General features: G+C 41.4%; 1 protein-coding gene and 1 long non-coding RNA gene across 2 annotated transcripts; both read left to right on the top strand.

The window, feature by feature from the left end:
- Nucleotides 1–1,038: 1,038 nt before the first annotated feature.
- On the top strand, nt 1,039–9,817 carry SPCS3 (signal peptidase complex subunit 3). The gene is made up of 5 exons (XM_082715850.1): nt 1,039–1,348; nt 3,036–3,109; nt 5,034–5,110; nt 8,474–8,589; nt 9,662–9,817. Exons 1-5 carry the CDS (start codon nt 1,206–1,208, stop codon nt 9,792–9,794), a joined length of 543 nt encoding a protein of 180 aa, XP_082571976.1. The 5' UTR covers nt 1,039–1,205; the 3' UTR covers nt 9,795–9,817.
- Nucleotides 9,818–14,704: 4,887 nt separating this feature from the next.
- On the top strand, nt 14,705–16,863 carry LOC309855488. Its single transcript, XR_014306830.1, has 3 exons — nt 14,705–15,182; nt 15,742–15,799; nt 16,693–16,863. It is a non-coding gene; the product is annotated as an uncharacterized lncRNA (long non-coding RNA).
- Nucleotides 16,864–60,948: the final 44,085 nt, after the last annotated feature.

Genomic DNA, 60,948 nt, shown 5'->3' with positions numbered 1-60,948 from the left:
CTAGAAGCATAAGGTCTAGGTGATGTGAGCAGAGAAGTTGGACATTAACTGCCTAAACCATTAGAAGAATCCCAGCAAATTTGGATGTCTTTGATTGTCTAGGGAACACGGAAGGGCCCCCTTGATCTTCATTTTCCTTGGGAGAGTGTGGTAGAGATCCTCAGGAACCAACGGTCCCTGGTATAATTTCTGATAACCCTCAAGGATGGTCAGTGGACTAGTCTGGCATGTCATGAGGAGCAGGCAGCAGTCACCAAATGAGCTACCTTTTCATGCAGGCAAATAGTCAAGTACACAGGAGGACCAAAGGCATTGGACTGAATGGCCAGATTCAAAAAGTAAGTCTGAAGACAGGAGGGCCCAGGGAATAAAGAACCAGAGTGCAAAGCCAAGACCTGAGGCCATCATGTGTTGACGGCTTGCTAATTTAAAACTTCTCTACATTGTGCTGTATAGCAATTCCATAGCAATTAACTCCTTTGATCCTAAAAACCCAGTGAAACCATTCTTTTAGTTATTGGAAATGCCCCATTAAATGCAAATATTCAAAATTGGTAGCATCAATTTTAAAATAGGTTTAGTCTGTAGTTGGAAGGCGAAGCATTAGTAGGAACTGGACTGAGGCTGGACGTGGAAAGTAAAGGAAAGGCAAACTGGTTTTGGGGACCTGGAAGGCCTTTCTCCCTGCCCCATACATACCCTCCAAAAAACTGTTCCAACTTTGACCAGATTTGACAAAGGGAAAGAGTTTTGTGAAGTGCTGCTTCCATATGCGACGCCTCAGAATACATTCCAAACTACCTGGCCTTGCTGCCGGATTTAAGTGCAAATTAATAAGACAGTAGCGCTGAAGAAGCCTCGGGGCTGACCACCATGCTGAAGGACCAAGATCCCGGGGTAGGCGAACCAGGGGGCCCGGAGGAGAGGAAGCGAGGGCAGGGGGCGGGCCTTCCGCGGAGAAACCCCACCCCTCCTTGCTCGTCGCTGATTGGTGGCGGCGATAGGCCGGGAGGGTGGGTGTGTCCGGGGAGGCGGGTGCGCGCGCGCTCGCCGGCGTTGGAGGACCGGAAAGGAGGCGGGGCCGCGGCGGCGCGCGCTCCCGGGACGCGCGCGGCGCAGGCGGCGCGGATCGCAGGGAGCCGGTCCGGGGCCGGAGCGGGGTCCCTGGTGTGCGTGCGGAACGGGACTCCGGGGAGACGGTCGCGATGAACACGGTGCTGTCGCGGGCGAACTCGCTGTTCGCCTTCTCGCTGAGCGTGATGGCGGCGCTCACCTTCGGCTGCTTCATCACCACTGCCTTCAAAGACAGGAGCGTCCCGGTGCGGCTGCACGTCTCGCGGATCATGCTGTGAGTGCGGCGGAGGCCCGGCCGGCGGGGCGGGGCGGGGCGGGGCGCCTGGACCGGGCCGGGGTGGGCGCCGAGGCCGGGCCGCCGCGGGCAGGGCGTCCGCGCCGCCCCGGGGGACCCCCTCCCCCCGCCGCGCCGCTCCTCCGCGGCCGGCGCCCCCGAGGACGGACGCCCCGGTGGCCGTCGCGGCTTCTCGGCGTCCCCTCGAACTCCCACCCCTCCGCCGCGAATTCCCGGGCTTGCTCTTAAATTTTAATTTTGAGTGTTCCTCAGGCCGGTGCCTCCGCTTCCTTCCTGTTCCTCACTTCCCCCGCCCGCGCCGGCCAATGAGGGAGCAACACAACAGCGGAGCCGCGCCGCCGCCCGCCCGCCGGCTCCCGGGCTCCGCGCCCCCGGCTCCGCGCCCCCGGCTCCGCTCCCCGCTCCTGGCTCCCCGGCTCCGCGGCTCCCGGGCTCCGCGCCCCCGGCTCCGCTCCCCGCTCCTGGCTCCCCGGCTCCGCGCCCCCGGCTCCCCGCCGGCCGCTCCCCGCCGGCCGCCGCGCCTCGGCGCTGCCCTCTCAGACCGGACTCGGCCCCGCGTGCGGGCCTTCCGCGGTTCTCGCCCGGCCGCCTTCGCGGGGGCGTGGGGGCTGCCTCCCTCGGGGGCGCTGCCTTGTGGGGGCGCTGCCTCCTTCCGGGCGGCGCGGACTCGCAGCCGCTTTGAAGTTGGCGGGAGCCGGTGCGGCGCGCGGAGAGCCTGCGACAGCCCCGCGCTCGGGTCCGCGCCGCGGCCGGTTGAAGAGTCTGAGGACATCTGCGAAAATGCCCCAAATGGCATTTATTTCAGAATGACGTTGTCATTTCCATGTGCCGGTTTAATGTTGCCTCGATAATGTGTGTTCGCCGGCACAGTTTTTGATACGTAGGTGGTTTTTTTTTTTTTTTTTTTTTTTTCCTTTTTCTTCTCCCCCCCCCCCCTCCCGGTTCCCACATCTTCTCTGTTCCATCTCGCGTCAGGGTCACTCGTTCTTCAGCCGTAGTTTTCTAGATGTCTTCGTCGGAGTCTCCGGCGAGCCAGTCACCGAAGAGCTCTGCTGTGCCGTGCGCTGCCAGATGCCCCCCCGCCCTGCACACCTTTCCCGCTCCTGGGGCCTGCGGGGTACCGGGTTTTAGATTCCAGTGGACGCCGGCACTTTTTGCTGTTGTTAATCTTGAGCAAGTTTCTTAGCGTCCTGGGCCTTAATTTCCTTTTAAGAATAGAAATAATACCCAAGTCGTAGGCTTGTTGTGAGGATTATTTGAGATAATTACGACAAATTCACTGTTGGGCCTCCCAGACACACAGGAAGCACTCGGTCAATACAGCGGCACTTCCCATTCATCTTAATTTTCCCGCACCCCCGTGACCTTCTGCCCCGCCACCAGACTCACTGACAGCAGGGGTTCACACTCCCTTGGAGCAGTTTTCACACTCTGCCCCCCATTTTGCTGGGGATTCTCTTTTAAGGTTTATGCTGTAGCTACAGACCTAATTTTTATACAGGATTAAAAGTTTTATCCTCTTTTCCCACTTGTAAGTTTCTCTGATTTTTTACTTCTTGCTGTTCCACCTGTGCCTCCAAGCTCCTGTGTTTCACTTTGAGGAACTGAGTGAGTTGTATGTGCTGTTATGTGTGAAGAATGGTAAAACTTTTGTCTTTATTTTTAGAAAAAATGTAGAAGACTTCACTGGACCTAGAGAAAGAAGTGATCTGGGATTCATTACATTTGATATAACTGCTGATATCCTTTAAGAAAATATTTTATTGCCTTCTCTGTACTGGTATAATGATATACGTGTTGTTTAGTGATTTGGGGGGAGGTACAGTAGTCTCACTATCCCCTGAATCAGTCAGACTTTAGAAGTTTCTATAGGTGTATTTCCATTAGTAAAATAGTTTTAATATCTCCTCATTCACACTTGAGAAAATTTATTTATGGATTCTTCAGTTATTATTTTGTGAACAGATTTTAAAACTTTTCACAGAAACGTTAAACAGATTGAAAGCTTGAAGAGAGTTTGAATATTTCAGAAAGAAAAAAAATAGAATCAGGTCGATTGGATTATAGAAAGAGAACTGTTAGCAGTGCTCAACCTTCCTGGATTGATTATTTTATGTACAATCCCAAGTAATATATCCATATTTCATGATAGCAGAGAGAAACATATGTTAAAAAAGTTAATTATCATCTGTTAAGGTTTAGAAGTTCATTATCAGTATGGTTATTTGCAAACCATATTAGAATTTTGCCGTTATGGTTTTTTTAGTAAGTACTTTTATAATGAGAGTCAAGAGAAATCTTAACGTTTATAAGAGTTACTTTAAAATGGGAATGATTTAATCTTTTTCTTTTGAATTTCCACCATTTGATAACTGTCCATTTTGGCCAATGTAATCTTTTATGGTCTTAGATTAATATGTTGGCAGCATTGTTCTCTGCCATGCCGTCTGATCACACCTACCTTTTTTTAAGACCTCAGGATTAAAATTGGCTATGGTGATTGCACTGTCCGGACTTCTGTAAAGCCACTGTCTCAACAGTCGGAGCAGATGACGAACCCGGGGAGTTTACCTGATAGGGCTTTTGACTGCCATGGAATTACTTTAACTTGATTTTTTAGAAATAAAGTGTTGGGTTTAGAAGTAGACTAGAAATTAGTTCTCTAGGCACTTTGTGAGGAAATAGTGTAACTGTCAGAAGAGGCCTATTGGAAACTTGGTATATCAGCTTTTGAGTTTTTGTGTCATTTTAAAACACTCTGGTAAGAGGGAGTTTGGATCTCTTCCGTAAAGTAACTTTATCTGGAGAATTACAGTGAAATTTCCTGACATCTCAATTATTGTACTTATATATTCTCAATCTCATCATTTGTAGTTTTTCTTAATGCTGCTGCTAAAACTTGAAATTGGGTCTTTTTTTTGTAAAGAGCTATTCTTAGACTTCAGTTCTAAAAGCAGAGTATAATGACCATGTTGCTGTCAGTATGTATAAAGGCGTGTAATAAAATGACTTAGCCATTTACATATGATACTTAATAAAATCCAGACACTTAATTTATTTCATTTTGCAGTAACACCAGTCTTGTAATTACCATTGTGAATATTTTTTTGCACTCTGGTAAGCTGAGGAAATCGGATTGACGTTCAGCTGCATATTTTTACCAAAGCACTTTGTGGACTGAGACATTTTGATCTCCGTTGGCATGGGCTCAAAGGCAACATGAACATTTATTATATTTCGTTTAATTACATGAGCTGATTCATGTTTGTCTGTCAGTAAATTTAAACTATGATGATTGGTTATACTTTAGAAATTCCGTGGAATTGAATATGCATCAAAGATTAAATCTTCTTTCTTTTAGACTTGGCTAATGTTACAGAAAGCTAAATTTTGTATTGTTCTGTTACTTTCTTATTAAATCATGGTTAGAGGCACAGGGGAATGATGCTAATAATCTCACTGACACATATTTTTTTATTTTGAAATGAGATTTTATAATCTATTTGTCTTTTTTGTGTTTTTATTAAACTAGTGCCTCAGTATGTTTCTGAGCCACCTCTCTTTTTTCTATTTTAGTATTAGTATTGCTGTGGATAATTAAGAATAAGATTGATTTAGAAGTTGTTTGCTGCTTTATGATTTTTATGTTCCTTAATTTGTTTACATCTAGAGAATATATTTGATTGGAATGTTAAGCAATTGTTTCTTTATTTATCAGCAGAATATTCAACTAAAAATAATGTAAGTATATATATATATATAGAGAGAGAGAGAGAGAGAGAGAGAGATGTATTTTAATAATCCTTAAAATCTCATTCTTTATGAAAGGATATAAATCTTACATATTCAAAATATCTGACATGAGTCGTTCAGTAAAAATCCTAAGCCTCTGGAGAGGTGACTACTAAGAAAACATCTCTTTTGGTTGGTAGCCTTTTATTTTTTCTGTTACTATAGCAGTCTACTTTCTTGTCCCCAGAATGCGGTGCATGCAGGGTAATCTGTAGGTATATAAGGAACATCATTAAGAGCTACTATTTCTTCCCTTACAGAGTTAGGAGGACTTGCCAGTTTTTCAGTTCATTAACTTTTCACTTGATGTTAAGATGGAGTGGCAACTGCCAAGCTCCTGATCTGTACTGGAAACGAGAACTCTAGCTATGTGTTTTTTGTTTAAAAATAAAAGGGAAAGAAGCCAAACTGTATGAGTACTTGCAATATGGACTGACGTTCATATGCTCAGCTCCGTGGTCAGACGGTCGCATGTCTCCGACAGCATGCAGGTTCTCCAGGGGAAGAGGAGGAATTCTGCAGGGCAGAATGGTTGACTGTTCTGCATGCAATTTATTTGTTCAAGTTCAGCGGTTTATAAAGTTGTACAGTATAATCCAGTTCAGTGGGTGATGTTACATAGTTTTAAATAAACAAATCTCACAAAATGGAAAAACGGCTTAAAAACATTCCTGCAGAGAAGTTACACACTGAAAATAACACAAATGGTTCAACCACATGTAAGCAGCAGGAACACAGCAGAGCTGATGTGTGTGTTCCTCTTTGGAGGTGCTCGGCCACATTAATGGATTAGAAAAAGAGAGAACCTAGAGAGATCTAATACAAAGTTGTCTGAGAAACATTGGTCAAGAATATTATTAGAAATGCAAATTTATGTTCATTATCAGTGGTGATATATCGTCTAATGGCAATAGTGATGTGTACTATGTGCAGAATTTGTAAATAAATGCTTATTTTGGGTTTGTGCTCAAAATAATTTGTGCTCAAATCTTTCAGTACCATTTCCAGTGATAAGCTCAGAAAGGCTGTTGTTGAATTAGGAGTGTACTAAGAAATGGGGAAGTGGAGTTGCGGTGCGAGTATCGAATTTTTTAAGATGAAGTATTCTTTTCATAGCTTTGGAGAAAAGATGGCAAGATGCTTGAATCAACAAAATCTGTGACCTGTGTTTACAACTCTCATTATCCATATATGTAATAAAAAACTAGAAAGATAACACTTTTTTTAATCCTATCAGGTTATTTTAAAATCTGCCTAAATATTTGTATTTTTGTTTTGATGTGAGCTGTTCTAATCATCTTACTAAGCCGTATAGCTATAATTAACATATCCATATGTTGAGAAATATTTTCCTTTGCTTTGGAATTATATGGGATTCACCAGTTTCAGGATTTAAAAGTAGTCTTTTTTAATCATAAACTAGAGCTTATCAGAAGTTTTGTCATTAAAAGCTACTAAACTATTAGAATAAAACACTTAAAATTATTAATTTGTGATTGAAATTTATTGGTTCAGTCTGATTTAGAGCTTTTGTTGCAGATAAGAGGAAGGACTGAATTTTTTTTTTTTTAGATTTTATTTATTTATTTGATAGAGAGAGCAAGAGACACAAGCAGGGAGAGCAGTAGAGAGAGAGGGAGAGGGAGAAGCAGGCTCCCCACTGAGCAGGGAGCCTGATGCGGGGCTCGATCCCAGGACTCTGGGATCATGACCTGAGCTTAACCAACTGAGCCACCCAGGCACCCCAGAAGGACCGAGATTTTTATATAGGATGTTGCTAAAACAGAAATTCCTGAAAGTGTTAAGTGAGTGATTGTGATAAATGAATTAAAATATGATGGTGAAATCCATGGAATTACAATATGCTTCTGTGTTGTTTTCACTCTCATGTTTGTTATCAGCGTAGTCTAGAGGTGATTTGTAGTTAGAGATGAGTCTACTTCTGTATTTTATTGGAACTATATTCACTTTCAAGGGATGAAAAATTAACTTTATCTGCTGATTGGCTTGATCAGTTAACTGGAATTTTTAGTACTTCAATTCATTTTACATTCATTTTGATTGAGCATGTCTTTTATGCCAAATATTTTGTTAGGCCCTAGGATTACTGGATTGTGTAGGTTTTGAACCCTGCCCTTGAGAGTCAACAAAATGTTAGAACATATAGAAAAAGCTATTCTGAAGGTAAGAGTAATGACTGTATATACACATATCATTCTATAGCTCTCAACAGATTATTTGAATTAATATGTTACCTTCTTGGTGACAGGTATATCTAAATTATATTCATAATTCTGGTTTACCTCAGTGTGACTAGTAAGTTAATACAACTGGGAACTTAACAGATCGTTCCTTTGGTGAAGGAATAAATGTGCATTAAAAAGTCATTTCACTTTGGCATATCTTAGATTATATATTCTTCAGGCTTGATGTTTCTGTTTTATGCTAGAAAAAGGCTTTGTGGTGAAGATTTGAACCTTCTTAGAAATAATGTCCACATTTCTTTTCAGCGAATGTAGTCCCCACACGCTGAGCAACTGACCTTCCAGGCTAAATAGTAATGGATGATAGCTTACTAAGAACAGATTTCTTGGGTTTAATAGCGGTCACAGATGTGTTTTTTCTGCACTTTATGCCCCTCATTTTCCAAACAGAACTTGGTTTTGATGTGTCAGAATAGCGGATTAAAAGAATTGATTTCTAGAACATTTGATAATAAAACAATGATGTGTCTATGATTAATGTAAAGGAAAAATACTTAGAAGACTTTATTTCTTTAGTGATTCCTTGGTAATGTTAAGATCTTGGAGATACATAGATATTCCTGACCTAATCTGGCAGCAGAGACCTGTGTGAGGAGCATGGTGGAGCAGGAGTAGCTGTCTCAGTTTCCCGAAACTTTTCAGAGTCCATACTGGGCTGGAAGGTCTCAGAAATTTTACAGGGAAAAGTGATTTAGGAGTATGCTTGCTTGCTTTCCGATGATTCTAATCCCTCTGTTTCTCCAAGGGCCCCACTCTGGAGTGCACATGAGTCTAAATAAAACCTTAGAGTAAGCTTCGAGTGCCCTAAGAAATACAGTTGTTTTAGCAAAAGCAGTGATTTGCTTTAGGGAAATTTTTTGTCCCAGAAAAGTTCAACTTCTTGTATCTATCCACTTGTTATTTTGTTATGCTCTAGGATTTTAGCAATTCCCTGAAAACGTGTATTCATTAATGTAAATTAAAGTATTTGCATAGCACTGCTTTTAATTTGAAGTGACAGAGTTGTAAGTTCTGATGAGTTATCTAATTAATTTTCATTTTAATGTAGGCTCTGAACCAAGTTGTCCTTTGGGACAAGATTGTTCTGCGAGGTGATAATCCAAAGCTGCTGTTGAAAGATATGAAAACAAAATATTTTTTCTTTGACGATGGAAATGGCCTCAAGTGAGCAGTTCTTTGTCATTCTTTTTTTTTTTTTTTAAGGTTTTATTTATTTATTTGACAGAGATTACAAGTAGACAGAGAGGCAGGCAGAGAGAGAGGGAAGCAGGCTATGCGGGGCTTGATCCCAGGATCCTGGGATCATGACCTGAGCCAAAGGCAGAGGCTTTAACCCACTGAGCCACCCAGGTGCCCTGGTTCTTTGTCATTCTTTACATGTAATTAAATAATGTGGGGGAGAGAATTATATAATGTACTTTTGTTTTTAAGAAAGTGATTAGAGGGTAAAAAGGGGAAAGTTGAGAGAAAATAAATACAGATCTGATCTGGAAAATTGGGTAGAAACACTGCCACAGACACGGGTCTAAGATGAGCACAGAGTTCTTGTGCGGTAAGTGAAATGGCTCAGTCGTACTGAGAAAGGCCCTTAGCTGTTTCTGCTGTGACCTTTGCAGGGGGCCCTTCAAGAGGAGGTAGTGTGTGTGTCCAGGATTGACACTGAGGGTTCCAGCTGTGCTTAACTTCTCTGAACCCCCTTTCCTTTGATGCACAGGGAAAGAATTAGAATAACTGAGATTTTGGGTCATTTTAGCTCGTAAGCTCTGTGAGTAAACACTGGAAAGGAATTTAGGGGAGAGCTCTTGCAACCAGACCTCAGGTTTTGCAGATGAAAAGTTGGAGCCATGAGTGATGATTTGTTCACAGTCTAGACAAGGAGAGAATTCGATTTCAAATCATCGCCTTCGGATATCTAGCTCCAATCTCTTTCTATATTCTCGCTCTGTTTTACTCAATTAAGCTTTATGACCCATAGCTCTAATAACTGGCACTCACAGTACGTGAGTGAGTTTAGTTAGGTCATTATGGGATGCCTGCAGAAATCCAAGGCTGGTTTTCCAGCGTCGCTCCTGGATTTCAAAGATTTGAGAGGACTTCTGTTGGTAGATTAGGATTCCGGCTACAAATAGCTGGTTATGAAGTATTTGAACCCCAGTGCTTGAGTTGAATGTTTTTTGTTGAACTAAAAATGTTTCTGCTGACATCTAATAAAAATGTTTATTCTGTCTTTTTATAGGGGAAACAGGAATGTCACTTTAACCCTCTCTTGGAACGTTGTACCAAATGCTGGAATTCTACCTCTTGTGACAGGATCAGGTCACGTATCTGTCCCATTTCCAGATACATATGAAATAACGAAGAGTTATTAAATTATTCTGAATTTGAAACAACATATTTTTATACTTAATGAGTCATATCTTCTTTTTCTCTTCCCTTGCATCTTCATTTGGTTGTTCCTTTTTTTTACGGGGGGTGGTTTAAGAACTAACATCAAAGGCGTAGTTGAAGGGGAAAGGTTAATGTGCTACTTAATTTTACAAGCAAAACACACACAAAAAAGGCCACCAGAATATTATAAAAATACAAAAACAAGACAACTACACAATAAAGATTTGTAAAAAATTTATGTTTGAGGTATTCCCTGTATGTCCATGGTTCCTTACGGAATATACAGTGAGCATGAAGGGTAGTTAAGACTTTCAGGTGCCTGTGGAGTTAGAAGAACTGTATTTTATGCCTCGCATTCATGCAGGTTCACATTGGATGTGATGCAGAAGTGGACATTCTCTTTTTAGGGTATGTTGCATTACCAGAAAAATTAAAATGGTTATTTGTAAGACACCTGGTTTACAAAATAGCCAGAAGTGATGGAATTGTATTCCGTTTGTCTCTGGAATGCCCCATATGCTTGTTTTCCTTACAGGTGACTAGCAACTTCCTCCACTTAAAGACTAAATACCTCTTTATATGCTGTAAATCATTCTAACTCATTTTAAAGTCTCTTAAGTCAACCAAATATGTGTGTCTCAGTGCTTTCTCTAAAAATGTTCCTTTGTATTATATCTTTGTGTGAATTTTTAGCATTGCCATTGAAAGTTGAAAATGTTTGCATGGTTTACCTTCTGAGTTATGTTTGTTCTTGTGAGCATGCCTAGTGCCATGAGTGGTAGTTATTTAAAAGTTTCTAGGTCCACATTTTAATAATTATTGGGGTAATAATATTTGTTGGTGCGCTTTTCCACTTAGAAGCACTCTCCTGTATTTTTACTGTGTGTTATCCTCGATGATCTAACGAGGTAAGTAGTACAGATGTTAGCTCTTTGCAGATGAAGAAACTGAAACCCGGAAGTTTATTGAATCGCTTTGAGGATTCATACCTAGCAAGGAAGATAGTTAAAACTTCAGTCATTCTCTAAGCGTATCCTTTCTCCTGTAGCTCAGAGTATAGACCAATCAAAATTCACTTACAATTTTCATTATGTTTTATGTTACCCTGGACACCCTCAAGCTGCCAACAACTTATGTAGAGATAATACCTCATTTCATTCTCTGCATAAATTAATATTACATATGTTAAAAGTAGAAGAATCCAGATGTATGTAGAAATGATTTAGAAATTAAATGCAGAATAATACATGGTTGAATATATGATCATATTGAATGTGATTTTTTCCTACCCTGAGCAAATAAACATGCTCAAGGAAGCAACTACAAATCAATTACCCTTAAAAGCAAGACCAAACACTGTAGTTACACTATCAGCAGTAACCAAAAAGGGCTAATGTTTCCTAAGAATGGGTTTCAATTAACAGTTGTTGTATTTACCTCATTGGAAATACATCATTTAATTAATGGTGGTTTTTACAGCTGTTGTATGTAAGAGCATGTGTTCCTGTCAAAAGTCAAAGCTGTTGTATCATGAATACCAGACTGGGTTTGGCTCCCAGCTTTTTCATTAAAATGTTCAGGGTCTTGGTTTCTTTATCTAAAATGACAAGAGTCGGACTCACTAACTTAAATAGTGGCTCTTTCATATACCACACAAGTCTAAAAAATTTGTGCTATCCGTTCAGCAGAGAGATTGAACAGAAAGCATCTTAGTAACGTGAAGGCAAGAAGATGACCGGGAAGACTAACCCATAATTGTCCTGTGCTGATTGGACTATATTTCTGTTAGATTTTTATGCCCAGAACATTTAACCTCCTAGGTACAAATAAAACATGGAAATGTAGTCTCTGTAGATGTCAAAGTTGAAAAATTGGGTACGCGCATTCAGGAAGGCGTGCGCAAGAACGCAGGAGCCCCGGCTGGGAGCAGGCGCTGGCTTAGTCCCTCTTCCCTCGGTGGTGAGCAGATCATGGGTTTGCTAGAGGTCAATGTTGACCTTTACTTGAGTTAAAGTGTACCTGACAAGCCACCCACTTTTCTTGGAGTTGGGTGAGGAAGACGAGTAGAAAGGTGCAACTAGCCCAATGATTAAACCATTTCTTGTTTTTGCTCAACTTGGAGAAAGTGCTAGGACAGGAATGCTCCAGCATGGGAATAAGAAGCCTCTGTCTCAGGAACTCATTGTTGGGTGCGCGGCCTTGTCTGTTGACTATGATCCTGCGTGAAAGCAGATGGCTTCGTGCTCGGTTTGAGAAGCGCACCACCTACCTTCAGTGCTCGTGTTTCCAGAAGTCTTGTGGTCTCCACACAGGCCCAAGGCTTCAAACTTTCAGAACCCTAAGTCTTATTTGAAATGTCTGAGCCCGGACATTTCCAGGATACTGGGGAAGGAAAAGAGTTGCAAGATACTTAATCTAAAATACTTGGGGTTAGAAGTGAGCTCATCTATTTATGCTCACAGACTCCTTTTCTCTAGCAGGTTAACCTAGACATGCAGCTCTGACCGTGTTTTATATTTTCCTGGTTGATGAGGTTTGGTTTCTTTATGCTTCAAGGAAAATAGTAGAAAACTTCAGAAGTTCCTAAGGGTGTAATAGATTTCCTTTTTTGGAATTGTTTTCCAGTTCTTTGGTGGGTCTGGCCGGCCTCGTATTAGCACTTAAGAGATGGGCTTTGAGGTTATAGTGAACATTTTTTTTCACTATTCTATCTAAAGCTTAGCGATCTAAAGCTTTGGATCTTTGAGGTATATGTTAGTGGAGGTGCTATTTTATAATATCTTGAATTTGACCTGAAATGGGTGAAGGGGAATACCGTAAGCTGTGAACTTTGGTAGTAAATAGCACCTGTTCCTTTCAGAAGCTTTCCTTTCAGCAGAGAGCCCGTGTGCACTATCTGTGACTGCCAGTGGTTTAACAAGATGGGTTCCCAAAGTTATGGTGTGTTGTGATGCAATTTGGGAAATTGTTTACTTCACAAATAACAGATTCATAAAAAAATTCATGAAAATACTGAAGGGATGTTTGAGGATTTTCTTAATTGCAATAAACAGACTTTTTTCTAATGAAAATGAATTTTGTTTAGTAGTGAAAGTACGCATTTTAAAAGACTTGCAGATTTCTGCTTTTTATGTGAAGCTGCTGAACGAAAAGAAAATGGATGAAACCAAGTCTAAGAAACTTAACTTTTTGTCTTTTTCTTTTCTTTCCTTTTTTTTTTTTCCTTTTGGTGGGCTGGGGGTGGGGGGGAGGTAATTTACAACTAAAATATCTTCTCCAGACACTGTATGCTCCTCTGCTAGACTGTAAGCTCTTTGAGGGCAGTCTTGTTGGGTTTATCTTTGTATCTTCCCAGCGCCTAGCATAGTGCCCTGCACGTCATAGGCGCCCAATAAATATTGATGATGAATGAAGTCCTTGTCTTTATAATGTGGCCAAATCACGGGGGTTGCTTTCCAGTTGACACTCTTCTTCCTTTGTGGGTGCCGGCATTTACTCTCTTGAGCTCTTGGTGATGTTAGATCTGACTCTTCTTTCCTTTGGGGCCCACTTAGACTGCTCAGTCGTGGCAAATGCTGCCTTTGTTTCTTTGACCCAGCTTTTGGTTAGAAGAGAGCCAAGTGGTAGTGCCTGGAGGAGGGGATTAACATGGAAGGTGCTTTACTTTTCTACAAGAAAACCACCACATAGACCTGACTTTTAACAACATCAAGGTGCACGTGCAGCTCATGAGGCAATGGGTCAGAAGCTCCCTCTTTGCTGAGCTACCAGCTTGGGTATGTGGGCTGGCTTGGCTGGCTCCTCACATCTGGCCCAAGGGGCTTGCACGGAACGTAGGAGGTTGTAGAAATTGCAGTTTTCCTTTTTATATCAAAAGAGTTTTTAACAAGATCTAGAACGTTTACCAGAAAACTCAAGACAACCAAAACAGTAGAAATACTCTTTCAAGAGTAGGGAATCAGCTGAGTTTAGAGGGTACTTTTATGTTGTTTTTTAACATAAGGATAGGTTATCTGGGATGATAAAAGTTAAGCTAGATTTTGCTTTTGCTCGTTTTCTCCAAACCTGGGCAACCCTGTGTCAGAACTTTAATCTTAGGCATTTTCCCTTCTACTCTTTCATCATCTACTCTCCAAGTGGTAGGTTGAAGCAAGAATTCAGGGCTCATTAAACTGTTGCCTGATTAACAGGTTATCCTTGCAGAAGGAAAATGTATCACTGGAATAGGTGTGCCCTCCGCTGGCTGAAGAGACCTCAAGCTTCAAGTAGTTTCTCAGCTGGGCGCTTCCTTCCCACTTGTCAGCAAAGAGGCATTTCCCCTTTGGAATATGTGTCGTCGATACACATCCCACTGGTGCATCTCTTGAGTATAGTTGGAAACAGGCATCTGGGAGTAGAAAAGTAAAGGTTCCGATCAGCACTGGATACCTGCGACAAAAAGGCTCTGCTCCTAAATGCCACCATGTCTGTGTCCTTGGCCCCACTCCCACGGAGGCTCAGAAGGGCTGTAACCTACCTGGGAAAGGAGGTGAGTACGAAGGGCTGGAAGGAATCTGATGGGATCTGGAGGAGGAGGATTCTGAGCTGCTCTAAGGGGACCAGAGCAAGGTGATTTGGGCTTCGAGGGAACTAGATTCCATTAGAAGAGGCCCCAAGTTGGGTGGGTTTGAGCAGCTTAGGGCTTGTCCCATTGCTGCAGTCTTCCCTGCTGCTTTCCAGACTCCCTTAATTGTTGGGGCACCCGGATGGCTCAGTCTGTTAAGCAGCTGCCTTTGGCTCAGGTCATGATCCCAGGGTCTTGGGATGGAGCCCTGCGTTGGGTTTCTTGCTTAGCGAGGAGCCTGCTTCTCCCTCTCCCTCTGCCCCCTTCCTCCTCTGTGCCTGCTCTTGCTCCAAATATTAAAAAAAAAAAAAAAAAAAAAAACAACCCTTACTATTGTACTATGTATGCAGAGACAAGCAGAGACTATACTACTGTGGGAATCCTGTTCACCTGCATTTAAAGGTTTACACGTGCAGTTACGTTGGAAGAGGCTGATGGCAACCTAATTGTCACTCTCAGCACAGCACTGGAGAGCTCGAGTACTCTGTGTTAATTAAAATGATGCAAGCTGTTGTAATAGCTAAACTCCAAAATTTGAGTAGCTCAAGCAAATAAGTCCCTTTCTTGCTTTTGCAAGGAGCCAAGATGGTGTACAGGCAGCTTTCCTCATGGTGTGACTGAAGGACCCAGGGACGTCCCATCCTAGGATGACCATCCCAGGGCTCACAGCCCTTCAACCTGGCTGATCAGGACCAAGTGAAAAGTGGAGGAATCTTACCTGCTTAATTAGCTTGGCCCAGAAGTGTCACCGAGTCAGATTCCAGGGGTGAGAACTAATTGCAGAACCGTGAAGAGATGCAAGGAGTGTTGGGGAAGGATAGTGTTCTCTTAGGTGCTCACTTTCCAGAAACAACCATGAGATGAGCAAGGAGCATAAGGCTTTCTTGCAGAGCTAGTCTGTCACATTTTACTTATGCTCCCATTGATTCTTTTGGACACCATCTATATATCTCTATCTATAAATTTTTATTTTTTAATATTTTTAATATATATTTTTACTTATTTTTTATATTTATTTTTTGTGGGGGTGGGGCTTAACTATAGTGTCTAGGCATTCAGGATTTTCTGAAGGTGAGCATATTAGGATTTAAGAGTCAGGTTTTTAAAGCAACTTATCAGGTGTTAGAGTTACCTGACAAACCTAGTATTCCCTCCTTAAAGTAGTTTTTATTTTTTAAGTTTCAGTAAAGGGGTACTCAGTTGCTATTGATTTTCTTCTTTTTTTTTCTTGGCCTGGTTGCTGCTCTGTGTGTGCTCAATGCAGCTCAGATATGCAAAAGACCTCGGTGAATGCTGCTGAAAGCTCTTGCCCTACTTTGATCTAGTGTTGTCCCTGTGTTTGGACCTGGAAGAGGTACCTGGGAGTCAGACTGTTGAGTACAGGTAATTATAAACAGTTGAGAGCCTCAGACTGCTGGGATGCCATCGCTTCCATATGAGGAGCGTACGCAGAATGTGTGTCCGGGAAAGCACACCAGCAGATAACGCACGCGCCGCGCAGCCACCACTGACTCCCTTGCTGACCCTCCTGCTTGCCACGCAGGTTCCTGTTGCCCAATCAATGCACTTCTTTATCCGTCTCCCTGGATTATTTCCCCAGATCCTCCCCAGTCCCTTTATCTTTCCCCTACATAATCTCATCGGCTCCCTGATACATACAAGTGTACATACACATCAGTTTCACGATGCGGAGAGCTATGTTTATTTTGTTTTATCCCTAGCTCTACACAGGGAACATTTAAAACATATTGAATGAATTAATGAAAACCAAGAAAATGAGTGTGATGAGTAACTTTTAGTTCCATTTGCTTAGACTGGTAGCTCAGTAATATCGCTTGATGATAATGCTTAATATTAAGTAATGTTAAATAGGGATTGGGAGAATTTTTTTTAATTTAAATTTAAATTAATTTAACATTAGATTTAATTTAATGTTAATTAGGGATTGGGAGAATATCTTGCTGTTCTGATGTTTGTAGTTGGGGAAAAGGAACACAGAAAAGTGCACGAAATATTTGTAGTAGTTCATTGAGAAATCACACAGCACACGCCTCTGTAACCAATACCCCAAGCCTCCCTCCCCTCCCTCTTCTGGATCACAACTTCCTCCCTCTCCACTGCCTTCACTTTTGCCTCCTTTTCTCGCTTTACTTGGAAGTCTTGAGCACCCGCATTGCATCATATTAGTTTTGCAGTCATGACCAGTAGCAACATCTCAGCGGCTACAAAACAAACCTGTGTATCTTGAATTGATAAGGTTTTATGGTTTGGCTTAGGATCTACTCCTCACGTCTCTTCATTCCAGAATCCAAATTGGAAAGGACCGTTCCCTTTGAAATAGCACAGAGCTGGAGAACAGGAAGAAATTCTTGACACCCCTTATAGCCTCTGGTTGAATGTGACAAGCTCCATGTCTGCTCTTTTAATTGGCTCAAGCATGTCATATGACAAAGCCTTTGACCCAAACTCAAAAGGGCAGAAATGTGAATTCAATAATAAAATAGTGCAAGTCTCATGCGTTTCACAATCCTCTTGTGGGGAAGGGGGAGGGAATTCTTGGGAGTAATGACATAACTTCTCAAACATCTCTAAGCAATATAATTTAGCTTTGGTTATGAACATAAGTGAATCTGACCATAGGAGTTTTTTGAGTCTTGCTGCTTTCGTTCAACAGTAAATTGAGAGATTCATTAGTGTTTTTGTGGGAAGCTGTAGTCTTTGTGTTTTCGTTGTGGAGTAATAATTGTAATATAGTAATGCATAACAATCCATAGTCTGCAAAATTTCTTCACCTGTTTTCCAATGATGGACCGTTACACAGGGAGCCTGGTAGCTACATCTGTGTTTCTCTAGAAACGAGATCTTCAAACATTTTTGCTTGCATAGGAAATGGAAAATGTGAATATTATTAGAATCTAAAATTTTTCATCTTGTTAAAAGAGTAGAAAGAATAATTTTTGGCATAATGTAAATATTAACATCTTAAAGTATAAGCTGTTGTATTACTTCAAGAAATGTATCTAAATGTATCAAATGGAATAGAAATACCGTAATGACTGATAGTCACAACCATTTATTTAATGAACACATCCTTCCTTAAGGTTAAAAACTTTATTATTATTTTTTAAGATTTTATTTATTTATTTGACAGACAGAGATCACAAGTAGGCAGAGAGGCAGACAGAGAGAGAGGGGGAAGCAGGCTCTCCACCTAGCAGAGAGCCTGATGCAGGGCTCGATCCCAGGACCCTGGGATCATGACCTGAGCTGAAGGCAGAGGCTTTAACCCACTGAGCCACCCAGGAGCCCCTATTCTTTTTTCTTCTTAAAATCATATTTACATTCTTTTTCCCCAATAGGATTTATCCTAATCGGTACTAGTATAGATAGTTCTATTTTCAAAAGTCTTTTTTTTTTTTTTTAAGATTTTATTTATTTGATAGAGACATAGCACAATTAGGTGGATCAGCAGGCAGAGGGAGAAGGAGAAGCAGACTCCCTGCTGAGCAGGGAGCCCTATGCGGGGCTTGATCCCAGGACCCTGGGATCATGACCTGAGCCAGAGGGAGCCGCTCAACTGACTGAGCCACCCAGGTGCCTCATTTTCAAAAGTCTTTTATTGGTAACGCTACTATATCTCTTTGCCGTCAAAATGTGTATATAAAATCTTACAGAAAACCTCGGCTACTGCAGGGCAACATAATAGAAAGAGTTGCCAACTTTGAAGTCAGAAGTATCTGGGTTAGGATTCCAGTTCGGTCACTTTCCAGCTGTGTGAACCTGGGTTAGTGAGACTCACTTTCCTAGCGGAGTCACCTGCCCACACCTCCTGTCTGAGATGGACCGAGTTGTATGTGCTTGGCATTGACTGAACTCCCCATTAGTATGCTCCTAGCAGCTCCGTGAGGGAGATGCTATTATCATTCCCATTTTAAGGACAAGAAAACCGAAATCGACTTGCCCGAGGTCATGAGGGTATTTAGTGGTAAAGCCAATATCTAAGCCCTGGTCTCTTCTCCTCCCTCAGGCGGAGTGGTCTCCTCAGAAACATGAGGATGATCATCACTTTCTCTCAGAACTGCTGTGAGAGATAAGCACGTGTGGGAAAAGGACCCTCTAGCATTCTTGCAACATGGCAGGTTTTTATTATTTCTATGAAGTGTTGGGCATGTGCGGGGTGGGGGCTGGGTGGGGAGTTGAGGCAACAGAGCTGAACAGTTCAGAGTTTAAAGTGTCTCAGCAAAGACACGCCCCCCCCTTACATATAATTATAGAACAAGTTAGGTAGTTACTTACTTCCCGTGATGCAAAGTGGTAAGTCTACTCCAGTTTTCTCCAGTAAAAATGGAAAAAGGCCAATTTCTTAGCTCAGTCAGATAGATTAACTTATTAATGACCGTGACAAGTATAGGAAAATCTGTCCTCATTTTACCCATGTGAAATAAAAAGGACGAGGAAAAGAAATCAAGTAATAAAAGCTTGGCCGAAAGTTGGTGTGCAAGACAAAATGCACCAGCCGATGAGAGAGAGGGTTGTCTTCTGGCCATTGTAATTGGGAGAACATTCATTTCCGCAGAAGAAAGTCTCAAAAGGAAGAAGGCTTACAGTTTTAGAGAGGGGAACATGGAAATCATGAAGAAGGGCGGAAACCTTTAGTTCCTGGAATGTGTGTGTGTGTGTGTGGGGGGTGATCCCACAGTGTAGCTGCTTCCCAGAACTTAAAACGTCATGAGATTTCTTAACCACTGCTTCCTTCTGGGAGGAAGGAATTATTATTATTTCATAATAATTATTCATATTATTATTATCATTATGATTTCCCTCTTCTGGTCATTCGTCTGCTTCAAATCCTCAATAACCTTTCTGATAATGAAATAGTCCTACAACACTGTAACAGGTCATAAAAGCTTCCCCACTGCTCTTCCTTACTAATTAGAAAGTCAGTAACCCGGCCACCCTATCCCTCGCCTCCGGCCCCCCAGCAGCCCTCAGTTTGCGTCCTGAGATTGAGAGTCTTATGGTTTGTCTCCTTCCAGAGCCCATCTTGTTTCATTTTTTTCCTTCCCTACTACCCTCCATGAACCCCGACCCTGCCTCTTACAGACACTGGGGAGGGTGTGTGCTATGACGAGTGCTGTGGATTGGGTGAGACTGAAGATTCACAGACCTGTACCCCTGGGGCATATAATACATTATATGTTAATAAAATTAACAACAACAACAACAACAAGTCATAGGTTTATGGGAAAGAAATCTTTAGGAATTTTGTGTGTAGTCAGGACTGGCTAAGATTAAAATAAATTTAAGTAAATGAGTTTTTTTGTTTTTTTAAAGATCTTATTTGACAGAGAAAGAGAGATCACAAGTAGGCAGAGAGGCAGGGGGAAGTAGGCTCTCCACTGAGCAAAGAGCCTGTTGCAGGGCTCGATCCCAGGACCCTGAGATCATGACCTGAGCCGAAGGCAGAGGATTAACCCACTGAGCCACCCAGGCACCCCAGTAAATGAGTTTTAATATGAAAAGTAAGCTGGGGCAAAATAAGAATTCGGTTTCTTTCTGTTAAAAGAACAAAGTTTTCTTGGGCTATTGGTCTGCTCGTAGTAAGAGATTGTAAGATCTTTCTTTACTTTAAAGTTGTCTGCCTATGAAAAAAAAAGTCGGTAGTGGAGCACTTGGCCATCTTAAGCGACTGACTCTTGATTTCTGCTCGGGTCATGATCTCAGGGTCGTGTGATGGAGCCAGGGATGGGCTGAGTGCTGGGCATGGAGCCTACTTAAGATTCTCTCTTTCTTTCTCCCTCTCTGCGCCTCCCCTGCTCTCTAAAGAAAAAGAAGAAAATCAGTAGTCTCCCCTTATCCAGGGTTACTGTGATCTGCTGGGTAACCTCGTTCCTGAAGCAGAGGCTCCTCCTCACGCAGCAGCATCAGAATGTCAGCAGCCGGCGGGTGCTTTGTCACAGCGCTGATGTCATAATGCTGACGTCATAACGCTAAGGTCACAACGCTGACATCACTCCCCCTCAGCGCCTCAGGTAGGTGTTTTATCTCACAAGAGGGGTGAGGACGGTAAAATAAGACCCTGTAAGCGAGGGAGAGAGAGCACATTCACGTTTATTATGGTAGAGTGTAATTGTTCTGTTATGATTAGATACTGTTAGTCTCTCACTGGGCCCAAGTGACAAATTACACTTCATCGTTCACATATATCAGGAAAAACAGTATATACAGGGCTGAGGGCTAGCACAAAGGTCCCACGTAGGGCGCCTTTGTCCAGTTTCGCCTCATGGTGACATGGTACACAGCTGTCAGTAGAAGAACTACAGGCCCAGCGAGCTTTACAGAGTTTAATAGAGAAAGAGACGGATCCAGTGCATTGTTCTTTCAATACCCATTTAGAGACACGGCAGGGGAGAATAATTTTCTATATAAGTGACGTATTTTTTTATTCAATGTAAGCTGTAAAGTCACTGGACCGCAAAGTAATTTTCACCAATAGTTTCCCATTTCTTGATTGTAAGTATTTCTTTACAATAAAATGTTTTAGGGCCAAATTATTAATTCAGGGCACTGTGCTCTGTGCAGACAGTACACCTCGATGGCCTGGCATTTCATTTCGCCTTCAAGAAGTGGACATTCCCCACCAGGCGCAGCTATGTTCTGGTGAAAAGCCGTGGAAAACTCCAATAGTTGGGATTGTCTTTTTCGCAAATGCGCGGCTACTGCAGATTACTGGAGCTCTGGCGCCCTCTGGTGGTGATGGTGGGGAAAGCAAGTTAGAGCTCAGCATTTCTGGGTACCCTATGGCTGGCGAAGGCTCCCAATTGACAACACCGAGGAGCGTCAAGAAAAATTACCCGTGAGAATGTGCACTTGTCAGTTCCTTTAGTATTCCCTCACATAAAAATTGCTAACATCTTTGAGGGTGTTGAGGCCAGGGAAAGCAACATCTAATCTCATAAACTGAGAGTAGGTTCAAAAGCCAGTGTCCTAGAAAAAAAAATTACAGCTCTTTGAGAGATGCTAACAGAAATAAATGTTTCATCGCAGGTGTGTGCATCGTGCCAACAAATCCCCTCTCACTGAAACAAGGCAAGTAAATTTTAAAACATCACGAAGGGGCGCCGTGTGACTCAGTCGGTAAAGCCTCTGGCTGTCGTTTTCAGCTCAGGTCATGATCTCAGGGTGGTGAGATCAAGTCCCGCAGCAGGGTCTGCCCTGAGTGCTTCAGATTCTCTCTCTTCCTCTCTCTGTCCCTTCCCCTGCTCTAAAAAATAATAAAGAGAAAAAATAAAATGTCACTGAGAATTAGATTCCAAACAAACCCACTCACAGTATGTAGAAAGAGGTATTTTCTGGACAATTTGAACGATAAGCTACAAGAGTAGACATTGTGCAAGCATTTTATTTCCATCCTATTTATGTTCTTAGGCTTAGAGAGAGTTCCTTTAAACAGCATAAGGATGGGTTTTAAAAATGCAGTCTGAAGTTCCCTATCTTTTCATTGATGGTTATATGAGTATCAACCTAATTCGACTTACTCTCTCTTCTTTGTCCTTTACATATGACCTGTGCTTGTTCTCTATGCTTATTTTTTCTCTTGTTTCATTTTGAATTGATTGAATCTTTCTGTTTTAATTTTTTTTATGTTCATTTAGCCAGCATATAGTACATCATTAGTTTTTGATGTAGTGTTCAACAATTCATTAGTCGCGTATAACACCCAGTGCTCATCACATCACGTGCCCTCCTTAATAAACATCACCCAGTTACCCCATCTCCCAACTCCTCCCTTCTGTGACCCTCAGTTTGGTTCCCAGAGTCCAGAGTCTCTCATGGTTTGTCTCCCTCTCTTATTTCTTCCCCTTCAATTTTCCCTCCCTTTCCGTAAGGTCCTGTGTGCCATTTCTTATGTTCTGCATATGAGTGAAATCATACGATAATTGTCTTTCTCTGCCTGACTTACTTAGCATAATCCCCTCCAGTTCCACCCATGTGGATGCAAATAGTGGGTATTCCTTTCTGAGGGCTGAGTGATGTTCCATTGTGTATATGAACCACATCTTCTTTATCCATTCGTCTATTGAAGGGTGTCTCCGCTCCTTCCACAGTTTGGCCGTTGTGAACATTGGGGTGCATGTACCCTTTCTCTTCACTACATCTGTATCTTTGGGGTAAACACCCAGAAGTGTAATTGCTGGGTCATAGGCTAGCTCTATTTTTAATGTCTTGAAGGAACCATCATACTGTTTTCCAGAGTGGCTATACTAGCTTGCACTCCCACCAACAGTGTAAGAGGCTTCCCCTTTCTCCATATCCTCACCAATATTTGTGATTTATTGCCTTGTTAAATTTGCCATTCTAACTGGTGTACGGTGGTTTCTCATCATGGTTTTGATTTGAATTTCCCTGATGGCCAGTGATGTTGAACATTTTTTCATGTGTCTGTTGGCCATTTGTATGTCTTCTTTAGAGAAGTGTCTGTTCATGTCTTCTGCCCACTTATTAACTGGATTATTTGCTTTCTGGGTGTTGAGTTTGAGAAGTTCTTTATAGATCTTGGATATCAGCCCTTTATCTGTAATGTCATTTGCAAATATCTTCTCCCATTTCGTAGGTTGCCGCTTAATTTTGCTGACTGTTTCCTTTGCTGAGCAGAAGCTTTTGATCTTGATGATGTCCCAATAGTTCATTTTTGCTTTTGTTTCCCTTGCCTTTGGAGACGTTTCTTTCTTTCTTTCTTTCTCTTTTAAAGATTTTATTTATTTATTTGACAGTGCAAGTAGGCAGAGAGGCAGGCAGAGAGAGAGGAGGAAGCAGGCTCCCTGCTGAGCAGAGAGCCCGATGTGGGGCTCCATCCCAGGACCCTGGGATCATGACCTGAGCCAAAGGCAGAGGCTTTAACCCACTGAACCACCCAGGTGCCCCTGGAGATGTTTCTTTTTTTCTTTTCTTTCTTTCTTTTTTTTTTTTTTTAAGATTTTATTTATTTATTTGACAGAGAGAGCGGTCACAAGCTGGCAGAGAAGCAGGCAGAGAGAGAGGAGGAAGCAGGCTTCCTGCTGAGCAGAGAGCCCGATGCAGGACTTGATCTCAGGACCCTGAGATTATGACCCGAGCCGAAGGCAGCGGCTTAACCCACTGAGCCACCCAGGTGCCCTGCTGGAGATGTTTCTTGAAAGAAGTTGCAAGCCAGAAAGAGCAAGACATAATCAGGGCACTAAATGAGAAGAACATGCGACCAAGAGTACTTTATCTGGCAAGGCCATCATTGAGAACAGACAGAGAGACAAAAAGCTTCTAGGAGAGGCAAGACTGGAAAAATATGTGACCACCAAGCCAGCCCTGCAAGAAATATTCAGGGGGATTCTCTAAAAGAAGAAAGACCCCAAGAGTAATATAGACCAGATATTTACAGAGACAATCTATAGGGCCAGGGAGTTTACAGACAACATGATGGCACTAAATTCATATCTTCCAATAGTTACTCTCAATGTGAAGGGCCTAAATGTTCCCATGAAATGGCCCAGGGTTTCATATTGGGGAAAAAAGCAGGACCCATCCGTATGCTGTCTATAAGAGGCTCATTTTCAACCTAAAGTCACCCTTGTATTGAAAGTGAGGGATGGAAAATCATCTTTCATGCCAACGGACCTCAAAATTGCAATTCTCATATCAGATAAATTAGACTATTTTTCATTTTTTAACTCATGGATTTTTTTAAAAGCCAGGTAAACCATGAACTATTACCATGCATATGTAACAAATGCCTAATGATTCTTAAATGAATACTTAAGAATGTCAAGTCTGAAGAAATGTGCGCTCCGTGAGAGCTGGGGAACTTCTGCCCCTGCCCGCTGCTGGGTTCCCAGCAGCTGCATGGCCTGCGCGGGCTGAGGAATACCAGCCACGTTCACCTGCCCCTGGCCTCCATGCTGTGGCTGTCCATCATATCTATTTATTTTTTTTAAATTTAATAACATAAATGTGATACCACCCTCATCATCATGACAAACAGCTTTGTTTATAGATTTATTGATACTGGTTTCTTGATTGACTATTACTTGGTGCTTTTTTTTTTTTTTTTTAAACCTTTCTGAAGTCAGTCTGTTCCATGTTCCTTTGATGGGCTTATGTGAGTAATGCTTGCTCTTAGTGTTTATTTATCAAAAAAGACGTTGCTTTGTCTGTGTTGTTAAAAGCTGTTGCTGGATGATTGATTCTAGATTGGCTGCTATTTTCTCCCAACATTATGAAGATATTTGCTTTAGGCCGAAGGCTCCTGTTGAAGTCCGGGTGCTTACGTGATGGTGTTAGGTGGGGCCTTTGGGTGATTAGGTCACGAGGACAGAGTCCTGTGAATGAGATTCCCACTTCCATGCCCTCTGCGGTCTTGTGAGGATACCAGAAAAATCAGCTTCCGGGAAGGGGGCCCTGATCTCGGACTTCAGCCTGCAGAACTCTGAGAAATTACATCTCGGTTATTTGTCAGATATCCAGTCTGTAGTGGTTTTGGCCCTGCCAGGCTAAGCTGTATTATTTCTCTCTCTTCTGCCTTGTCTTTTAGCTTCTGAGAATATATCTGGTGGTCTAATCATTTTATTCTCCGTTTTCTTTGTGGCTTCTTGGAAATTCTTTTCTTTCCTTTGATAGAAGTTGTATTTTCTGTGTCTGTGGATTCATTTCTTTTATGGATTCTGGAAGACTCCCACTAACTGTCTTTTCAAATGTCTCCTTTCTCCTCTCCCCGTGGGGTTGTGATGGATGTTACGTTACACCACACCCTGTCTTCCAGGGCTCTTTAGCTTTTCATTCATGTTTTGTTCTCTTTGTTATCTCATGGTTTATTCTGGATACTTTCTTCTGGTCTGTATCTAGGTCACCAATTCTCTTTTAATCTGTAGCCAATCAGCTATTTAACCCACCTATGGAATTCTTATTATTTTCTTTATTAACAAGTTCTAGTTTGTTCTTTTATAATTTCCATGACCCTTTCATTTTATTTTTTTTTAAGATTTTATTTATTTATTTTGAGAAAGAGAGAGAGAGAATGTGAGTGAAGGGAGAGGCAGAAGGAGAGAGAGAGAATCTCAGGCAGACTCCCCACTGGGCAGGGAGCTGGATGTGGGGCTCCATCCCAAGACCCTGAGATCATGACCCGGGCTGAAGGCAGATGCCCAACTGACTGAGCCACCCAGGAGTCCCAGAGGCTAGCTTATATTTTCTTAAGGGCTAGGAATTTGTTTTACTTTACCTAGGATCTCATTGTATGGCCTTGTCTTGTAGAAGGCCTAGTTCAACACGATGGCAAATAAAGATGTGTAGGAGAAAAAATTTGCTGGCACAAAAATAGAGTTCTTAGCAACTTGTATGGAGCCATTGATCTGGTAAATGTGTTTGTTTCTCTTTTTCTTTTTCCCAATAAGCAGAGATCTCCAGAAGTTTGCTTTTACACTAAAGTACATTTCACTGTCTTGTCTCAGGACATTCCCCGGCTATAATTTAGTCAGTGGGGAATCTACTTACATCACCGTTTTATAAGATGGACGATTTAGTACTGCAGTGACATTATGTTGATAGACTTTTGTGTGTTTATACACATGCATAGGCTGCAGTGAGAGCTCTTTCCCACAGATTTCTCAGGCCTGCCCCTACGGTGAAGGGTGCAGGGATTCAGAAATCTGGGTCATGGTAATATAGCCGCCCTCAAAGTGATAGGCAAATGACAGGCCCTGGTACCGGCCACCACCAAGCAAAGCAACCTTTCTTCTTGGACATCCTTGGTTTAGGAGGCAGCATAGGCCGTATTTCTGTGCTGCTCCCATCCAAATACTCAGCAGACCAGTGATTCAAAGGCTGGTAACTTTGTGGCCCAGAATCAAAGAAGATCCTTTGGTTTGCTGGGTGAGCTCCGCACAGACTTCCGCCAGCATCCTGGTGGACCTGGCGGTGCTGGGAGAGTCAGCATCTGACTGGGCTGCCATGGGAGCCTGTGGTTGGCTCCCGGATGGGAATCCTGGTGCCTGCCTCTGGGCTTTGGGAGCAAAACTGTGCTCTCTTCAGGAAGGAAATATTCCTTTGAGAGTAATTCTTGGCTAACTATCAGGTTAGGAAATACCCAGTACCTATTAGGAGATTTGAGAGGCACATTATAAAATACGTTTTTTCTGATCCTCTAAGTCTCAAAATCATTACCGTTCTCCAGCATTAAACTGAAGGGATTATACGGGATCTGGAAAGCCCTGAATGAGCTAATAAGCTCATTCCCATCCGTCCCTTTCTCAATCCGTGTCTGTGACATTATGCTGAGTTACCCGAGGGAAAAACAATGAACTTAGTTTATAGATGGTGCTCTATGACTTCTGGCATTAGTCAGAAGTGACAGGCTTTTAGTGCTTGGAGATGCTCTTCGGGGTGGTGGGGAGGAAATCCCAGTGACCGGATATTTAAGTGGCATGTCTCACGGTCCTCTTCTTGGACAGAGAGTGTAAGAGGTGTGCGATCTACACCAATTCTTGGGAACTTGGTTATGGTTTGGATGGTTGATCAGCACCTGGAAGGAGAAGAATTGGGAAACAGGTGACAAGTAAGCTTGGGGAAGAGTATGTGCGAGGACATCCAAGAATGTGCAGGGAATGTGGAAACAGGAGCAGCTCAATAAATGCTCGTCCAAGGGCTCTCGTTGAAGACGGAGTTCTTCATGACCAAGTGTGAAGGGTGCCTTGTCTTACAGATGTTGGTTCCGTCTTTGCCTTCTCCAGTTCTCGCTCAGTGGGCTCAGGACAAAGCAACCGTTGTTAGCAAGCATGATGGGTTTTCACGGATTCAACCATAAAGATCTGTGGTGGTGGGGCACCTGAGTGGCTCAGTGGGTTAAAGCCTCTGCCTTCGGCTCAGGTCATGATCCCAGGGTCCTGGGATCGAGCCCTGCATCGGGGGCTCTGCTCAGCGGGGAGCCTGCTTCCCCCTCTCTCTCTGCCTGCCTCTCTGCCTACTTGTGATATCTCTCTGTCAAATAAATAAATAAATAAAATCTTAAAAAAAAAAAAAAAAGATCCCCGGTGCTTGCCGAGTGACAGGTGGCTGCTACTGCTGTTTTTTACCCAGAGTGCCAGTAGCATTGACCAATGCATGGCCCCAAATAAATATGGTGTCTTGTCCCAGGGAGGGTGGGAGGCATCATGTCCCCTTGGGGTCACTTGGTTGTAGTGGACCACTTCTGATATGAAGAAAGGAGGGATTTGCCATCCCCGGAATGGACACTTACTTTGAATACAGCTTTTCATTTTGACGCCAGCTGAATTTTCTGAATGCCTAATTCACAGTCTGAGTTGTTATGACGCTAATTCTGAATGAGGAAATTGTTTTACCGCAAAAGAAGTAAGGCCGATTTTTATGGAATAAAATATGTTTATCTAGAATAGTCGGTCACTTTTAATGGTAGTATGGCTTTATGAGGGCTAATTTGTAGAGTCGCGTGACATAGAACATTTGCAAGTGGTGGTACTTTCCGGTAGGATATAGAACATACGCAGAACCAGCATTCAGTGCTGGTTTTCATGGCCATAGCAGGGTGTAGGAATGGAATGGGAATTGGAGTGATCTTTCACATTTACACTCAGGACCCACTGGTACATCTTGTCCTTCTCATCTCTGTCCTCATGATGTGCTACACTAAAGGTCCTACTTTCCAGGGACCCTTCAGCCCACAACCTTTCACTCTGTCCCACAAGAAAGATGATTCTGTTGAACTGAAAGTTGAAAAAGCAACCTGGCCCTTTTGAGATCCTCTACCATTGGACACACATGGTGGGGTGGGGAGGTTACTCTTCTGACTGAGAATATTTATCTTAATTATGAAGCAGAAATAATGGTTGCAGATCCACAATGAAGCAAGGCAGGAGTGTGAGGTCAGAGGTTAAATATCCTTTGACTCTGAGACCTTTGTTCGATCAACGTGTCAGAAAATGACAGGCACATTCGACATACACAGTTTCCTCAGGAAAGAGAATTCCACGTGCACAGAGACAGGGCAATCCCTTACTTACTTGCTCGCAGCCTGTGAAGATGTATTTCTGTTTCCCCAATTCAGTGGACTTAGGAGTTGCCGTATTTATTTTACATTTAACTCCTTCTTATTTCCATCAGGGCTGTTTGGATTATGCCAAGATACAAAGTATCCCCAAATTTCAGTTGCTCAATAACAACACATATTTATTTTTTACTTATAATCCAAGGGGGTCCAAGAGAGTGGAAGGGGCCGTGAGTTTTGTAATCCGAGCAGGAGAATTAGTTGCAGTCTACACCTGGAGGGCAGTACAAAGTTCTCAGTACAACTTTCAGGTCTGAAACTGAAAGTCCCATAGATCTGTATTCTCCTTAACCTTGGCCATGGTTGTTGTCAGGGATAAGGAAGAATCTGTTCCTGTCTGGCAGGGCTGTTCTGTCTGGTGTCACTTTATCAAGAAGCTAGTGATTTATCTTCACTAATTTGGTCTCACGACTTCCAAGAATTAGCTTAGAAGAGAATTTGAGAACCGCACTGAATAGGAGGGACTTGTTTTTAATATAGAAGCAAGGTTGGATCCAGAGGGAAGTGAGGCCAGCAGGAGCCAGGTGTCCTGGATGATTCCGAAAACCGCAGCGGTAGAAATCGCAAGAAGGAGAAAGGTGGCTGTAACAGTGGGCTCCGTTTTCTGTCGGACACACATAAAATTTAACCCCTTGCAAGAACATTTAGCAGTATCTTGTGTGAGAGAGTGTTAAGAATAAGCTCACAGATATTTATGTTTTTATAGCATTCTGTTTGTTCAGTAGATTTCCTCAGTAAGTTTAAGTTATTCTTAAAATAGTAACATTTTTTTTAAAAGATTTTATTTATTTGACAGAGAGAGAGCACAAGTAGACGGAGAGGCAGGCAGAGCGAGAGAGAGGAGGAAGCAGGCTCCCGGCTTAGCAGAGACCCCAATGTGGGACTCGATCCCATGACCCTGAGATCATGACCTGAGCCGAAGGCAGCCGCCTAACCTACTGAGCCACCCAGGTGCCCCGCTAGTAACATTTTTGATAGAAAAAAAAAAAAAAAGTACTGCATGTAAATTCCCTCAACTCCTTGACCACTGGGTTAGTTACTGTCAGGGCTGGGGGAGAGCAGAAGAAAAGCAGCATTTTTGGTGGATTTCCACTAGATGGTGCTATTTGAGTTCAAGATTCAACCTGCTGCCTATTTTCATGCAGGAATTTGGCTGATACGTAGAAGACATTTATATTGTGTTACCTTTCTCTCCTACGTTAATACCCAAAACATGTCCAGACCACTGTTACCCATTTAGAAAGTAAAACAATAAAAATTTTTAGCCTCTGGAAGCTTGAAAACACTGTTTATTTTTTATGAGCCGGTATTTTTATTGTAATTTATAGAAATGATCTTTTAACCATCAAATACTTTTTTTTTTTTTTTTTTTTTTTTGTGATCTTTACATGTGTTGTAAGGTGGTATCATAGCTACTTTCCTTCCTGGGTGGAAGAAACATTTTCAAACCACTTGAAAGACTATGGGCTCCATCTTTCAATTTTTTTTTTCTTTTTTTTTTTTTTAAACCAGGCAAGAAAACCTCTTGAGTGGCTATGTTTGTATGTAAGAATAGACTACCTCTGAGTACTTAGTTTCACTTCAATTGTCAAAAGACATTATAACAAAAACAAAATTCTGAACAATAAATAGCACTGGTTTCAATCGCTGAATGGGGCATACGGTATCTACTGATTGTCTGAGTGTTATTCCAGAATAACAAGGAGCCTGGCAGCTCCCCCTGTTTTTCTTCGCTGTGAGTACGCAGCTGGAAGGGGTCCTAGGAATGACCTAATCCATCTCAGTCATCGTACAAGCAAAGCAACCGAGGATCCAGAGCCCATTTTAAAGTGTCCTTGGGAGAGGAAGGAGCGATGGGCTTTCTTGTCTCCTTCTTGAGCACAGTCCCGCGGGGCGGCTGCTCTTCTACAAAATGTTTGCACCTAGATAGTGTCCAAATGCAGAACCAGATTATGAGTAAAGAATCAGGGTCTCAGTCAGTGTTTATGGACAATTCCTGTTTAATACAAGTTGCACAGTTAAAAAGTAGCATGAAATGGTCCCGGAGCTAAAAGATACAGACCAGCCGTGTCCCTAGAATCGGTGGTTCAGTGAGAAGCACAGATCTTGAGGGCAGGTGGAACCGGAGGGCTCATTACAGCTCTTGTATCCACAACCTGGGTGACCTTGGACAAGGCGCCAGCTTCTCTATGAGAGAAGTTAAATGTCAGTACCTACTTCGGGGAAGTGTAGTGGGGCCAAAAAGAAATAACATGGTAGGCTTTCAATAACCATCCCCTCATTTCATTAAGAAATCATTTTTAAAATGGAAAATAAGTTTGGGGCAACTGGATGGCTCAGTTGGTTAAGCTTCTGTCTTTAGCTCAGGATGATCTCAGGGTCCTGGGATGGAGTCCCATGTCCGGCTCCCTGCTCAGCCGGGAGCCTGCTTCTCCCTCTCCCTCTGCCGCTCTCCCTGACTGCGTGCACACACTCTCTTTCTGACAAATAAATAAAATCTTTAAAATAAAATGGAAAATAAGTTCAAAAGACCAATTTAAGCAACAGGTGAGAACAAAATCAGATGTCAGGGATCTGTCCAGTAGGGAACTAGGTTGTGTTTTGACTCTTCTAATGATTCTGATTAATTTCTTCATCCTGGCTTCGCAAAGCTCATTTGATTGATTGCACAGACTAGGCAGAATCAAGTTGATGGAAACCCATAGATAACAGAAATCAACTATAAGGTACAGAAAGTCGCAGGTAACAGAAATGCAGTGTTTATAGAGGTCGTGTACCTGCCCTGGGTCTGAAACACCTTGGTTGGACCTGGCATCATGTGACATCACGGAGACAGACGTTTTTTGTTCCTGAGGATTTACACCAACCTTGTTATGTTCCAGATTGTTGACATGGATGGATGCCCGAATGGTTAACTGTGAGCATTTATAAACTTGAATTTTTTTCTTTTCATTTCTCCTGTCATCCAGCAGATGTCAGTCATTCCCTTTGGTTCAGCTTCGCTTCCTGTCACCTGCGCAGGACCTGCTGAAGAGAAATCACCTTGCATTATGTCAAAGTGATATGTTTGTTGAACTGTAACGATAATAATCCTGCCCATTAGCCTACCAGGAGCCAGAGGCATTTTGTACTCAAGCAATGATGAATTTTTATTTTCTCACTTAATTAAAAAAAAAATCTCCATCTCAGTTTCCAAAATGTGTATCTGGGCGATAAATGAGAAAACAGGGAAGGCAGGCGGGGAATTTAAATTTGTGGTAAAATAATTTGTATGTACACGAGAGAAGGCAAATCACTCCCTGATGTCGATGTCAGGAGGTGATTTCATTCTATAGTGTAGAATAAAAAAAGCCCTCCAGTTTGTGGTGTGTATTTGTGCCAATGTGTGTCTAACAATGCACTTTTAAATCATTCCTGCAACAGTAACAAACAGTCATTATATCCAGCCATTGGTGCTGGCATCGGGCTTGTTAGTTAAGGGCAGATTTTATAAAATCAGAGTAAAACAAGCTTAATTTATGCGAGATAAGTTTTCTCCCATTTCTAAAAGTGAGGGATTGTCTCCTTAACAGAAAATATATTACATGCTGAAGTTCATGTATCTTTAGATCTTTCTCAAACTTTGTGTTTTAAATCTACTTTCTCCTTTTAATAGGGATTAGTGATTTATCCTCAAAGAGTATGTTCATTAAAGGGAGTAATATTGCCAGTCTGTCTTTCTCAGCAAATCCAGAATTTATTGTGGGAAACTGATAATCTCTCTGTAAGCCTCTGTTTGACTCCTGTGCTTCAAACTGGTTCATTGAAACAGTTGGACTGACTGCTCTATTTTCTTTAATTTTTTTTTTAAGATTTTATTTATTTGACAGAGCATAGCAGGGGGAGCCGCAGGGGGAGAGGGAGAAGCAGGGGGAAAGGGAGAAGCAGGGGAGGGGGAGGGAGAAGTAGGCTCCATGCCGAGCAGATATCCTGGTGCGGGACTCTATTCCAGGACCCCGGGATCATGACCTGAGCCGAAGGCAGAAGCTTAACTGGCTGAGCCATCCAGGCACCCTGGGCTGCGATATTCCAATATAGGCATTTATGCTCGTATCTGGTGGCTCTTCCTGATGGAGGGGCACCGAGTTTTCGAGGGGATCATAGTGTAACCTGCTTCTGCCCCTCACAGAGATCATCACTGTCCACAGGCCCTTTGCAGCCAGGAAAAAAAAATCACCCAGTTTCTCTTCGTTTTACTTCTTGAGGATTCTTGGCTGCTATTATCATTTATACAGCTTTTAAATACAAAAAGCCAGTTTTCAGGTACTGTATATAAACAGTAGTTATTCATCAGGAGACAATGACAAAAAAGGTGCCCAACTCATCAAATTAGGAAAAAAGAAACAAAGTTTGATATGAAACAACTCTTTAACAGCTTTATGAGCCATAGTACAGTTTAATAGTTTGAGTAGGAAAAAAATGCTATTATATTTTGAAAATCTTACATGCAGAGAGTTTCACAACGTAACAAAAAAGACCTTCTCCTCAAGGTCTTCAGTAGGACGTAAATGTGGCATTATTGATGCACACATCAGAATTCACAAGGTAGAAGAGGGCACCACTCTTGTCCCTCCTTTATTCACACTTGTTCCCTTATAGGATGGAGTACGTACTCCGTTACCTAACTCTGGCCATGTGGGAAGTGAGCAGCCCATAACACAGGAAGGACAAGGCAAGCCTGCGGACAGGGTAATGGTGGGGGTGGGGGACAGGATGAAAATGCAGAATAGAGCAGAGGAGGGAGAGATGCAGGCTCCCTGGGGGGAGGTTGTGGGAATGGGCTCCCCGCCTTGGAGAAACAGTGACTGATGAGCTTCTCTGGCAATCACTCTGCCCCAGTATTCCCACCGAAAGCCACAACAGTGACCACGGTATCCACACACCCTGATTTTTGTATGCACTTGCATATTCAATCCCAGCGATGGGTACAAGGGAGGTAAATAAATCCCCCTCTTCCCCTTTTCCCACATCCCTACTTTCCAATAGACGTCAGGGACCCCCTCATTGTCATAGTTGCAGGAGACGGCAGGTTCCCCATGGTGTATTTATTTTTTTCAATGCCGTTTCTGAAGTGCAGTAATTGAGAGATCTTTGGACTTACCAATTTGTATTACAATTGCTAGGGATGTGAAAATTTTGTTTAGATTCGTCCATACCAGGAAATAAGGGTTTTTCGTATATCGTATATAACTTTGAAATTTATCCTTCATTTGAAATATACTGCTATCATCATTGTTTAAAGAATTGAAAACTAATTTTCATATTTTAATAAGCCTTCTGTAAATGTTTTGCAAACACAGTTTACATTTCTGGTGACGGAGAATGTAAGAAATTTGCTTACAAGAATGGCAATCAGAACGAGGGTCTCTTCTAGGTTCGACGTTTTTATTAATTCCCGCCGCCACCTGTCAAGAACTGAGCTGCCAGGTGTTGGAGTATCAATTAAGACAACAAGCCACAGGGAAAGCACCAGGCGAGCCTTTGATCGCTTTCGGAGCGAGCGGAAGCAACAGGAAAACCTCCCGCACCGCCCGGCACGCGGGAGAGGCGAGGTGGCATCCCAGACACGAGGGGGCGCTGTCTCCTTCCCGAGGAAGCCCTGCACCAGACACTCCCGCCATTTGGGGAGCGCAGAAAAGCCGGGAGAGGGAGAGCACCTGCAGGAGGCAGGGGGGAGGTGTGAAAAGGGGGGAGTCCCGCGTCAGGGTGGAGAGAAGTGGCTTCCAGCGCCCTCTCGTCCCCCAGAAGGGTTAAAACGCAGATCTGGGTTAAAAACGCAGAGACGCAGAAAAGCAGGGCGGGCCGGGGAGCCGCGTCCTCGAGGGCAGCTCCCCTGCAAGGCCGCAGCGCGCTGGCTGCGCCCCAGCCCGGCGTGGGGGCCGCCTCCCCCGTGAGGCCCGCGGGGTGCAGCCTTGTCCGGCCGTCGTCAGGCCGCAGCTTCCCTCGGCGACCCCGCAGGGTCGGAGCTTCCCTCCGACGCCGACGCCGCCTCCGCCTCCGTCGGGGCGGCCGACAGCCGCCGCGTCGAGCGCGAGCGCCCCTCAGCTCCGGCCTTTCCGGCGGCCCCGCGCCGCTCCCCGGGCCCTCCCGGCCGGGCCCCGCTCTCCCGGGCCGCCCACGCCGCGCTGACCCGGTAAGTGCCTCGCCTCACGCCCCGGCCTTTTCGGTTGTGGCTCCCAAAAGTCTCGAGTCTCCATTCGCTTCCTTTTTTTTTTTTTTATCACTTTTTTTGGGAATCGCCACCCTTGATTAAAATAGAAATACTTGTTTGACAGCCTTACATTTTTCTCTAGGTATTTATTTTTTTTAAATAAGACGTTATTTGCTTATATGCGAGGGAGCGAGCAAGCGTGGGTGGGGGGAGGGGCAGAGGCCGAGGGAGCCGCAGCGTCGCCGAGCCGGGGCCGGCCGTGGGTCTCGATCCCAGGACCCCGAGACGCTGACGACCTGAGCCGGAGGCACACGCAGCCCGATGCTCAACAGTCCGAGCGACCCGGGTGACCCTAATGTCGCCTCACATCCCCGTCCGCCCGTCAGGTTACACCCCCGTCTTCGTCCGGGGTCCGGCGTCTCCGAGCCGGTGACGACGCAGCTTCGCATTTCCGTCTTCCTCCCAGAACGTCGTGTTCGGGACGGTCTGCCCGTCGCGGGGTCTCTGCGGCGGTCGTCCACGCGGTGAACCGGCGCCCCGGAGCCTTCGGGTCGCTGCGTCGTGCGCGGGACACCGGGGAAGGGGCCGCGGGAGCGCGCTCGTGCGCGGCGCGTGGTGCCTGGTCCCGGCGGCCGCGTCTGCGCGGGAAGCCGGGGGCGGCGTGAGGGGACGCGATGCGGCGCTGTTGGTGGTTGTGCGTTCTCGGTCCTGAAGAAGCATCTTTGATAAAGTTACTAAATTTAAGGTTTATTCTCTAAAAAGCGGATACTTAAGGAGGTGTTAACACTGATGACGAAAGCAGAGAGGCGGCGTCTTGCCCTGGGACTCCGCAGTTGGAGGCGTCGCCGTCCTGGCCCTTCTGTTGGAGCCGCGGCACCCGGGGGTTCCTGGTTCGCGGCCTGACGGGTCGGATGACCGAGGGCTGAGGTCCGGGCTGGGGCCCCATTCCGGGCCGCTCCGGACTGCTGCTCTCTGCGACGGGTTTGCAAACAGCCCGCAGGCCTCCCTGCGCAGCATCGCCTTGCTGTTGCCACAGCCCGTCCCGGTGGGGGCCTCCTGGGACCTTGATCGGCCGAGACACTGGGACTCTTCCGCCGCCTCTTTTCCGTCTGCGGCTTGAAGTGCTACCTCTTCGCTCCTGAATTTCTCTTAAAAGGTTGCCATGAAAATATTGGTATTTCTATTTAAAGGGTTAACCTAGACATTGTTGTTTGTTTGCCGGTCAGTCTGAAAGTCATAGACGTCCTATTTGGTCTGGTCAAATAAAACAGTTATATGGGGCTTCCGATCTGAACATAGATATACATATTATCTATTTATTTTAAAGATTTTATTTATTGATTTGACAGACAGCGATAGCGAGAGCAAGAACACAAGCAGGGGGAGGGGCAGAGGGAAAGCAGGCCTCCCGCCAAGCAGGGAGCCTGATGGGGGGCTCGATCCCAGGACCTTGAGATCATGACCTCAGGTGGAGGCAGAGGCTTTAACCCACTGAGCCACCCAGGCACCCCTGAACATACATATTTTTTAAGATTTTATTTGAGAGAGAGAGAGAGAACACGAGCGGGGTGGGAGGGGCAGAGGGAGAGGGAGAGCAGACTGTGCTGAGCCTGACTCAGGGCTCGATCCCAGGACGCTGAGATCAGATCTGAGCAGAAGGGAGATGCTCAACTGACTCAGGCACCCAGGCGCCCCTAAACATATTTTTTTTCTGCATCAACACTGTCATTACCATTCTTATTTAAAATACGTTAAAATGTTATCTTCGTAGCAGATACACAGAAAGACTCCAGGACGTCCGTTCAGTAGAAGTAGAAATCAGAAAAAAATCATGCACCTCTTTTTCTAGTTTTATCAGAGGGGGAAAATAATGGAGATTTACTAATTATTTCATTATATGAATAATACAGTTCTGCACTTGAACACGAATTGTGTATGAATTTCAAAATATGTGCCAGTGGGAAGTCACAGCAAAATGAGTGAATTTATCTTAGTATCTTTCTCAGTCTATGTTCAGTACATGTTTTAAAACACTGATTTTTCTCCTTACTGGTTTTTCTTCTTGAGAAAAGGGAAATGATGCAGGATGAGATGGTGAGAAAAGTTAAGAAAACAATAGTAATGAGTCATGATGGGAGTCTGGGTTTTGCAGGTTCCCATGTTTAGCAAAAGTGCTTGTAGAGGGAGATGAGAGGGGAAAAAAAAATCCCAGCTGTTTTTAAAAATATTATAGTGGCCAAGAAGAAAGTTCAGATTTTAAAAAGCAAAATGAGCGTCCACGTCATTACATACTGCCCGTTTCCTTGAATTATGGCCGTGTGAAATTGATTTCTGTGCAGATTGGATTCACTGGCAGTTTCCTTCCCTGCAAGGCTCCACAGTTCCTTTTCCCCCTTTTTAAAGAGCAAAAATGCCCCTTGGATTTATTATAATTCTTGATGTCCATCCTTGTAACACAAACCAAACTGATATGGCATTTGCTTTGCTGAACAGAGGTAGACTTTGGAGACCTCCCTTCTTTTTAGCTTGCTTGCTTCTGATAAGAGAGGCTGCCAGGCTTTAAAACAATGTAGCCCACGTCTACACTGGCGATTTCCTTGTCGGTGTGGAAACGAAGCTGCACTCTCCGTTGACTAGCTCCCCCATGGATCTCTGAAATGGCAACCTGGCTAACAAGCGTTTCTACTGATGCTAAGTTCAAAATCTCCCCGGGCTGCCAAGCGAAAACAGGTTTCCTGCTTGGGACTTTGCACCTTGACAAATAGAGCTCCTCTCTCCATGGCTAGCCGTCTCTCCTTCCTACATACGGACCTCATTAGGAGGAAGCATAGCATTGGAGACAGTGATTGTCTGATAAATATGGTAGCTGTCATATGAAAAACCAGAGTTTTTAAAAATTAATCTTTCTCATGTTAATCATCTTGGAATAATTATAGAGGCTTATGAGCAAAGCTGCCTATGTGGGTTAAACCCACCAACAAGAAGGATGCAGGTTTACCCAGCCATTTTCCCAGAACTGTATCACTGCTTTCTCTCTGCCTTACTAAGCTCCTTAATTCTTTGACATAACAGAGAAAAATGACTCTAGGTTTAGCTGTGGCTGTATTATTGATTTTTTATTATTATTCTTTATGTCTCTATTATTTGTCTTCCCTTAATATTAGCAGGGTTTGGGGTAAAAGTATACTGGTAGGACCCCATAATGTTTGGCTAGGCATCTAGAATTTATACACCAAGCTAATGCTATGCTAAATAAAGTATGTCCTATGCTCACATCTTAACAAAGTTACCTTCATTAGGAGTTGGACGTGCAGATTTGAATTTAAAACTTCTTGGACCACTCCAGGTTCTGGTGTGGAAAGCGATGGCAGGTCTTGGAGCTGGCCTCTGGCTTGTGACTTGTCTTTTTCTCATGCTCAGCTCTATCCCCCATCACAGGAGGCCTGACACGTGCAGATGTGGACACTTCAGCCCAGATGCATCTCTAAGCTCAATCTGTACCTTCCCCCTCCAGCAAACAGATGACCCCAGTCCCCTCCAGAGTATCACAGATCTTATTCTGTTACCATTCGCCTTGCTGTGTAACTAAGATGGATTACAACAGTCTTACGAGGTCGGGGGTGCTATCACTCTGCATTTTACAGAGGAGGAAACCAAAGCTAGAGTCATTGCAGAACCAGTGGATGAGGGAGCCAGAGTGGGTGCCTGTGTGGTTTGATGCTAACTTTAATTTTAGTAACGGCTCTGTTGTTCCTTCTAGGGAAAAGGAAGAGCTCAGTATGTCCTATTAGAATTACTGTTTTTGACTATACTTAGACAGAGGGGAGGCAGGAAAGACTTTACATCAGAACTAATGGGTTCTAGTTCTTCTGAACCTCAGGGAGGCATGGGTAGACCAAGCCCTTTCAGGCTCTATAGAGCACACGAAATGCAAAGGGCCCGAAGAAGGAACAGAGAGTATGGAGAGGCTGATGGGGCCCGAGTGGCTGTTGGGAAGTTGGGGGACATGGGGTCTGAGCTGCATGAAGGGCCATTTTTACCAGACGAAGGAATTTGGTCTTTATTGATTAAGAGATGGAGGAGGGGTGGGTTGACAAACTTTAAACAGGGAAATGGTATAATCAGGTGACTTCCTGACTGAGACGGTCGTCTGTCATTAGCAACGGTGATGATGTTAGTGATCTACAACCTATGTAGAGGGACCTGTTTAATTTTCAAAAGTTGAAGGTAGTGGCTGCATTCTACTAGTCGACCTTCCACTAGCGGGAAAACAAAAAGATTTCAGCTGTTATGGAGGCTCCCTGTCCTCTGAATCAGTGGCCATAACGAACGTGGCCACGTGTTTGCTGCCTGAGGGTGATCTCCTCATGGCTTTTTTACTGAGGTCCCCAAATTTGGATGGTAGCCTAGGGATGCACTTCCTAATTGAAATATATTAAATTCCATATAATTCTTCTAGTGGACTTGCTCTAAGTGCACAAGAATGCATTTCTTGGTATAAAATCTTCCTCAAATACTTCCCAGTGTACTGTCAGCGCCAGTTAGTATGCCGAGTCTTGTGGAGGGAAAACAAGACATAAATGTAAAAGGCTGTAAGTTCGATAACCATTTCAGATCATTACACAATTTTTATAATTCAGACGGGTTCTGCGTACTCTCTTTTCTCCATATTCCGACTCTTTCTTGTTGTAATAATCCTGAAAAATAATTTCCCAGTCCTTCAAAGTATCTGTTACTTGCCCCATGTCCCATATCTAATGTAAAGCTAAGTTGTTTATTTAACAATTAGGAATGGATTCAGTGGATTAGTATAATGGTGTAAGGCTGTTCCAGCTCTTTCCCTTAGGGTGTGTATCACAACAGGAAGATCTTGGCAGACTTGGGATAGTAGTGCTACTACTTTTACAGTCCATGTTTTGATTTTTAGAAAACTGTAGTTCAGAAATCTTGGTATAGCATAGAAGGATTTTTTAAAAATTCTACACGTTGGATTTCTTTCTGAAATGGATCTAGTTGATAGTCCAAATTTATATACTTTAAATATTAAAATGAGTAACTCCAGTACGTATGTACATTATGCCCTTACATGTGTGGCTGCGGCAGTGGAAAAATTGTTTTTATCAGTTTGGGCTGACTTGCCCTGTTAAAAACTTGGATGGAACTTCCTTATAAAGTCCATTATTCTTTGTTGGAATTAATTTTATTGACTAATTATTGTAGTGTTATGAATAAACTGTTGAAGTGTATTTTTGTGCTTCATGTTCAGAGTGGATATAACAAAGGCTCAATTCAGACCATCCTAACATCTGTGCTGGATTAGACTTGACAGTTTTCTTTCCACGAGACAGACATGTGAGCTTCCTCTCGTCAGTGCTGTATAGCTGTGACCCCAACCCGGTTGTTACATGAGATAACTTCTTAATAATCCCCTTAGTAACCATGTCCTCTTACTCTTTGAGCAAGATCACTTATGCAGGGTCTCGTTTTCAGGCCCAGTTTACTAAGTGTTAAGACTTAGGGGACTTAATTAGAAATGAAGGGAGACTTCACTGGTTTAAAGCTTCGAATTTTCAGTGGCTGTTACATTAAATGCGGTTGGTCATGTTGATGGCTTCTTTCTGATACGTTGGGCTAATGATATCACTACGACTGTTACGAAGATTTACTGAGAATTTGTTATGTTCCAAATTCCATGAGAAAAAGGAGGCCCAGAATGATTCATTGTCACATTCAAGGTCATTCAGCTTGTAAGTGACAAAATCAACATGACCCTACGGCCATTTGACTGAACAGCAATTGTGTCTAACAATGAACTTAAAGCCTCATGTTTGTGATCTGATACAGTTTTCCTTGTGCCTCTGTCTTTTCTTTGAGCTAAACCAAGCACTTTCTCTATGTGAGTAGGATCTTAACACTTTATAATGTATTAACTCATTAAACCACAAAACCATTTGTCGTCTGGATACAATTTTTACATATGATGAAGTGGAGACACAGAGAGGTTAATGAACTTGGCTGATGTCCATTTCGTCACCATGAAAGATGCTCATCTCCTGTGCCACCTCTGTTGTTTATATGCCCCTTTGAAGGCAAACTGATTAGTCATGACTCAGGACCTAATTTCACATTATTTCCACAGGGCAAAATTAAGCTAGCTGAATGCTCACCTCTGGATGTTGTGACGTTATGTAAAATCCAAAGATCAAATGCGGATTATAGTAAGCATACATGAAAGGCGAGGCATGACTTACAGGGAGTCACTTCTTAATTTCAATTATTTAATTGAAGAAGAAAAAATGATGTTTTAATCAAAACCATGCTGAAAACTGTTATTGCTAAGGCTTTAAAGGTTAGATTATATTTTGTTTTAAGGTCTTTGTGAAATTCAGCAGTCTTGAGGTTTTGTAATCCTCAAATCAGCTTTAATTAATTTATCAAATCCTTTTAGCAGAATTTGTTTCAGTGTTTTTGTGCACCTACCAAAAACCAGAGCCTTATTAGTTTTCTGTAATCTTTAAATTAGATTTGCTTATATGACTTAATACTATAAATTATATCATTTTACATATATCTATATATCTATGTATATCTATATCTATATATATCTAATACTATATATCATTCATAGTACCCCCAACCAAAAGGGGAAATGTAAATCCTTTATTTTAATTTCTAGTGTGATTGGTCCCCACCATGCTCCTCTCCCCAAAAATGATGCCATAAATTTATATGAATAATGTAAGATATAACCTATAAATATGCCAAGATTAAGATTTAATTGTTATATTTCACCTAAGGACATATTCAATAGGCAGTGATAAAAGCTAAAATTTCTGCGTTAAAATGGAGTTCACTTAGAGTTTCTTTATTTAATATCCCAGATTAATTCACCCAACCATTCACCAACCCTTGGGGGTAAGTTTCTTATTATGCCTTAAAAATCCCTCTGATGTTATTTCTCTGATTATTCTGATCAGTTATTTCTTCAGTAAAGAGAGAATGCTCTAAAAAAAAAAAAAAAAAAGGATGGAGAATGCCAAACTATATTTACAGTCAAATATAACACATTACCCCTAAAAAATTATTTATAAAGTTAAATAGCAAAACAAGTAAAAAGGCACCATCAATTCATTTTAACCTTTCCTCCTGATTTCTTAGACTCCCTTGTCAAAATCTTGTTAGAACTAAGTATTGGAAAATCCTATACTTGTAGGCAAATAATACTTTTCTTGGGTGGGTGGTAATTAAAAAATAGGTGGTATTTGCCAAATGAAGAAGAAAGATATTTCATTCAGGAAAAATAATGTGAAGTGTTGATTTGATCATGTCAGAAGATTATGGCTCATTCAAAAGTTGTTTGTGTATAGATTTGAAATGATGGGCTCTCGTTTCTAGACTGAATAAAGAATGGAGTGAAGACTTAGAGATTGATCCCTTGAGAGAACAAGAAAGGATCCAGGAGCTGAGGTTCAAGAGTGTATTTGGTAGGAGCAAGAATTAGGAAGGGGAGATTATTTTTAAGGGGTGTAGTATCAGAATATGCCATTATCGATGGAGATACTACCAAAGATAACATGGCTTGCCTACAGTCCTGTTGGAGAAGATGCCAGGAATGTAGGGTTTGTGAGCTTCATTCCCTTGGGTGTGGAAATCACCAAGAGGGATCGTAGGAAGGCAAAACCATAAATCAGGAGTCCTCACTCACAAGAAACTTACTACAACTCTGGTGGAGGGTTATTGATCCTATGTGCTGAAAAAGAGTCTGAAAATGGCACCTAGTGTAAGGAAAAGTGCTGAGACTTTGGAAGATGTGGGTAAATTTGCAATTTGTATCCAAGAGAGTTTGAAAATGAAAGTAGAGTGAACAAGAGAAAGTTAAGTTTTAGAAAATTCAACTGGAGAAAGGCTTGTCCTTTAATGAACAAAAGCTTAAAAATGAGATGATTTGCCTTCACGGTCAGTATAATAGAGTTAAGGAGAACAAAGTAGAAATGGCTAAAAGGTAGAGGTGGCTCAGGGAGGAACTGAACTGGTCTTACATGAGAGCATAGTTCTTAACTTTGGCTGGGGGGTGAGTCGAGATCCAGGAATAAGACAAGAGGAAGAATTGGGACATCACCTAGAGGAGTTGTCCCCGTTGGGAGGGGGCTGTGTATGGAATCAAGCCACACAAAGCTGCAGGGGAGGGAAATCTTGCTGGACAAACCCAGAGCTCTTTAGTCTTTCTTGACCTGAGGTCTTATGCCAATAAAAACATGGTATTAAAGAGACCTGGTGTTGTGCTAAGCTCTTTGAATTCACTGTTCTTCTCAAGAAATACTATCCACAGTGTTCAGGTGAGGAATCTGGTTACTCAGAGTTAAGTGACTTACTCAAGAAGACAATTTGTAGGGGCTAGAATTTGTGCATGGGTTGGTTTCACGCCAGAATTCAAACTTAGTGTTACTGTGTATGCTGCACCTCTACAAGAGTATTTATTGGGATAAATACCATTCCACATAGCTTCTTTTAACCCTTTATTAGATTTTTTTAAAAGATTTTTATTTATTTATTTGACAGAGAGAAATCACAAGTAGATAGAGAGGCAGGCAGAGAGAGAGAGAGGGAAGCAGGCTCCCTGCTGAGCAGAGAGCCCGATGCGGGACTCGATCCCAGGACCCCGAGATCACGACCTGAGCTGAAGGCAGCGGCTCAACCCACTGAGCCACCCAGGCTCCCCCCCTTTATTAGATTTTTATTGCTTATTGCCTCTAACCCCTGATCATTGGCGTCATATAATGCCCTTTTGGATGAGGACTTAGCTACTTGGGAGGACTCACTTTCCCCAGCTTTCTCTTCCCATCTGCACATCAGCCTTGTTAGCTCAGGATCTCCTTGTCCCTGGAATATTGCTCTCTTTACCCCTTTCTCATTCATTTCTTCTCCCACTAAACAGTCTGTGAATTTCTCAAGACTCATTTCAAGGTTCCCATTTTCTCTGCTACCTCTTTGAGGGCATTTTATCTTTTGCTTCTGCTGTTTATATTTATTCACTCAACAACAAATATTTATCAGACTCCGCTGGTGGAATACCTATAAATGAGACAGTGTGTTTGACCATGTAGATCTTGCATTCAGTGAATTGGGGATAAAAGACACCATAGTCCCACTTGCACAGAAATAACCACTGAAAATATTTTCATGTTTTCCATCCTCCTATCCATCCGTCTTTGCTTCAGACGTAGATTTCAGTACTGTATAAGAAAATGGTTGAATTATTGCCATAGGCCTGTTAAGAAATAAATTCATCACCTTAAGTGTTTTCAGTAATGAATTAGAAAGTACAAAAATAAATGAACTAAACATCCAAATAAAACTTACAAAGAAAAAAAATCTAAGGAAAGCAAGAGAGAGAGAATGTTAAAAATATATGTAAATGAAAAAACTAGGAAGGTTTTTCAAAATAGAAATCATAAATCAATCCAAGATCAAAGTCTTTCAAAAAGCAAATGAAGAATATGTAAGTAACATGTTCTTCAAGAAGTAAATAAGGACTGTCTAATAAAGAAGCAGAGGGAAAGAATCAGAAATAAAAACAAATTTTAAAATAAGGTGACATAAAGTTGGATAAAACACATTTGAGAATCTTGATTCAATGGATAATTTTGGAGTGAAAATATAAAGTATTAACATTGACTCAAGATAAAAAAATGTGAGTAAAAGGATAGCTATGAAAGAAATTTGAAGTTTTAGGGGGAAAAGACCCTGAGAATGGCTCTATGGCAAGTATTTAAGTGAAATTCTTTCCCAATCTAAGGAAGAAACAATTCCTGTATTACGCTAAGTAATATTTAGCTTAATAGGATATTCTTTTCATGTCCTTTCCCCCTGATCCTATATTATTTAAAAATCTTTAAATATTACATAGGTTCCTAATTCTTTTGAATTGTGTATGTGCATAGTCTGTAACAGTTCTAAATTGGGGATTTTACTGTATTTGCTTGGTGCTTTATGGTACAGTAATGTTTTTATAACATTCATGAACATGCCTGCCCCTACCAACAAAGCTTTTTATTGGAAAAACAAATAGAGCTACTCTTCTTTATCCCTCCTGTGGACCCCTGTTGTCTTTGCCCTCTTACACTACAGATCTTTGACGTTAATGTCATCAATCTTCATCATCCTCTGTCTTCCTGCCCTCCAGATGCTGCCTTGTGTTGTAAACAGACCTGTCTCTTAGAGAGATTGAGAAGGCAAAGAATCATGCACATTTACTCAGTGATTTGCCATTTCTTGTGATTCTCATTCCTTTCTCCAGCATCTAGTTCCCAGCTTCAATGTGAGATCAGCTTCCTTCCACCTGAAAAACCTCTTTTAGTGTATTTTGTCCTGCAGTTTGGCTGGTAACAAGCGTGATCAACTTTTGTTTCTCTCTGAATATTTTCCAACCTGGCTTTGAAGGTATTATTGCTTTAATGCAGACCTTGGGGCTGGTAGTTCTGCGTTTTCAACATGGTAATGATGTTGTACCTCTGTCTCCTGTCCACTGTTGCTTCTGATGGGAAGTCGGCCATAATTTAGATTTCCCCGTTTTCACAGTGTAGTCAAGACTCCAGACCTCACCTTTGGGTGTTTTTAAGATTTTTATTTACCTTTCGCTTATAGCCACTTGCCAGTAGTATGCATTGATGTGGATGTCTCTGTATTTATCCTGTTTGAGTCTCACTGAACTTCTTGGATTAGTAGATCAAAAAATGTTGTGACTGTTCTTCTCTCAAAGAGTTTTTTCTTCTTCATTCTCATTTTCCTCCCCATCTGGGATTTCAGATGCACATGTGTTAGACTGTTTGATATTGTCCCAAGGCTCACCGAGGCTATTTCATTTTTCTTGATTTTTTTTGTCTTTCAGATTGATAAATTTTATTTATATGCCTTCCAGTTCACTGACCTTAATTTCTGTCATCACCACTCTTTTATAAAACCCTTTCAGAAAAATTTTCGTTTCAGTTGTCCTAGAATTTCAGTTTAGCTTATTTACACACACACACACACACACACACACACACACACACTCACACACACACTATTTCCATTTCTCTTCCAAGATTACCTATTCAGTCATTAAAACCATATTTTACTTTATGTCTTTGAACATATTTGTAAAAACTGCTTTGAAGTCTGTCTGATAATTACAACATCTGGACCATCTCAGGATTGGTTTCAATTGTTTGCTAGATTTCCTGGCAGTAAGTCATATTTCCATTTTTTTCTTTCTGGCAGTTTTTGATCATGTGATGATAGGTTGTGGAGATTGAGTTTTGTCATTTATCATTAAAGTGTTGATTTTTATTCAGTGAGGTAGTTCGGTTACTGATTGATCATCTTAAACTTTTGAAGGCTTGGTTTTATGCTTTTCAAGGCCGATGTGTGTAACGCCTAACTCCCCACCACTTCAGCATCACCCAGTCTCTGTCTCTCCTTAGATCTTGAGGATGTTTGGTATTAGGCTTTGTTACAACAGATCTAGAGTAGGTCTTATTCTTGAGCATGGATCTTACCCCTAAGAAGCATGGATTTGGTGGGTTTTTAAGCTAAATGCCTGTGGTATTAGCAAGGTCTCTCTCCTCTGGCTGGTTAGAACTGCAGCACTCCCCGCCCCACCAGCCTCTGCTAGCTCTGTTCCAACATTCAGCACGAGAGTGTCGCTAGCAGTGACAAGTCCTGCACACACTTGCTTTGTGTACGGGTTGCCCAGCCCTTGGTCAAAGACTTGTCGAGGACCCCTCTCCCATCTACAGACTCCACAGAGCCTGCCTTGCCACACTCTCCAGCACTCCTCCCTGCAAATCCCAGCTGGTGTGGCAGCCCCAAACCCCATTCTGCGGGACCACTATACTCCTCTTGTTCTCAAGTCTCTGCATTACGGTTGGGAGGGTATTCTTAGGCAGAGAGCAGGGGCAATTGTGGGGTTTACTCCATGGATTCTCCTTCTCTTGGAAATTGCAGCCTTCTGTGCCTCTTGTCCCATGACTGGAAACATGGGCCTTGTACACACGATCTGCTTTTCACATTTCCTGTGGCAGGAGGCTCATCTGCTGTATGTTACTCCATCACAGCCAGAAGTAGAACATCTCTGACATTGCCCTTTACAATTTTACAAATCTTTTAAAAAACAAACCTTTTTAGAAATCGCTTTATAAATCTCATAACTTTATAATATTTTGTGTGTTTAGGATCTGGTTCACTCTGTTTCTCCACGAACTTCTCCTGCCGTCATTCATTCTTGGGATCTTCCACACCCATAGGAATTACCCATCCTATCTTCTTAGTACCTTGGCCTCGTTGGTCGGCATGGTCGTCTTCTCCGCGCCACCTTCATTACTTACTTTCATGGTTCTGGCCTAGACATCGCCAACACCAGTAACCGCACACCTCCAAACCCTGAACTGTAAACATCCTGCTGCGTATTGAGTTCCAACCTGCCTGTTCACGTCTTCTGATACCCCAAGCTAGCTCGCTACTCTGCCACCCTACAGCAGTCCCCAGTGCTTTGTTCCAACTCCTGCTGTACTGTATCTACTTCCTGAATGTCATCACTCTGCTCCTGTATGCAGGCCCATGGTTCGGCACTTACCTTGCTTCTGCCTGTCTCTGATCCCCTCCATGGCTCTTGCTGTCAGAATATGTAGTTAGAAATTGGTCTGTGCTGCACCTCTGCCGAAGCCACTCATCTTCTCCTACTCTTTCCTTTCTTACTTTGTGTGAGCCTCACTGACCTCCACATTGTTCCCTGAGCACACCAGACTTCTTCTGGCCTTATGGTCTTTACACTGGTTCTGTTTTCTTCCAGGATAGCTCTTCCCCAGCTGCCCATGGGGCTTGCTGACCGTCAGGTCTCTGCTTTTCTAAGTGAAGCCTGCACCGCTCACCCTACTCACGTATCTGTCTGTGACCTCCATCCCGAAATCCCTCCACCTCCTCTACCCTGCCTTAGTTTTCTTCTTTGCACTTATAAACTTACATACTATATACTTTTCTCAATGATTTATTTTATCGTCTCTTTCCCTACCGCAGTGAAAGCTCAGTGAGGACAAAGATTATCATCTATTTTGTTCACTGATGTATTTCCACGACTTTGAATGGCACCTGGAAAATGGAAGATAATCATCAGTAGTTATTTGGTAAGTGAGTGGATGCCGAGAGAAATTATGTATCTGCACTACCATGTCTTGATTTAAATGTAATGAACAAAAGTTTTAAATGGGCACTCAACCGTATCTTTGTACTTACCTGCTAAAGTGATTTTCCCATCCTCTGATGGGAATCACATCCTCTGATGTGATTATTTCACAACTCTTTCCTCTTGCATTCAATTATTTCTGCTCTTTTCAAATTTGTAACTAATGACCTAACTTCATGGTTATCTAAAAAAATAAGTGCAATGAAAAATAGCTCATCTTCCAATTACCAAGTCCACCAACATACACGTATCTCTCTCTTCGGACTTTGCCTTCTTTCTTACTCATTTAGTACTTATGTTGACTCCTTCCTTCATGTTCGGCCTCCATCGTAGTGTATATGGACTTTGCTGCTAAACTCACTCCTGATCTACTTTACAGCACTGATTTCTCTATCTCTCACAGTCATTTCTGTTTACCTGTGAACATTCTTTAAGATCACTCCTGCAAAAAACCAGCACCCCCACCTCCCAAAAAAGTCCTTCTCCAGCTCTTTGTGTTTTCAGCTAAAATTTTTGAACGAGTTATTTATTTGTTGTCTCTACTTTTCCACGTATCATCTCGACCCAACCCCATGGGTCAATTATCTCTACCATTCTGGTGAAATGGTTTATATCTAAGTCACCAGAGACTAATCTTTTTTTTTTTTTTAAGATTTTATTTATTTATTCGACAGACAGAGATCACAAGCAGGCAGAGAGGCAGGCAGAGAGAGAGGAGGAAGCAGGCTCTCTGCTGAGCAGAAAGCCCGATGCGGGGCTCGATCCCAGGACCCTGGGACCATGACCTGAGCTGAAGGCAGAGAAGCTTTAACCCACTGAGCCACCCAGGCACCCCCACCAGAGACTAATCTTAAAATAGATTTAACTCGATTTTCATCTTGCCAGCCTTCTGAAAAACGTTTGGTACAATTGTTCTCTCTTTCCTGCCTGAAATTCTTCTGTTCTGTGGGATCTCATGACATCACTTTCTTCTGTTTTTCTTTTAGCTGATGCAGTACTCCTTAAGATTTTTTCCTCCTCTTGTATTGGATTTCTAAATGTTAGGGTGTCCTAGCATTCTGTCCTTGGCTTTCTTCTGTTCTTTATATACTTTTATGAATGATGTTGCAGTGAATATTCTTAGGTACATCTTTTGATTGTAAGTTTATGTAACACATAATATATTTTCCAAAAATAATTGATAAATGTGTTATATTTCACAGCATTAAATACTAATTTCCATAACATAAGCTATACATTTTTATTCAAAATGATATTAATCCCATAAAGTTGCACCCATTCTGGCAAATTAACTATTGATACACCTAGTGATATACTACATATTTTGTCTATAGTTCTTTATTTAGCTACAACAGGAGTAAGCAAACTTTTTCTCTAAAGGTCAAATATTACAGATTTTTGGCTTATAGGACATTCTGTCTCTGTTACAAATACTCAACCCTGCTGTTGTAACACACAAATAGTCATAGGCAATGCATATTTGAGTGAAGATGATTAGTGTTTAAACTTTAATTTCAAAAACAGGTGGTAAGTTGGAGTTAGCGTCCAGAGTACAGTTTGCCAAACCCTATCTATAGGATTAAAGTGATAAATTTTATCAACTTTTTAACTTAAATACAAGTATAGTATGTTTACAGGACCCCCTTGATCAACTTTAGAATCTACTAATCTGCAAAATAAAAAATGATTGATTTGACATATGTCTGTGTAGTATAACCTTGTTAAGTCTTAGTTATCATGTTTTCCTTTTTAAAGTAGTCATATTTTGTCTTCTATTACTGATATTGGTAAGTGACCAAGATGAATATCAAGCTTACTGATACATAATTTGTTGACATTAACACTTCCTGCATCCTTCACTTTTGGGTCATTGGAACTATGTATTTTATTTTTCCTTGCCATTTTATTTGATTACACAGAGAACAGTAGTTGTACATTGAACATATTGGGTCTAATTCATTTGAATGAGAAGACTTGGTAATTTATAACATCTAACTTGTATAGTATCATCTATTTTAGGTTTCAGTTACTTTTCTTCTAACCTCTTTTCCAGCTTTTTTGAAATAAAATTGACAAAAACTGATATATTTAAGGTGTACAGTGTGATGTTAGGATATATAAATTATGAAATGATTACCACATGAAGCTAATTAACATTTCCATCATTTCACATAATTATTATTTTTTTTGGTCATGAGAACACTTATGATCTACTCTCTTAGCAAATTTCAAGTAGACAGTGTAGTGTTATTAACTACAGTTATCAAGCTCTACATTATATTTCCTGAATTTTTCCTTCCCACATAACAGAAACTTTGTACTCTTTGGCAAACATCTCCACATATCCCCCATCCTCCAGCTCCTTTTTGTATCATTAATTTTTCAGTTGTTTTCTAGTCTCTTATTTATTTATTTCTGCTCTAATCTTCCTTCTGCTAATGTTGGGTTTAGTGTCCTTCTCTTTTTTCTAATTCCTTGTCATGGTCAGAATTGAACCAATGCCCAGTAAAGTTTATGGATGACTTTTGTTTTTTATTTTGATCTAGAACATTTCCCCCACATATTTAAATTCCTTCATAACATTAGTTTTGGGAGATATTAGGATATTTTTTGGTCAAATATCCTAAATTGGCATATATAGAATTGAATCTTCTAAACCTTGCATTTTCTGATAATTGGAAATTAGCTCTAAAACCTTATTTATATTCGGATTAGGCATTTTTGACATATATTGAACTCCTTAACACTAACTGTATAATATCAGGTTATCCCACAATGCAAAGATGGGTGCTTTTGTTAAGGTGTGAGCTCTACATCTCTCCAACATAAAGGTTATGTAAGTAATCTTTGGGTGATACAAGACTTTGGAAATATTCTGTTCCCCAATAATCCTTAACCTAATGGTTTTAGCCGGCATTGCTTGAACAAATTGTTGATTGTTTTTACTAATTTTTTTCCTCTGGAGCTTGAAAGTCATTATAAAGCTGAGAGAACACCAAATAAAATAAAAATCTAGGAGATGCTTTTATTTCTTTCCATTATCCATTAATGTTCAAACAGTTGACTCTAGTAGGGTCTATCCCTTTCTTGTTTGTGTTTTCCTTAGCATTTCATAGTATAAGCCCCCTGCTATCTTGAGGATTTCACCTTCTTGACTTGTCTAAGCCAGACTCTGACATCGCTTGTAAGATGGCTTTGTCTTTGTCTATGTGCTCAATCTTCCTGCTGTTATATGCATCTATTATGACTTTAATTTACTGAGAACAGCCTGTGGAACTCATGTATTTTTTCACTTGCCTGTCAGTTTTCTACCTCATTGGAATAATTAGTTATGCTTAGATAATTACATTTTTAGAGCTTTCAAACTCTCTTAATCCATCTTTCTTAAGAAAGAACCAGAACACAGAATCAAATCCTTTCGTTTGAATGTGAGGTCTGCCTCAAAGAATTATACAAAGGAAGCTCTGTCCTTTCCTCTGAAATGACTTACCTATTTTTGTCTCATCATAATTTTTCCATTGCTAATGTGTTTCTCCCTGTTGATTAGAATTAATTCTGATATGACAGTCTCTCTCCATGCTGCTTCTGACTTCAGATCAATGAAAATATGAGCAAGGTCAAACCTTGATAGCTGTCCTCCTTTGAGCTAATGAGTCTTTGTCAACTTTGTGAATGGATGAAGTTTCCCATCACTGCTATATGTAAATTCTGTTTCAGCTTCATTGTCTGCTTCTCCCTTCATATAGCTTTACCCAAATGTGCTCTAATAATTTTATTTCTTCTGTAAGTTTATCACTTTCTAATGGGTACATAATTATTGAAAGCCTCTATCTTCTCACTCAACACATCTTATAAAAAATATTCTGTATTCTTAAAGCCATGAGAATTTTTAAAATTGAATGTTTAGTTTTTATAAAGGTATATCAAAATAGTGAGAAAATATTCTTATATATTTCTGATGAGATTTTGCTAAAGCTGTGATCTTATTGGAGAGTAATTTGGATATCTGCCTATCTATCTGAAGAGACACACAGAGATAGAAGAAGAGAGAGAGACAGAGATAGAAGGAGAGATAGAGACAGATCTAGAGACACAAAGAAAGAGACACAGAAGGAGAGGGGGGGAACAGAGAGGTACAGAGATGAGATCACTCGTTAAAATGGTTCATATACTTCACTCCCAGAATTTATTTAAAGAAAATTATGAGAGATGCAGACACAGGTTTGTATAAAAGTATTTCTCTCTTGGGTGTCATTTATAATTACTAAATTATAACTTTAACACTCAGGGGTAGGATAATTGGTCATTCCATTGCAGTATGTCCAAATTATGGCATAGTATATTAAAAATTATATTCTTGGAAGTTACTTTGTCTTGACAAAATAATTCATGGTCTAATAGTAAGAGAGGGATGTGAAAGACATTTGATGCAATCTCAGCGTTAGTTGTAACTAGGTTCCCTATCCTGTGAGCTGGGATGCAAGGAGGAACTTTTTTTAAAAATTACTGTTCCTTAATAAATAAATCATAGTTTTTGATAAGTGGTCCATTTGCCATTTTTCAACACATTTCACTGTAGCTCTGCTTAGGGTTTTAGAAATGAAGGCCTATAGAACTGAAAAAAAAAAAAAAAACCAAAAAAAAAACGCAGACCCACTTTTTTTTCTAAAGAGGTCAGCCAGAGGATTGCATAGGTCCCTCTCGCTCTCGGTGTTGTCTCTTGTCTGCAAGCCGCAGCACCGCTATTCAGGGAACCAGAGGGCAGTGGACTCTCATTGCCTTGCTCCACAACCTATTTCTCCATGTTCAGTCACCCACCTCCATGGTCATACTCCAGAGTTTGTTGCCATGAACATATCTGTCACCTCCATAACTTTAACTTCAAGGAGCTCATCCTCTGAAAACTACATCTCATCTTTCCCATTCACTTCCCCTAAATGTCTAAGATGTCAGTAACTCGCTGACCTCCCCAGGACTGCTGAACTTGCCATCTCCACAGTGCTATCCTAGAAAGCCCTCACTCTTCCTTCAGTCTTACTCTGAACCTTCTGCACTGGTACCTAAGTAGCTGACCAACGCTGGAGAAAAACACACAGTCGCATCAACTTAAAAACTGTAGTAATGACCACTGATCTCCAGTGAACTTTAAAGTGTTGCCAGGAAACATACTGTGTTTCCCCCTATTCCTTTGTTCTCCCTTGGTGTTAGGACGTTATTCCACATCTTTCCCCCAAATTCCCAAACCTCCTTCCCAGTTATCCATTGGTGATCTTGCTATGTATTTTCCTAAGGATACTGAAGCAGAAGATACCTTCCACACATTCTTACCATCATATCACCAGTCTTCCTCCATGTGTACGATATTCTCTTCCTCCTTCTTCTGGTGACTGTACTGTCCTGACTAAGGCAGTCCTTTTTATGCCCTGTATTCCATCCCATTATCTGCTCTAGCATCACTCTCTTAAAATATCTCCCCTCCACTTCTGCATTAATATTTTCCTATACAACCATATTATAACAGCTCCCACCTTAAAATAACCTGCCTTTGATGCTGCAATCTTTACCTATTACTCCAATTCTCTTTGTAGCAAATCTCCTCAAAAGTGTTCACTACACTTTGGGCCTCCACTTCCTTTATTCCTCTTCTCTCTTGAACCAACTCCAGTCAAGTTCTTGTCTCTCTACTGGATTCAAACAGCTTGTGTTAGGGTTATCGGGGGCTTCTGCATTGCCAACTCAGTGGTCAGTTTCTTAGATCTCATTGTATGCAGTCTTTAAGTGCATTGGATATAATGCATGTTCTTCTTAAAATGTTTCCTTCACTGGGCTTCCAGAATGGTTTTCTCTCTTCTTCCTATCTCATTGGCTGCTTCTCTTCAGGCTCTGTTACTCTTCTCCTTGCCTTCTCAACATTTGCACACCCCGCAGGCATTAACTCCTGTATTTTCTCTCTACCGATGCTTACTTTCTGGGGGGACTCAACTTTCAAAACTTCTGCTGAACTCGGGTCTCACATATCCAACTGCCTATTTAACATTTCCATCTGGATATGTACTATGCTGCCCCAATGTAGCATGTCTGAAGCCCAGTTCTTGATTTGCATGCTCCCCACCTCCACCAGCCTGATGCACGTACACTCTCCCATCTTGTGTGAAAGGTGCTATATATCTTCCAGTTTCTCAGGCCAAAGTACTCAGGAGCCTTGACTGCCTTCAGTTGCCACAGCCAAGCGATCTGTAAATAATTGCAGCTCTTTCTTTGACATGCCTAGAACAATCTGACCACCACGTATAACTTCACTATGATGACCCTTTCTCAATTCACCATAAATCCGCACTTGGACTTTTGCAATTATTTCCTGTTATCCCTATAACTGACCTTGCATCTTCATAGTATATACTTCCAGAATGATCCTTTCAAAGTGTAAGGCAGGTGATATTATTCTGCAAGGAAGATTTCAAGGATCTCTTTTGAGCTGAGAAAATCCTGTCTGACCTAATTTCCTCTCACTTGTCCCTTTGCACCCATGACCCCAGCCACGTGGCCCTTTTTCCTGTGCTGTAACCTGGTAAATGTACAATGCCCCAGGGTCCTTATATGTGCTTTTCTCTCTTCATCGGTTCTTTCCTCTTTATCCTGCTTTGTTTTTCCCTATAATCCTTGCTGGTACCTCGAAAATCATGTTTCACTTGTTTCCTCCAACAAAAAATAGCTTCATGAGGGAAGAAATTATGTTTTGTTCATTGTTGCATTCCAAAGATCTAGAATGGTACTTGGCAAGCAATAGTCACTCAAAATAATTTCCAAATGAATGTACATAATTCACTAAAAATTAAATTATCCACAATCTAGATCAGAAAATTAAGATAGCGTAGGCTTATTTTCCTTCAGCTTATTCTATATTCTCACCCCAACTAGTTACAAACACTTTCGTCATACATGTCCTTTATTCTCAGGACCTGGTGGCTAAACCAAGGCCCACAGAATATTTGTAGCTTTTTGATTTTCAAGGAATTGATCAGGCATGGAGAAAAGGCCTAAAATAAAGATTTATTCATTTAACCAGGTACAAAATTCTTAGAGATTTGCTATTTCTGTTTAGGGAGGATACCATCTTTACATAAAGAAGATAGCCCATTATGTTGGTAGGCAAATTGAAAATAGGCATTGCATTTATGAGGATGTAAAATTAAACATAAGACTTATTACCTTGAAATGTAAGTGTCAGCTACCAGTATCTCAATTTTACAAGATATGTAGAAGAGACACAGATGTTCTATTACTATGTCAGTTAATTTCCCCTTTCTTTCTTGAGACATCATTAGCTTCTTCTCAGAATTATAGCCTGTACCTTGGGAAAGATTAGATGAATGTTGTAATTTCGATCGAAAGCTTTTCAGTTAGTTTCCCAAGGTGATAAAAATTTTGAAAACATGAGTATTAAATTACTCAAAGAGTTGCTTTTAAGGATGAATTTTCTCAAAGTATTAGCAATGTGATGGGAATTTAATGTGGCCTGATGGTCTGGGTTCAAGATGAAGGTTTGCTAGCACCAGCTGTTGTGTGATCTTAGGGACCTTTCTGAAGCAACCAATCTCCTTCCCTGAAAAGTTGGGAAAACTATATCATCTCACAGGAAATTTTGAGGATGCAGTACAATAAAGCACAAATGCATTTTGCTAACTACCAAACACCATTGCAAATCTTATCAATAATAGCTACCCAGATATCAACTGTGGGGTGATAATCTTACTACAATCTCTAGATGTTAAAACTGGAAGGGACTTTTCAACCCTTTTATTTTATAGATGAGGAAGCTGAGGCCCAATGAGGTAATCTCATTCAGTTGCCCAGTAGAGAGAGCTCAGACTCAGAGGTCTGGTTTACACAAAGTTCTTAGCACTGCCCCAGGCCTGCAGCTTGCTTCTGCATAGTCTGTTATCTAAGAATAGTTTTTACATTTTTAAATTGTAGGAAAAAAACTAAAAGAATAATATTTCATTGTATGTGAGAGTGTGAAGCTCAAATTTTGGTGCTCATAAGCAAAATGTTTTGGGACACATGCTCATATGTCTTACACTAATCTTTTGAAATGAATGGTGATAATTAAAATCTAGTTCAGATCAAAGCCTCAGTAGATTAAACTGTTTTGTCAGAATGAATCCTAAAACCAAATCCTTTTTTTTTTTTTAAATTTTAAAGATTATTTATTTATTTATTTGAGACACACACACACACACACACACACACACACACACACACACAGTACAAGCTGGGAGGAGGATCAAGGAGAGAGGGAGAAGCACGCTCCCCACTGAGCAGGGAGCCCGACAGGGTACTCAGTCCTGGGACCTTGGGATCATGACCTGAACCTAAGGCAGACGCTTAACCGACTGAGCCACCTCGGTGCCTTAACCTAAGTGTTCATTTATATATTTCTTCCCCGTTTGCTTTCTTATTTTTTTGACCAAGTGTATACACACACACACACACACACACACACAGCAGCCATAATCTCATTTTCAGCTATAATATATCTAGCCTAATATGCAAACAAAACAAAGAAACAAACATAAGAAAACACCCCAAAATGTTTTTAACATCAAAGGAACAGAAAGGGGCGACCTCAGATTTTGAGTTGGAATTGCCAGAAAATATTTGTTTCTGTTACAGTTTTAAGAAGTGAATCAATTTAATGTTTTACAAATTGAGTGTGATACACTAAAATTAATTTAAAAATTCTTTTCTCTCTATAGTTTCTATGTAAATAGTATTTTTGCATGGAGCTGTATTAAGTAGCCATGTAACTGATGAAGTTCACTGAAATTATTAATACTATAGGTGGGACACCTGGGCGGATCAGTTGGTAAAGTGTCTGCCTTTAGCTTAGGTACTGATCCCAGAGTCCTGGGATCGAGCCTGGATCAGGCTCCCTGCTCCTCGGGAAGCCTGCTTTTCCCTCTCCCTCTGCCTGCTGCCCTGCCTGCTTGTACTCTCTCTCTCTCTGTCAAGTAAGTAAATAAAATCTTAAAAAAAAAAAAAAAAGGTTCTTCATAGTGTAGGGATGGTAACTACAGTATTTGGTTTTCTTTCAAGACAGTGTTTGTCTTCAGTCTTTGTCAGTCTGTTGCTTCCAACTTCCTGTCAGTGCCTAGGTTAAAACATTAGGGTGATCCAGATAGAGTTTTGTCTGCAAAACCCTATATCCTTAAATTTTTTAAACAATGTACTAGAATAAGGGAATACAGGACTAATAAATACTACTTGTATTCTCTCGTGGCTTCTCATTAGAATTTAGCGTCCCTGGTATTTTTAGAGAATTGGTAAAGCATCTTTGCAGTCTTTCACAGTTTTGAGATTTAAAAATTTGCAATTGCTAAGCGTTGCCCCAAAGCAACCAGCTCTAATGCCTGTGAGCCTGCCTCGTGTTAGTGCTTGAAAGGGGCACCTCAAATGTTCATAGGGCAAGACAAAAGGGCTACAACTCTTGAAACTGCAGATCAGCTCTAGAAACGAGAAAATGTGTGTTTACTATGTATTTATGTATGTGCAAATGTTGAGTGTAGTCAAAGAATCTGTTTATCTGGTTAAATTTCCTTTTATGGTATGATAGATTGGCTATTCTTGGTTAATGAGGGCCACCATTGTGGCCATAATGCTGTTAGGTAAGTCAGTAAAAAGGAAAAAAAATACTTTGTTAAGACTTATTTTTACTAAGACTTCTTGAACAGGGCTCCGGATTTCAGTTAGTTTGCTTTTCTGTTTTTCTGGGAAACGGCCTTTATGTCATCTTACATTCGTTTAATGTTTGTTTTGAACCTAACAACATTAGACACCCAATTAGTTTTGATTAATTCATATTTTTCAGATCTGAAGTCTCTTTTTTTCTCATATTATTTATCAGAGACATACACCATAATATCTGAGAGTAAATAAAAAGTACATGTTTAAACTTTGCTTCATTTTGAAGTTATTTCCTTGGTTTAGCAATAAAACCAGCTTGGTAAAGACTGGCTTGTATAAACAGAACAGATTTACTTGTTTTTTTTTTTTTTTTTTTTGCTAAAAATAAACCAGATTAAATCAAATATGCAGAGAAATTACATACAAGATGGCAAATGATTTACTCGATTGGATATTTGGATAGAAATTGATTTGGGTAGAAATAACACCAGATCTTTTCTGGCCTCTGTAAATATTTATAAGGATTTTCTAGCAATTTAAATGTTCTGTGATTACTGGCAACCTTGAAGAGGACGTAGTTAAAAGAGTTTTAGTATGAAGACTGTAAACGTGCTATAAAGCATTGGCCCCATAAGACCTTAACATTTTTTCTTAGAAATATATATATATATATATTTTTTTTTAACTAGGCAAAGGTGATTTTTCAAAAACTTTAAAGTGATTGGCTTATAGTGAAATTTAAGCTGAAAAAGTAAAATATAAAATTTAGCTCTTCCTCCCTTTTGGACTTCAAGAACTGATTCTGGGTTCTAAGAACTGGTTCTTCAAGGTTTGTGTTTTCCACCTACCAGTGAAGGTTGTGTTGTTCCGTTATGATATTAGAGGTTGCCTTCTGTTTCTTCCAGAAGAATTTTTCCCTGGGACCACATGAATAGTCGTTAGCCATTTTCTGTTAGCTTGAAAAATAAGAGATTGAAAGTAATCTCCATGGGTAAATGACAGGCAAATTGACAACATTTCTGTTGACAGCCACTTCCTCTGGGAATTTTAAAAGTTCTTTACAAGAAATCTTGTGCTTTTTTGCTGTGGAATAAGATCCCAGGGAAAGACTCCGAGCACAGCGTGTGGTCTGTTAGTAATGCCAGTGACACGAGCAGGACTGGGTGTCCAATTACCACAGCTGATAAGTATTTGTTGATTTAAGTATCCTTAGAGTTTATTGAAAATTCCTTTCCGTAGATAAGTAATATTCAAAGTAAACTCTGAGTTTCAAGTTTTAATATGTTCCTGAAATGATCCTTTGAGGCTTTTGGGTATTGAATTAAATATTTAAATACTGATAAAAACCAACTGCTCATTCTCCTGGAATATGTTAACTTTTTCAAGGACAGCACTTTAACAGGTTGTCCGTAGTGTAGAAATTGGCACCATTTAATTGGAGGTAGAACCAGGAGGGTGAATTGTCTCAGGTAAGAAAGTCTTTTAGAATTCAGATTTGGGGGAAAAAAGTAATGAAAAGCAAATATGCTTTTTCTTTCTAAGGCATCTCTTTCTTTAAGTCAGTGGAGCTGAATGAGATAATTCTAAATATCTTAGAGAAGGCACCAAACTTCCCAAATTACATTTAATTTAGATTGGAGAATCAGGAATCAGTGCCATAGATTGGATCTTCTTTGGCAAAGGTGGTAGACATTTGGTATTTATGTTCAAAAGAAACAGCAAGAAGTTTAAATAACAAACCATTAAAAATAACCATCTACTAAAAGTGAGGCTATATGTCACAGTAGAATAGAATGAAACCAAACCAAACTAAACACTGGAAGGCAGAAGCTCCTTATTTCAGTCCTGGCCTCATGAATCACCTTCTGGTAACTATTTATTGGTTCTCTATAATGATCAATATTGAAGTTAGCTAGTGACTGCTTACCCCTCATCATCTTTTTTCTCTCCCAATATCTGATTTATATGTGATTTTTTTTAACTTCCAACTAATTCTTAGGAGACAGTTGCCAAGCCTATTTTACTTTCCCTGTATAATTCCATAATTCCATTTTTGTTATTTTCATCATATGTACATTGTTAAAGCATGTACAATTTTATAATGTTTTGCTCTTATTAACTGTGTTCCATAGTTACAAATATTCAGAGCTACCTATTTTTATGATGAATCTTTTATGATTATTTATTGCCTATCTGAGGCTTACTTTCAACTTTAATAAGAAGACCATATAAAACAATAACCCCCGAGTTCTTGTCTGTTGATAACCAGTTTTTATTTGCAGCTGCATTGGAAGACCAGTTAGCTGTAGGTAACATCCTAGGCTCCTGAGGCTTTTTATTTCCTTCAGAATTTAAAAATTGTCGTAGGGCACAAAGTGTTGATGTGAAACAGTGAGGCTATTCTAATTTTCTTTCTTTTACAAGCTAAATGCTCTTTCTGTTTGGACTGTCCATAGAGTTTGTTGGGACGTCCAACTAGTTGATTTGGGTATGTCTAGGCGTTGGCTATCCCTAGTTGATCTGCCCAGGGAGGTGCCCCCTTCCTTGTCCCCTGTGCTGTCTTGTCCTCCTTTCCATCCGGGCTAGGGTGTGTCTTCCTGACCTCTCTTCCACATTCACCCTCTCCCCACAAAACTCTTTCCATTTCTTTCCTGATACTGTTTATTTTTCTTTTAATTTCCTCCTTTTCAACCTCTATTTTTCTTAGGATATTCTCTGCAGTCTTTTTTTGTGTATGTTTCTTCTACTTTATTTGTTTTTATTTCTCAATTGTTTCCTTTCCTGACCTCTCTTATACCTTAACTTCCTCCTGAGGTCTAGTTCTGTTGTTTTTAGAATTTCCTTGTGACTTAGACTGCTTATTCATAACTTCTGTCATTCTTTCAATGACTTTAAGCTAATTTTGAAATACTGTTACATATTATCTGGGCATGCTCTTCTGTTTGCACACTTTTTGAGTAATTGTTTCTTACATGCTCTTTGAAAACTGATCAGTCACAGCCCTGTTACTCATGTTTCTTGCCTTTTTTTTTTTTTTTAAAAGACTTGTTTAATTGAAAGAGCGAGAGAGCGCGCGCACATGTGCACATGTGTGAGTGGGGGAGGGGCCGAGGGAGAGAGGGGGAGAGAGAGACTCTCAGGCCGACTCCGCACCGAGCACAGAGCCCGACGTGGGGCTCGATCACACAGGACTGAGATCATGACCTGAGCTGAAACCAAGCCTCAGCCGCTCAGCCGACGGAGCCACCCAGACGCCCAGCAGTGAGATGGTTTTCTTGCATGTTTGAAAACGAGTTCTAGGGTGAATGTCTGTGAGAGGATCCCTGAAGCGTTTCACCCTCATGACTGGA

This window comes from Mustela nivalis, assembly GCF_964662115.1.
Source record: "Mustela nivalis genome assembly, chromosome: 20".
NCBI lineage: Eukaryota > Metazoa > Chordata > Mammalia > Carnivora > Mustelidae > Mustela > Mustela nivalis.
This window is presented reverse-complemented; position numbering and strand designations above follow the sequence as displayed.

Bases quoted from the DNA above. Each gene is read 5' to 3' on its own strand.
- SPCS3 (XM_082715850.1), top strand. From the start codon at position 1,206: ATGAACACGGTGCTGTCGCGGGCGAACTCGCTGTTCGCCTTCTCGCTG. The intron at 1,349-3,035 runs GTGAGTGCGGCG...CTTTATTTTTAG, and splicing joins CACGTCTCGCGGATCATGCT to AAAAAATGTAGAAGACTTCA. The intron at 5,111-8,473 runs GTAAGTATATAT...ATTTTAATGTAG, and splicing joins AATATTCAACTAAAAATAAT to GCTCTGAACCAAGTTGTCCT.